The 67,227-nt window shown below is 37.7% G+C and overlaps 1 protein-coding gene across 1 annotated transcript; it reads right to left on the bottom strand.

The window, feature by feature from the left end:
* Positions 1–11,289: 11,289 nt before the first annotated feature.
* Positions 11,290–53,140, bottom strand: ngfa (nerve growth factor a (beta polypeptide)). Its single transcript, XM_065282458.2, has 3 exons — positions 52,869–53,140; positions 16,070–16,182; positions 11,290–12,739 (listed from the first exon to the last, which is right to left on the bottom strand). Exon 3 carries the CDS (start codon positions 12,726–12,728, stop codon positions 12,042–12,044), a length of 687 nt encoding a protein of 228 aa, XP_065138530.2. The 5' UTR covers positions 12,729–12,739; positions 16,070–16,182; positions 52,869–53,140; the 3' UTR covers positions 11,290–12,041.
* Positions 53,141–67,227: the final 14,087 nt, after the last annotated feature.

The following is a 67,227-nucleotide window of genomic DNA, read 5'->3' as shown; positions in this document are numbered from 1 at the left end:
ATTACACTCCCCCCACATTCTGGTTTCCATGTTTTGTGGGGACATTCCATAGACCTAATGGTTTTACAAACTTAATATTCTATTCCCTTCCCCTAACCCAAACCCCAACCATCACAGAAAACTTTCTGCTACTTTACATTTTTCAAGAAACACCGTTCTGTTTGATTTGTAAGCTTGTTTCCTCATGGGGACCTCAAAATGTCCCCACAAGGTCACAAAATACTGGTATTCCTATCTTTGTGGGGACAATTAGTCCCCACAACATGATAATTACCAGGTACACACACACACACACACACACACACACACACACACACACACACACACACACACACACACACGCGTGCAGGTTGTGTTTCCATGTCGGGGTCTTACGGGGTGGATAAGAAATGACAGAATTATTTAACTAAGACCTAAGCACTCAAGATCCAGGAGTAGAAATGAGATCCAACGCATACATTTTTAATTGGGGTATTCACAAAAATAGCAACCAGACATATCTGCTGTTGTGTAATCTTTTAATCTGAACCCTTTTATCAGAGTACATAAACATGAAGAAGGACCTTGTGACCTTCATTAATTCATGATGCCTGTGCTCCATTCCAGATGCAACACAAGTACACACATTACCACCAGCAGGACAGCTGTGTTGGTTTACACATTGTTTACTAGAGCTATGCTCACTGATGCCGATCTGTCTTTACCTTATATGTTCCTGATGTGACCCAATGGCCAATAGAGTCAGAAGAATATTATATTCCATATAATATTAAATATAACGTCTCAGGTTACATATGTAATCCTTGTTCCTTGAGAAGGGAACAAGACGCTGCGTCACCAGAGTGACCCTATGGGAGCGCCTCCAGGCATGAGTGTGTGTGAATGTGTATATGAAATTTAACCAATGTTGGGGCGTAACATCACCAACAGGGTGATGGGGCGGGATCCAGGAAATATAAAAGGTGACATGAAAAATGCCCTTGCTATCTGAAAAATGCTGAAGGCGGCGTAACAGGGACACAGGAAGTATGGCAAGGAAAATGCAGCCTCTCGTTTCCTTCTCATGCTCCTGTATAGCTCAGTGGTAGAGCATTGCGTTAGCAGTGCAAAAGGTCATGGTTTTGAACCCAAGGAACACACGTTTATAAAATGTATACTTTGTAATGCACTATAAGTTGCTTTGGATAAAGGTGTCTGCGAAATGCATAAATGTTAAATAAATGTAAATAACCTTCTCAGGGAACAAGGGTTACAAATGAACTCGCGCTGCGTCGCTGCAGTAACGCAATGGCAACACTATACCCAATCTGCCAGACCATGAGTGCCTGTCTGTGTGTAAAAAGCACAACTAAAACCTAAGCACCCAAGATCCAGGAGTAGTAATGAGATCCAACTCATAAAACTGTACAAAAGTGAGCGGTGAGGACCAGTCTGCCACATCACAGACATCCTGGACAGAGGAACCTGCCCAAACTGCTTTAGATGCTGCCATACCTCTAGTTAACCCTCTGGGGTCCGACCCTTTTGGGACACTGTCAGAGGTTCTGACATGCTCTCACGTTTGGTCTTTTTTCAGTTGCTCTAAAACACATTAATGGCTAATATCACATAAAACTGTATTCAGCACAAACTGTGCTATAATAATATGTAAGATTAATGTATGTACATGTTTGTATTTTTGAGTAAATGATGTTTATGCGTGGTTAGTAAAAAAAAGAAAACAAAAAGTTGCTGAAATAAGGCCAAGGAACACATCCTAAACATTTGTAAACAAGCAAAAAAGTTATCTACTCTTGTAGAGTAGAGAATTTGCTACAAAAAGATGTAAAAACCATTTAACCCACTCACTCACATGAAACAATACATTGATTTAACTTTTGTAAGACACCTTTTGCTGTGTAAAGGCAATATGCAAGGGCGGGTCAATGGTCATGAATATTGATGTGTTTCACACCAGAGACCCAACCCCCTAATGGCTCAGTGAGGAATGTTGGGACAAAAGAATGAATGCGGGGAGACTTAAAGGAGCATTTCACCCATATAAACATTAATCTTTATTGAAAGTGTGTCATATTTGTAGTCGAAATGTAACATACATTTAGAATTTGGTGCTTATTTGACAGAGAAAAGGGGTTTGTACACTGTAAAAAAAAATCCGTAGAAATTGCAGCTGGGTTGCCGGTAATTTACCGTAGATTTAAATTTATGTTATTTACTGGCAACATTTTGTTCAAAGTTGAATGAACATTTAACATTTACAAGTCTTTGTCTTTACAGAGTAAAACTAAAAAAACAGCATCAAGCAAAACGTTTTGGGACCAAAATCTGAAGCAAAAAACAGAAAAAGGTTGATGATGATTTCTGGTTCCCAGAATGCTTTGCATGAGGCTGTTATTGTATAGTTTTATTCTGTAAAGATAAAGACTTGTTAATATAAAAAATTTATTTAACTTTGAACAAACTCTTGCCAGTAAATAACATAAATTTAAATCTACGGTAAATTACCGGCAACCCAGCTGCAATAACATTGTAATTTTTACGGATTTTTTTTACAGTGTACGCTCACCCCCTCAACAAAGATATTGGACTTCCTTCTTTCAATGATGCAAAATGATGATTTTTACATCATTGAAAGAAGGAAGTGCAACACTGAAATCTGTATTTCTCCTGTCTCAGCAGCAACTGAGGAAATGATGCATGACCATTCAAAAACATGACTGGGGTTCTAACTATACAAAGTTTAATGCAAATGGGTGAAGTGTCCCTTTAAAGAGAGAATATTTTGCTTGTAGTTTAAAAAAATAGGTTATAGTAAAGTACAAAAGACTTAAGACTTTATTTTTATCTGAAATTAGTAAAATAAAAGTCTTATAGGGTTGCAAAAAATGCTAAAAACATGAACAGTACAATAGAGTTAAAAAGCTTTATTGTAATTATCAATAAAGAAGCATCATTGTAATTATAAATAATAAAGTAACAATATGTAACAATATTCTATATGACCAGTACAATATGGCTCTAATTAAAAGAAACTTATTCTAAATGTCAGCTATGAATGTACAGTTTGGTGTGCATCTAAATATACTTCACAATATAAAAAATAAGGTATACATTTGTAAACCATCACACACTGTAACTCTTTGAGAATGGAGTTAAATGTTGTCGTGCCATTGTTCAAAACAGTTCCTATTTAACTGAACACACAATAGAACATTACATGTTTTTGGTCTTCTGGGTGACTCATGTGCACATTCCATGAAATAGTGCAGTATCTCTCTCTTGACATTACTCTGGCAGGAAAAGGCACGGAGAAAACATCGTCCTGTCTCCAGTAGTGCCTGATGGAGATCATCTTTAGTGCAGGAAAGAAACGCAAAGTGTGTGGAACCACATCAATATCAGCCTCTGTTTTCCATGACAGAATGGACCTGCTGCTGCTTGCCTGGATGTTGGTCTTGACTCTTTTTGCAACAGGTGCCTTATCACTGTCAGTAAATCTGTAAATAAATAAATAAATAGTTTCGGTAAATAAATGGTTTCGGACCAATTTTAACATCACAGTTGATATGCGGCCAGGTCTCTGGATTTTTTAGGCTTCTCCACCTTTATATATAATAATTTAATTAAAAGAAACGTTGAGACATTGATAAATTATAAAAGAAAGACGTTTAACCTATCGCACGAGTCCACCACGCACATTTACAATGCACCTGTTGCAACGGTGTTTAGCGTCTCCGCCAGCAGCAGGACCAGCGCATCGGGGAATATGAAGAACTGAATAAAAACCTTAAATACTGTGCATAACTATAAAAGACTTCTTTCGGTAGTCATGTAAAAAATGCAGTGTAAAGCCTTGAATTTTGATTGATGCATAGCGAATGTGTAAGGTAAGGCAACCTGCATGTTTATTTCGTTTGTTTTGATTTATTATTTTTCTGCACCCCGCCGCGACTGCGAGCAACAGAGCAGCCCCCCTCCGCTTTTAAAAAAATAGTGTTGATAATAAACATTTAAACTAACATTGTTATATGCTGAAAATATATATATTATATAGACGTTATTGTAGGCAAGTGAATTGTTGATTTGAGAGGCTCATTTGATCAAACAAGTCGTCGACGTTAGCTGTCCGCCGCTATCCGCTTGGTCATTATCAAAAACCTTAATTTAACAAACAAAAAAGGCTCTAAAATAAATAAAAGATATTTTATAATTTTGACAGTTAAAACTGAACTGTTTAATTGCTGCAATAGTCATACAGCTGTTAGGAATCTGTTTTGTTATTTCTGCGGATTTCTTTTGCTAAATCTATGCGGAATTATTTTAAATGTTTTAAAAAGATCTAAGAGAATGGGAGCTGTGGATATTACAAAACAATAAAATATTTTATAATATAGGCCTATACAATGTATATAATATTATATAAATGGCTGTAAAGTGTAATAAAAAATACTGAAGTAAATAGAAGTTCTTCACTAAAAGAATGATCGTATTTTTAATCGTGATCAAAAGTTTGAGCAAACATCGTGATCATCATTTTTCCTGTAATCGTGCAGCCCTAATAGAACCTTTTAATTCCAAGGGGACGAAATGTAACTTACACTTTATGAATTTCGGGTTCGTTTCTGCATGCCCCCGTGCTTCTTGTATTTTCCAAATTACTAAGCAAAATATCAGTAATAGTCTACTAATAAAACAGAAAATCGCGCAAATGTGACTTACCCTGTATGAATGTCCGTCGCATTTCTGCAAATGCCCGCTGAAGAGGAGAGTGATGCTGCCACATTCCTACAAGTTTTTAATAATTAATATAATGTATTCTCCACAGTACCAAACTTATAAAGCAATACTAAGGCGGTAAAGCATAGTTGAGATAAGATAATTGGGTACATAGATGCGCTGTATATCTTTGTTAACGGGCCATTACCGGACATATTTATGGCTAAACATTAACACATTACATATCCCCGGACACATTTACAGCACATCGATACTGCATCGATACATTTACACCCGAACAGATAGTCGCGTAAACAAGACTTGTTGAGGCATAAACGCTAGTCAAAATATATTCTAAATAGTGATATTGTTTTATGACATATTGTATATTTACATTACACTATACAATCATACTGTTTAACGCATGACATATCTCCGGGCGCATTTACAGCACATCATTACACCCGAGCAAATAATCACGTAAAGAAGCCTTATTGATAAGTCGGCATGAACACTATAGTTATAGTAGTGATATTGCTTTATAACATATTCCCATTACACTAATCAGCATACGGTTTAATGTAAGAACTATCATTTTAATGTAAATACAAGTTACGAGACGTTTATATAAAGTCATTATGAATATCTGCTTGCAAATAGTCAGTATACAGTATATAAAAGTTTACATCACACAACATTTCAACAAATGTAGGTAAAACTTACTCTTCAGAAATTATATCCTCAGCTGGATCAAGTCGCTCTTCAAAATAAAAACGTTCATCGTCGGAGTCCTGCTCTTCGTCTGAAGAAACTGTGAACTCTTCCTCGCTGTCCAGGAGCATCTGTAGAGCTTCCTCACCTGTAAAGCGTGTCATTTCATTTTCCCAGCGCATCGATAAGTGAATGAAACTGTCAAAACTTGCTGCTTCTCAAAGCATTGTTTGGGGGCGTTGATCTTGTTTGCATAGCCCGCATCAGGTAATTTCCATATGAATGGCGCGCACGCGGGTAGGTGGGATCACATTAGTGCTAATGAGGTCGAGCAAGAAAAACTGTACCTCTCTTTACTTACATGTCGATTACACAAACAGACAATGAGTTCTTCAGATTTTAATTACATCATGTAAAAGTAGACATTTCAGGCTTTCTTTAGACACATGTATCATGTTCGTGTGACAAGTATTGGCGGAGTTATCAGTTCATGTTTGTAACGTGTTTGAGGAAGATGGTCAAGGAGACAGAGATGTCGAAATGCACTCCCTGTTTATTTTCTTTATTTGCCAAAAGCACACGGTTTTGTTGTTATTATGAAGGCACTCACATTAAAGTAGACACTTCACAGTTTCTAATGATGTATTACATGTATGTGTATGATTATGAATGACGGAGTATTTTAAGTGGATGTCACAGGAAACAGGAAAAAATGCGTCAAAACGCGTTTTTGGACCCCAGGGGGTTAAACTTCCTTTGGCTCATATCCTTAAAGGGTGGAGGGCAAAATGCTTGAAAAATTACAGGGCATTTATGTCGTACAGAACCTTAGGAACGTACCCGGGCCTGTGGTATAGAAAAGCCTTAACCATGCCTGAAGCGAACTTGAGACAAGTTGGCTAACTGAGTGAGCCTCTAAATCTCCTACCCTCTTAAGGGAGGTAGCTAGGAGAAATACAATTTATAGTGTGAGAAATTTCTCCGACACTGTATCCAAATGGTTCCCTCTGATAAGCCCTCCAGCACCACAGACAGATCCCAAGCAGGGATCCTGGAATGACACGCAGGCCTCAGCCTCAGAAACGCATGACTAGATGGTCTCTACCTAATTAACGACCAAACATTAAGGTGTGTAAAGCAGATATAGCTGCCACATAAACCTTGATGGTCAAAGGAGACAGCCCTGTTAAACAGTTTCTGTAAAACCTCCTGAACTAAACTTCTGAACTGAGTCATTTAAGTGCCTCTGGCACCACGCAGCAAAAAGCTTCCATTTAAATGGGAATCATTTTCTGATGGAGGGAGTTCTGGAATGCAAAATAGACTTCACAACCTCGGTTGAGAGACCTGTTTCTATGCAACATGATCTCACAAAGTTCCGTGGGATAGTCACGGAATTTTGTGCTCATTTTTCCGTGGCATTCTCACGGATCTCCGCATTTTTCCGTGGCCCTGCTACGGACTGTCTTTTTCCGTGGCATTCTCACGGATTGGTTACTCAACTGCTTTTTCCTATTTTCAAACCATTTTCGCTTCGGTTTAGGGTTAGATTTGGTGTTTGCATTAGTATGTCACTTTAACTATTGGTTTATATAATTTTTTCTGATTTATTCTTTTATATTTTCTAAACTTTAAACAATTGTCGCCTGGCGTTGGGGTTAGAGTTGGGTTTGGGTAGGGATGTCATTTCATGTAAATCTAACCCTAAACCGAAGCGAAAATGGTAAGAAAATAGGACAAAACAGTTGAGTAACCAATCCGTGAGAATGCCACGGAAAAAGACAGTCCGTAGCAGGGCCACGGAAAAATGCGGAGATCCGTGAGAATGCCACGGAAAAATGAGCACAAAATTCCGTGACTATGCCACGGAAATTCGTGAGATCAGGTTGTTCTATGAGTCTGTCCTTTTTAGAGGAGCAGAACTCATACACTCTAGGCAGGGGTGAAACACAATGCCCCTCGCCTGAGACTACAGATCCCTCCTAATCGGCCATACTTGGATTGGCCAACACAGGGCTACAAGCAACAGCTGCACCTTCTGCTGGCAGACCCTCTCCAGAACCCTTTCCTGGTAGCAGAGCAATTTGGGAAAAACATACATAAGGACCTCAGGCCATTCCTGTGTCATGGCATCCAGCCCAAACGGGGCTGGGTGAGTTCGAGAAAACCAAAGAGGACAATGTGATTTTTTGAGTCGCAAATATGTCTACTTTCATGTCAACTTGGCCAAACCTGAACCAGATTTTCTCCACAAAGTCTGACTGGAGTCTCCATTCCCCCAAGCTCAATGCCTGCCTCAGTAGAACATCTGCTCCTTGTGGACACATAGATTTTGACCCTTGGTCTTCCATAGCCAGTCCTCAGCCCTAAAGGAATGCATCTGTTGTAAGCCTAATGCGACGACCCTGAGCCCCCAATACTGGCCTTCTTGGGAAAGGAACCATGGTTTCTTTCCATGAGGCACAAAGCATTTGCGTGCGACCTTGATCGTGCGAAACAGGTTGCTCCTCAGGTAACACCATGGTTAAAGGATGGATTCTATATGAGCAGGAGACAACTAAGCCTGCATTGTCATTGAAATCTGACCACACCTAGAAAAGAGGTCCTATGTGCACACATTCCATGGTGTTTAGCTGATGGAACATATTGGTCCTTTGGCCTTCCATAACCGATCCCCAGCCTGAAATGGCGCTTTTCCATTGCATAGTACCCCACGGTTTGGTTTAGTTTGGGTCGGGTCAGCTTACTTTTGGGAGATTTTTCATTGGGTGCAGTACGTAGTACCCGATACTTTTTTTCGTACCACCTCGGTTGGGGTTCCAAGCAACCTGAGCTGATACCAAACATGATACGAAAACACTGTAGATCACTGATTGGTCGGAGAGAATCGTCACTACGCGTCATCGCTATAATGTAAAAGATTAGCTTTACCTTAGTGCTAGCTTGCCCTCGTGCAAACATGTTGTCATCTGTGCTCTGCTATAAGTTCCCAAAACTTAGCGATGAAAAACATCCACAGGTTGAGAATCAGGGAGACCATACCAGTTTTTTCAAAACTTGCAGTTTGTGGCGGAACATTAGCGACGAGCACGTCAGCATTATATGCTGGGTGTTTGAACAGAAACTGTCATGTCAGACAGAGGTAACGTTAGTGATAAACTCAATGTGAAAACATCTATTTGTGGTGGCCAATTTTAATTTTGTGGTGGACTGAAAAATAATAAATGTATGGGAATGTAGAACGAAGCTCTTACTTATATGTTGTCACAGCAGTAGGCTGCGCAAATGTAGGACATATAATCCCTCCAATTGAGAAGTGATACCAAACTCGATGTGGAAAAGCTAACCACGCCAATGTGAGGTGAGCTGACCCGACCCAAACTAAACTAAACCATGGGGTACTATGCAATGTAAAAGCGCCAAAAGAGATGTGTCTGTCATAAATGTTGCGCCTTTAAAACCAAGTTGTTTTAACTTCATGCTGTATTTTTTACAGTGTGTCACCATTATTGAGACTTGTGTCTTGAGGTCTCTGTGTGAAGTCAAAACCTTTGCTTTATTTGATGTTACCTTTGCTTTCAAGGTGCCTTTTGCAGGGTTCTCTTAACATTACAAGTTTTGTTCATCTAACAAGAATATCGTTGCTGTCCGATGAAAACCATGTATGTCCATTTTGCAGATTTTTAGATTTTTCAATGGATTGAATATCCAGGTTCATTTCCGTATACAGTATGCTTCACATATCTAAATGGCCAATGAAAAGTTGTGAAATCATGTCATCTGATTTTCACGTATATCCATTTGGTGTCAAAGCTGTCAATCATGCCGCGTATCTCCCGACCTGTGGAAGCATATCGCCAGTCTCGTGAAGTTTCATCGGAGCTAAGCACTGGATAGCCGAATAAACATAGCCTGGTGAGACAAATGCCGTTTCTCAATACCAAGTACGCCAAACTCGGACTTGTGTCCTTCGTAGTTCGAACTTGCAAGTTCAGACTCGCAAGAACGAACTCCTGACGCAAAATGCATTCTGGGAAACTTCACTGTCATAAGTCCACACAAGTCTCCTCTGATGCATCCTCGATAAAATGGGCGGACCAAGAACACATCTGGGGATTTTATGTGAACTTGGGCTTGATGCGAACTTTGAATTGGAACAGTACTTGGTCCGCGACTGATGACGTTTCACAAGTCCACAAGAACACAAGTACAGACAAGAACGCATATTGAGAAACGGCTAATGACTTTCCTTCATCGAGGTAAACGTTTCCCCCCTGACGCCAGACATACGTCTAGGAGTGACAAAATTACGGGAGGACTATGCAAACAAAGTATCTGTCTAGCATTACCATGTCAGTGTATTGATTCATTGTCCCTTCATAGTTTGCAAGACTAAGCGCATTTAATAAACTAAGACGTAGGATATTTAATAAACGGAGCGTATTCATCTGTCAATATGAAACGCGACTTGGCCATTCTAAGTAATGATCGGAAGAACGCGTATCGACCACCGTTACTGTAAAATATGCACGTATGTCCATTTAAACTCAATTTTGGTCAAATGTGGATTATATCATTACACTGGCAAGAATATGGTTACATGTAAAGATGCCGTACCAAGTATGACAACGCTACATTCAACTGCTTTTGAAATACAGTGTTTTCTTTTCACTTCCTTTCATCGGGAAGCGACGATATATTGCTGGAATGAGACATTTTACTTTCAGTGGGCTGTTATCTGTTTTAAAATCTTAAGATTTACTTGTTCAACAATCTTAAGTAAATTTAACTTGCATTTACTTGTTTGTTTAAAAAGGCAAAATTGACAATTTTAGGGTAGCGAGTTACGCCATGTTTAATGTTGAATAAACTTGTCTGGGCTTACAGAGTACAAATAGAAATTTCTGGAGATTGTGGAAAGGGGATGTTTTCATTTCTGGCACATAAACTAATTATAAGAAGAACATATTTTTTGGATGAAGGGCAAAGGTTACAGTTCGGATGGGCAGGCCTCAGTGGCGCCTGGTGACTTCTTTTTTTGAAGCGCATGATGCGAAGTTCGTTACAACATGTATGTAGCTGGCCGTGGTTTGTTATTTCAAAATATGTGTTCTGTGCATTGAGAGATCGTGTGTGCATCACGTGTCATGCAAAAATAAGTTCCTGCTGCAGACAAGTCTAAAGGGTTTATGATAAAAGAGGCGCTCGCATTTTCCAGATTCTTGCATACTGTAATCTCATGTCTAGCGTGTATTTTGGGAACGTGAGCGTCTCTTTTATCATAAATGGTTTTGACGCATGTGCAGCAGGCACTTACTTTGACAAAACACATGATGCACACAGGATCTCTCGACACGCAGGACACATATTTTTGAAAAGGGTGGCCACACAAGTGACAATCCGAACACTTATCCTCGGATGAGCAGTCACGAGCCGCCACTGGCAGGCCTACTGTCATCATTAGGACAGTGCTGAATTGTCTGAATAGACCAATTTTTTATGACTCCTTGTGTCTGTTTACTGTCCTGCTGTAGCTATTGATGGCTACTGAATTAATTAGGGCCCGAGAAGCCCTACTGTTTTTGCTCAGTTTAGTATTCCTGGCCTGAACACATCAACGTGGCATTATTCAGATACAGTCACAGCGCCACCTGCTGTCAGCAGGAAATGACATGTTTTACAATATGATTTACTGCTCATTGAATTTTAATCAGATCATCATCATATTTGGTCAGACTGATCTTAAGAACTTAAGAATGATAATGTGCGAGGATCTTGAATTTTCATTAAAAACGTGTCAGTGGATTCCTGGCAAAGTTTGATGTTTAATGACATAGAAAGCTGTAACTCAGGCATGTAATGTCTGACTGGTTTTAGATTTCATACGTTTTACAAGGGTCCTGGCCTAAACACATCAATATAACAATAATCACTTACAGTCATAGCGCCACCTGCTGCCAACAGGTGGTGTGGCACATCAAATTTCCTTTGAATATTCACATATATTTACAGACTAAAATTCATATCTCCACTGTTCACTGCTTATCCTAACACCATCGGGTGGCAGTGCCCTTCCATTGCTGCTTGCAGCTTTAATTAATAGTATAGTTACTTCTGTTTAGACGATCATAAATAATAGTATAGCAAATCCTATATTACAGTTAACATGTTATATTTTTTTTGCTCTTTTGTTTACAGTTAAAAAACAAACAAATTTAAATTAAAATATGGGTCAGTTTTTCATGTGAACATATTAACTTTTATACAATAAGAATTGTAGACAAAGTCATACTAATGTGAGGTGTTTAATAAATAAAGAATCAACAACACAATAAACGCTTCCTTGTATATATGTATATATACAAACATATATATTTATATATATATTTATATTTTATATTTATATTCTGACCATATAAACTATATAAATATGTGATGCAGTCCTCATAACTTATACAATAATTTACAGAGTGAGGTAGGGTAGGAGGGGACTGGGAAAGGGGTGAGTTCTCATACACCATTGTTGGCAGTAAGGCAGTTATGATCAACGGATGGGACAGGATGTAGGACAGGAGGCTGCAGTGGGCTTGCTGAGATACTAGTAAATTTATCAGTCAAAGCCTCCATGAGTTGCGACTTAGCACGCATACACATGCAGCGTTGATTCGGATGAACCTCCAGGCGATCTGATTTTTGTAGGACGTGAGCGCCCGCACGAAGGTGTGCGTGTTGGTGCAATAAGAGTTCCAGTGTCTATGGTCAATACCACGACAGCTCGAGGTTCCAGCTTTAACACCACTGGCTCCCTGACCTGCCTTGGGGGACCCACTGGGTTTAGACACGCGGCACGTGGTCTCAAAGAAGAGTTGGCTCTTGACGACGTTGTTGATACGAACGTGTGGCAGCACTGTGACTTCATTGCCCCCCATGTCTGTGGCATTGGTCAGATTGGTGACCCAGCGCCCCTCACTGTCACACACAGAGTACTCGCCACGATGCAAAAACTCGTTAGCCCTTCGCCGAAAACGTGGGTGCCTGGGACTCGTTTCACCTTCTGTAGGGACAACATCGCTGAAGAGCACGCGAGGTGATCGGTAGCGGCGCTTGTTGAAGAGTTTGGGGTCCACGGTGGGAATCTGGTCATCGTAATGTGTGTCCTGTTTGGGCTGGCTATGAGATCTGGGTAAACGTTCTGCTGCTGTGTGCTGACTGGCTGGCCCCTGCGCCTGGGTGTGGCCTCCCATGTTGATTGCAGCCTGGACGCTGATCAGGAAGAGCAGGACCAGCATCAACGACCTCATGGGCACACTTCCTGTTAAAAGAGAGACAATTTACAATTTAATCAACAACCTAACTCGTAACCTAAAAGAATGCAAGAACTCTTAACAAATTGTTCAATAATAGATATAACTAAACTATGCGTGACATCTGTGTAACAGTGCTTTCATATTTGGCATACTTAGATAAATATAAGCTGACTATTTTAAAGTCTGTTGTACAGTATGTGACACACTTCCTACTGAGAGTTGGTGGCGCTATGACCGTGACCACATTAGTATGATGTGACCCCATGACCAAAAATACAGCTTGTTTGATCTAAACCTCTGAAGAATGAAGAATGCAGAACATATGAGACACTTCCTGTTTCCTTGAGAACAATATACTGTATGAATGTGGGTAAAACGAACCCTACCACTTTATTCAAAAGGGGGTGCTGCAAAACATAGCTGGCTACTACAGTATGTGTGTGCCATATTTCATGCCATTTTAAGCATGTTTGCCATGACAACAATATTTAACATATTACAAATCCTTTCACAATTTACAGTAGCCATGTCTACATTATACTGACCAAGAGGCTGTTTACACAACAACGTTTCACCTGTAAACCAAAACAACAACACCAAAACAAAAATGACAGGCTACAGGTCTGTTTGTTAACGCTTTCCCAACAAAGTTTACAAAATTTCGGCACTTTATTGTCCAGGGTCAACCTGTAGTAATAAATTAACCTCATCATCCTTCTAAACAAAACTGCCCAATGCCATCTTGATTGTATGTATTTAGTGGCGACTTTTCTTATGAGGGGCGCAAATTCAAAATATGTTTTGTGTTGGGCCTGTCATGTCAAAATGTGTTTGGTGCGTCATGTCCAAATACCAGACATTGTCACGCAAAATTATTTGTGTCCATGGCATAAAATACAGCTTCATGCCACGCCTTGAGCACGAATGTCTTTATTTGTGTCACTTGTGGCACGAATTTCACAAATTTCTATAAATAGTTTTTCGTGTCTGTTGCACAACTTTCATTTTCATTTTGTTTCATTTTATGTATTGTTTCTTTTTGTTTCGTATTGTCTTACCATTGTCGCTTGGGGTTCGAATTACTTTCTGTTACATTTTTAGACATCCTAACCCCAACTCTCAACCCAACTCCAGCCAAGAATAGTTTTAAAAGCGGAAGAAAAACATGTTAAAAATCAAAATATAAAAGTACTTCTAGCCCAAACCAAAATCTAACCCCTAATCCCATGCGACAATGATTTAAAAATGGGGGGGGGGGGATTAGAAAACAATACATTAAATAACACAAAAAAGAAAGTCATGACATGAAAAAAGTATTTATAAAAAGTTTGTGCAAGTTTACAAATAATAGATGATATTTAGCACTAAAAATGGATCCCCTTACAAGCCAAACGCACCATTTTTTTAGAGTGTAGAAGAATGCGAATGTTTGCAGGTGTGTAGTGTTTCTTTACAAAGAAACATCACCATCTACTGATCTGGCACACATATTACAACATATTTAGACACCTTTTCGGATCCGTGTAAATGTGGATTTTGTTAACAGCCTTGTCATGTGAACTAGAGGTCTTCTCGGGTACAAAGAAATGTACCCGACCCGAAATGACCCAAATCCCTTTTTACCCAAACCCGACTTATACATTATTATTTTTTTTTTAAAGACCCGACCCGAGACAAACCCGAGAAAATTAGACCCTGAATGTAAACAGCACTAACGTATGTGCAGTCTGCAGCCCCACACTCACCAGTCAGACAGAAATAAACCCTAGTGGCCTCACAACCAATTTGGCCCGCTGCTCTATTTGTTTTAATTTGTTATCTGACAATGACGACACCAAGTTAAGCACTAAAATGCAGGGTTTCCTGGAGCACTTTGGAGTTCGGGTAGCCCGCCTACACTGGGAAACCCTACCGCCTTAACTAGGTCGTCAAAAAAATATTGATAAAACATCTCGGAGAATAACGCGGACACGCTTCACACCGCGAGGGTGCACGTGCGCCACACGGCCGAAATGAGATAAAGAAGTGGTCCGTCATGTCTTGAAGATAGCCAGTTGATAAAACACATGGCTGTGAGAACTGTAAGTTGACTTATGTTTTAGGTTTATTTAAGCCTGTTAATGTATTAGTCTATAGTTCTTGCAAATTTAAAGTAAGTTAGTTGGTGATTTTGTTGTTTGAGCAACCTGCTAGCTAGGTTTCACGTGCCTGTTGATTCGATATAATTGTTGAGCGCTCTTGCTCACTTTATTTATTTGCATTGTTTACATGCTACAGTTACACTCCTTTAAGATAATGTCATTAATAGTGGGAAATAATCAGTTTTTACAATCTTCACTCTATCTATCATCATTCGCCAGACATTCTACAACATCTGCTTTAGTTTGTGTTTATTAACCCTTTAGTTTCACTTCATCATGCAGCTATTCCCATTAATTCATTAATAATCTACTCTAAAAACAAACGGTGCTATATAGCACCAAAAGTGGTTCTTTGCTCGTAATCATAGAAGAACCATTTTTAGTGCCATATAGCACCGGTGAAGCACCAGTGAAGCACCTGTGTAGAACCATATGGTGCTTTGTAGAACCATATGTGGTGCTATAGTGGTGCTATATGGCCCCTATATGGTTCTACACAGGTGCTACACAGGTGCTTCACCGGTGCTATATGGCACTAAAAATGGTTCTTCTATGGTTACGATCCAAAGCAACAGTTTTGGTGCTATATAGCACCGTTTGTTTTTTTAGAGTGAATAAAAATATTTTAATTTTCATCATGACGCATACACCCCACCCTTTGTTTGCCCCCCCCACCTGCCAAACCCTATTACCTTAACTAACAAATTTTCTGTGTGAAACCCTAAAATGTGCATTCAAAATTGATGGACAGGTCTGGCTTAACAAAAAAAACCTACCGCCAGCCACACAATGTCGCAAGCGCCTTTGGCAAACAGATGAGGGGTTGGAAAAGTACTCGATGCACACACGTGCAATAGTTTGAGTCTTCTCGGGTCTTTTTGGCAAAAACACATTCATTTTAAATTACCCAAGGTCGCTTGGCACACTTTTAGACTCAAACCCGCTTGGAACAGACGCGCGGGTTTTCGGATCTAATTCTTTTAAAAAAGCAGTATCGGTAAAAAATTTCACAAACGCTAAAACAATATTTCTTTGTTTTTCTCTAAATCGTACATCTTCACTACATATTCAAAAGCAAACTACATTTGACCAAGATTAACACAAAACTGCTAATCAAACATCAGATATGTTCCAGACCAGCATATATTGTACATGCATGTGTTTCAGACAGTGTAAATATCTCTACTTACTGACCTGTGAAATGTTCTGAGCTGAAGTGAAGGCCCTATGGGCTGCTAGAGCCTGAGTCCAGTGCAGGCGGACCCCCAAACGCCTGCCATCCGGACTGGCTTGTGTTTCAGATTTTTCTGTAAAATACACATACGGAAACGCTCTTAAGTAAAACAACATCCAAGTTCCATGGACTGAAGATGATTTTTCAAAATATCATACATGTATGAAAAGATATTATTGCACGCGCTGTAGTCTAAAACATATCCATATTTTTTTTTATAATTGTAGTTAAAAGCCACATTCATGAAGAAGTAGAAATAATCCTGATGAGAGATTATTCTGAGAAGTTGCTGTTACCATGGAAACATAAACCACTCCATAAGTGACAGCCCACTCCAATGAAGCATTGCGAATGACGTTATCAAAGCAATCTCACAGCTACTAACTGTTAGAATTATATAATTTTTAAAAATTAAATTCATATTATTTTGTGTACTTATACTGAATTGGATAATTAAATTGTAGTGCACTGTTTTTGTTTAAATTTCATTGTAAAAGTAAAAAAAGAAACGTCACTGTTACCCTGTTTTTACACACATGCAAAAGCAGTCGTTTGACCTGGCTGTAATATTTAACCATCTACAGTGTCGGTACACATAACATTTCACACTTCATCATGAGTCCTCTGCCTCATCCAATCACAGATCACAGAGTGGTTCACTAATTATAATCCATCAGGTTTCTGCATTGATGTAAAAATATATGGAAGCTGTAAAATTTAATAAGGGTTTAAAATGAATAAACATGAAACTTAACATTTCTCAAAAAAGTTTTCCAAAAAGCCCCTGCATTAATAAAACAAATTCATAGTCTTTTGGGAGGCACAGGTCTTGGATCAGATCTGTGGCATTTTAAAGTGTATTATTAAGGATTTTTATTTACTCTGCAATAAATACCAGTTATGAAAAATGTTTAAAATGCAGTACAGTAACAATATCAAAATGGTAGAGCAACCTTTTTAGTCCAATGCAACTTGGATAAATACTGTAGGAGAAATAAGGCAGCAGATGGTTGGCAATCGTGCACACTGTGGATTTTGGCTGATCACACTTTGTGTAAGGCGCTGCATATATAAATGTCTCGCAATAACTAAGTATCCATGAACTATCCATTGATTTCTAGTGCTTTCACACCAATGCCATTATTTAGCTCAGGTAAACGTTGCATGTGGACTTATTTGCATATTTATGTCAACAACATTTACTGGGTGAATAAAGATTTATACATCTTTATACAGAGTGATTGACAGTATCATGATGCAATACACAATGGTTTAAATTTTTGTACTGAATATATTGTTGTGGACATTCACATGCATTGTAAATTTGTTTGCAACGCCATGAAAAAAAAAAAAATAGGGTTTTGTAGAATGGTTTTGAAATATACACATTATCATTGTCTTCAGAGAGTCTCAAACACAAAGCTTGCGTACCTGAAATAAAATCTAAAACAATTGGATCAAATATTTGTGTTGATTGACGTAGCTTAAAATATGCCATTAAGGGGAGTGCTGTAAGTCACGTGCGCATCATCATTCAAGTACATTCAGATGCTAAAGGTTCAGAGATTTAATAAATAAAGCAAGTAGGCTTTGTTGTTGCTGAACAGCATCCTTTTTGTGTTTTGTGAAATGTAGGATAACATGAATGGTGCTAGGTAGCCGAGTGTAAAGCAGGATTTATAAAGAAGATAAACTGGTATCAAAGTATGAGTGAAAATACTTTTTTATGTTTTTAAATATATTTTTTTCCCTTAGTACTTTCCTTTGAACATGATTTAGTATTTATTATAAGTGTTGTACTTTTTGCACAATATAGCCAACAGTATTTGATTCAGAGCTACCACTAGAGGGCAACCGTGTATTAACATATATGGCAGAAAAGTACAGACTAACCTCTCAAACTAACAAACAGTGAGTTAAAACAAGCCCTCAAAAACAATGCAGTGATACAGGTGGATATATTCAATCTCTTGTTCTGTATCTCCTGTGTGCAGCTGAGAGGTCTAATATACAAAAAGGAGGACACGCCCTTAGTTTGCATATAGAGCAGCTCTAACAATTTCTCAGTTGTCAACTAACCTTTGACCCACAAGGATAAAAAAATACCTCAAGTAATCTTTAACATGACGTAGTCTAGATTGTGTTATGTGTATGAACAATAATGTTGTGATCCTTTATAAATAATAGGATATTATAATTAAATGCAGTTTAATTAATATTAAGAAAAACTTATACTTAGTATGTTTATCTGTATGTTGCAAACATACTGTGCTAAGACAGCAGTCTTTAAAGGGGACATAATGAAAATTTTACTTTTTCCATGTTTAGTGCTATAATTGGGTCCACAATGGTTTTATTAATCTAGAAAATGTGAAGTAACTCAGTAACTTTATTTTGGTAAACCATTCTCTGCATGAATGTAAAAAAAATAGGTCATGGAATTTGCTCCTCTTGTGATGTCAGAAGGGGATAATACCACCCTTCAATCAGCACTATCCAACTACGGCATTAACATTTAGTGCACTTTTTAAAAATGAAATAAATTATCTATATGGTATTTTAAACTAGAACCTCAGATACATGCTCTGGAGACAACAAAGATTTATCTGACATCTTTAAAAAGTCTTGTGAAATGTTCCCTTTAATGTTTAGACAAAAATAACAAGGCAAATATCTTCACCTTGATGCACCAAAGAACATTTAAGGAATTCTTCAAGTCATAGGGAAAATTATTGTATCTGGTATTCAAACAAAATTTCCCCATGACTTGTCCCTTTCGTCTGTAAAAAGCATGTTTTATAGTGGGATACTATTCAGACAAGGCACTGTACTGTATATGGACTGTATATGGATCAGGATATGAAAGTTTTGAACTTAAAAATCACATGAGTTAACTAGTGTTAGCCTGTAACTTTCAAACAGTACACCAGAATTATGTTGATCTTTATCTGCTACCCCACCACTAAAACAACAATTGAGACAATTAACATTTCAAATCAGACAGGTGTTTTGTAGACATAAGTATCAACATAAGTGCTTCAACAAAATAAACTGCACATTTGTTCTTTTAGAACCTCTTACTATACTGAAATAGTATCCTATAAACGTTTGCTTTAAACCTTTGTTTTTTTCAGCAGCAATAACCTAATGGCCTCCCCTTTGATGTCTTATAATGGCCTGTTGCTCTCCAGTTTCTCATTCTCTGTCCTCCACTGTTTGTCTTTATCCGTGTCTCTACTATTGTATCTGTTGATCTCAGGCAGGATAACCCATACGGAAATGTAATATATGACATATATGTCCCTATATCAAAACCAATCTTGGCATATATGTTACATATATATGCAATATATTAATATCACATATATAGATCCTCTGGATATATGAATATATAGGTTTAAAACATATATGAAATACTCATATTAAAATGTATATAAATACATATATTAATATCACATATATAGATACTCTTGATATATGAAGATATATGTTTTAAACCTATATGAAATACTCATATTAAAATTAAACTCAAATTAAAATTTGCTACAAAAACTATACCAAAACATATTTCTTTCTAACTATTTTTTTTTAACTTTTCGGATTGCTTCATTTCCATTATAAACTTAAGGCAAATGAATGGTTTGTACTAATCAACAGCACGCCATAAAGCTTCAAGAGGGCCAATATTATGCCAATTTTTGCAATATGTAATATAAGTCTCAGGTGTGCCTAGAATGTGTCTGTTTTTACTTAAAATACGCCACAGGTAACAGACAACAAACAGTGAGCACTTTTGTTTAAAAATAGATCTGATTCCTGTGAAGACAGTCTTGGACAATAAGCCACCTTAGCTCTATCCGGTTGTTAAGTCTGAAGTCATTCGCCTCTTCTGGGTCCAACCGCTCACAGATGTCAAAGAGAAATAAAAAAGAAATCATGGATATAATACACACATATCATAATGAAAACTACTAAAGACCCCAATCCTACTTTTTATCTCCATAAAAAAGTCCAAGATGACCAGACATGGATTTATGGACTTGGATTTTTTATGAATCATTAATATATTGCCGTCTTTGATTCTGGGTTCCTGGGACTGCAGTTTACACGTGAGTTTATACAATTTTCACTTTAATGTGTGATATGAATAAATAGTGCTTATAATCGGCTGTTTAAATAATATCCTCTATTGAAATGAGTGGAGGTTTGGACCCGGAAACATTATTTCTTACATCATCACTTAAAGGAATAGTCTACCCTTTTGCCATATTAAACTATGTTATTACCTCAACCTAGATGAATTAATACATACCTATCTTTTTTCAATGCGTGCACTGTACAGCGTGTTATGAATGTGTTAGCATTTAGCCTAGCCCCATTCATTCCTATGGTACCAAAAAAAGTTTTATTTTGTGGCACCATACTTACTGGTATAACTCCTCATGTAACAGTCTTTAAATAGGGAAAACACGGAAGTGTTTGGTGGCTTCCCTGTTTGGTACCATAGGAATAAATGGGTCTAGGCTAAATGCTAACACATTCACGACGCGCTGTACAGTGCAGGCATTGAAAAAAGATAGATATGTATTAATTCGTCTAAGTTGAGGTAATAACATAGTTTAATATGGCAAAAGGGTCGAATACTCCTTTAACAACCGGATAACGTGCTAACAAACACATTTACAAAAGCTTTTGGGCAAAATTAAGCAGTCAGTCAGTGGCTGTGGTGGGCATGGCTTTGTTAGTATGACATCACATTAACAAGAAAATCAAAACAGCATCTCTGATGAGACTGCTCTGGCTTAATGGGGATTAAAGTGATAGTTCACTTAAAAATTAAAACTCTGTCATCATTTACTTTGTTATGTTGTTCTGATGACCAAAATGGAAGATATTTCGAGAAATGTTTGTAACCAAACCAATTGTGAGCTCCATTTACTTCCATAGTATTCTTTACTATTGAAGTCAATGAGGTTCATGATCAGTTTGCTTAGAAATTAAGATATCTTCCTTTGTGTTCATCAGAACAAAGACATTTATACAGGTTTGTAACAACATGAGGGTGAGTAAATGAACAATTTTTTTATTTTGGGGTGAACTATCCCTTTAAAAAAGGAGTGGGTGGATTGTTTTCATTGTAGGGTTGTTGCTTTCAGACACTGCCAACACACATTTATGTCCAAACACCTTGTAAAAGTGGATTTTGTATAATATGGGCCCTTTAACTTGTATCAAAATATAAACTATTCATTCTATTATAAACTACAAGAAATATAAACCCGCCTGCCCTAAACTGTAAAGTGTTGTTTGTCTATCAGTTTATTTACCAGGCAGAATTAAATCAAAACGGTTTCAATGATTCCCAGACACTTTTCAAAAATGAGCTACTGCTTTTTCGTTCTGGCCCATAAAATCTCTCTGGGGGCCAAAGCACACCCCACCAGCACCAGCATGTGTAGCACGTATAAACAGACACTCATCACACTGATACAGAGCGACTAGCCCTCTATTCCTGAAGACACTTTGTATTCAACAGCTTAAAAATCGCTTTTGAATACCTTTTGGTGACACCTCTTATAAACACTGTATGCAGCGCAGCCACTAAGAGTCAGAATGGTTTACTGAACAAATTCAACCAGTGGTGCTCACAACCCACTTTTATCACTTACAAACTCACATACAAAATGTCCTACATTCATCACAAGACCATAAGACAGCCATGTTTACAGGCTGGTACCTGACACAGTATATTCCAGTAATGACAGGGGATTTTTATGATAGTTTTGATGTTTCTGGTTCATCATTCTCTCTCTGTTTATTTAAAAGGACACTCCACTTTTTTTAAATATGCTAATTTTCCAGCTCCCCTAGAGTTAAATATTTGATTCTTACGGTTTTGAAATCCATTTAGCTGATTTATTCACTATTACGTGATATTATGCACTGCCTGAAACTAGTGCCCTTGGTTACTTTCAATGGCAGGGGACTATTTTCGGGCAGCGCGTATTATCACCACTCCTGCTGCAGCCATGTTACATCAGCAAAGTCCTTGATTATTACGCCAGAATGAGAGTATAGTCTTAGCCATATCTGCCTAGAAAATCACAACTTTTAATTTTCTGTCGGTCTTAGTACACAATGTAACTACAGAAGAGTCAAGTTTTAAATAGGAATATCGAACCTCTTAGTTATTTTTTAGCGTGATGCTAATGGTCTAATCAGATTCAATGGATTATGCTAAGCTATGCTAAAAGTGCTAGCGCCAAACCCGGAGATCAGCTGAATGGATTCCAAAAAGGTAAAAATCAAATGTTTAACTCTAGGGGAGCTGGAAAATTAGCATATTTTGAAAAAAAGTGGACTGTACCTTTAAATGAAAAAATAAATAAACACAATAAATAATGACTTAATTTCTTTTAGAGAAAAATAGTAGGTAACAAAAACTACTGTGCACCTCTACAGATTTTAAAACCGCTCTGCACTTTCAGCAGTAAAAATGCTATATTTACATTTAAAGGCACAATATGTAATTTTCACTGCTTGAGGTCGCACTCTAGGAAGACAATACACTAGGCAAATGTGATTTTTAAAAAGGACATTTTATTATTAAAATCCCATTCAACATTAATAGTGATCTGAGGGGGCGGGATAGTGCCGGTCGCTCCCCTGTGGCGCCAGCCCTGTTCATGGATGATGTAATGGAAAAAAGGTTTTATTGTGGCATTATAATGTTGTTTTTCATAATAATCATTTATTTTATATGGTATGCTTTGTATAAATTCATACAAAGTAGTCATCTCATAAAATATATACAAATTCGTGTGAGATCAGACTGGTTAAAACTGTAAATTCTCTATATTTAAACATTGTTAAAAACATTTGCAATAATTAAGTACACTGTGAATAATATATACATTTTATAAAGTGAAAAGTTAAATTTACAGTTGGTAACGCCTACCTGTAAGTTTGAAGTAACTTTTTTTAGGTGTTACCAATTTAAGTATTGGTTGATCCAACTTTCCACTTTTTACAGTGTATAACACTGTGCTAGTTGGTATTTTGGATATTTTAATGCAAAAAACTTTGACAATGAGAAGATTTTTACTTTCTAGATAAGTCTTTGTTACACTTTATGACCATTTAAAATAAACTACACTATTGGAGCAGTTTCTTGGACAGGGTTAAGATTAAGCCTAAGTTAAATTAGGACATACCTTACAAAAATGTTATTGGTGGCAAATACTTTAGACAAAACAATGACATTGATATATTTAAAAAAAAATTCAGAGCAAGCAGTTTTAAGTAAAGACGGATCAAAAATGTTTTTTTTTCTAATCCCTGGAAATCGCCCCATTCTGTTCTATAAACTAGTTTTAGGAATTCCCCATACTGTATGAATTTAGATTAAATTAAATTTGTTGCATAACCACAAATGTGCCTCATAAAACAAAGCTCCACTATAAACATTTCATCTCCATGATCTCAATACAGTATGTTGTAGACATATTTACTTGGTTTGCAAGTATAAAAAAGTTATATGCCAATTAACTTTAAAAAGCATTTTGACATTGTTCAACAATAATGCCTTTGCTTGTTTTAACAACAGCGTTATATCTCTGTTCATCCATGATCTGAGATCTAGTAAAGTCTGTATTATATGATATGTGTTTTAGGGTGTTAGTTCACACAAAAATGAAAAGTTTGTCATTATTACTCGCCATCATGTCGCATCACATGTGTAAGCCCTTCGTTCATCTTCAAAAGAAAAATGACGATATTTTTGATGAAATCGAGAAAAGGCCATAAAGACATCATCCATTTGCATAACAGTGCACGGTTTAATCTTTATTTCATGAAGCGTCCGGAATACTCCTCCTAAGCATTGGTAAAGACACAGACAGCTGGTAAACCTGCTGGAATTGTGTCCGTGTCTTACTTTTTTTATATGCACCAAAACGTTTTTAGTGATGAAAATGTGTGACAAGGAAAATGAATGATTATCAAAAATCCAGTTTGCTGGTTTAAACCAACACCAGGTAATTAAATATATTATAAAAACACACACACATGTAGCCTTGCATACAGAGAGCTTTCCAATTGGGATGCATGTCATGATTACTGTATGTTTGAAAATCATACTATACTATTTCTGAGGTCTGCAGTTTGTCCACATTATGCAAATTGCTGAGAAAACACAGATGGCCTACAACATTTGCCAGAACAATTTCTTTCTGATATAATAATTGGACACCATACAAATAAGCACCTATAAGGTCGTGTGACAATAGTTTAGCATATAATTGATTAAAATGTGTTTTTTACATCATGTTTCAGGCAATATTCAGTGTGTGTGACGTATGCAGTTACAGTACAAGTGTGACAATCCTCCATTTCAAACCTAACCACCAGTACAATTTATATAAATTACATACAGTTATTATAACAACTGATTTAATATCCATCATAGTTCAATTGGGCGTATACATTTTTTTTCTTTACTGAATGCTACACATGTCAGTAGGTTTAGGGGTCTGTTAAAAGATTTGGTTGTGAGTGTTAACAGAATCCTTTGTCCAAAGCACACAGCTCGACCGAGGTGATGACAGCACGGCACAGATAATGAAGCAGTGCTAAAGACAGATAGCTTCTTTTTATCAACAAATGACAACGAGGGCGAGCGAGACAACACGGGAGGGAGTAGGAGAGAGAAAGAGAAATGGCTAAGCATTTGTCTGATAGACACACACAGAGTTAGTCTCTCAGCAGAACAACACCTTATATTTTGAAGGTCCTTATTTTGGCACTGAACTATAAGCAAACTCTGTAATCACACACACTAAGAAACACAATATGCTGTAATCAGGTATCCATCCAAATGTCTTGCGTACATGACCTAACTCAGTCATGAAACTAGAGGTGCAGGTCCCAAGTTTTGCAATCCATCAGCCAATTGGCTTGCATGTATACTTCTTTTACATCTACATGCCTTGATGCAATATGATGCAGCATACGGTACTCTACTACCCACTTCTACCCCCAGCTCCAACTGTCTACATCTGTTTACAGGATATTATGCAGCAGCATCGCTTGCATTGCTCATTCGCTTTCGTTATATAAAAATCTGATCTTTTTTCATGTTTTAAAGAAAATATGCAGTCATATGGGTTTAATGCATAAAATGACAAAATACTTCAGAAAGTTGATAGCTTTGTGCAGGGACAGACTGAAATCTTAAACCATTCTATTCTCCATTTTGCATTTTTGACACGCCTGCTTTCGGGTTCAATGAACTATTGCCACTCAGTGTAAATGACAGACATACTGTACAATCAGGAAAATGCAAATTTGGGCTTGTAAAGACTTCATACATTTACGTTGTGTTTTTAGCTTTATAGACTTAACTACCATGAACTGCTGTTGTGTGGAAAAAGTCTTTTTATGTTTCCTGGCAAAAATAACAGCTTAACAGATTTGGTACGACACTGAGTGTGAGTAAATAATGTCAGAATTTTCATTTCATTTTTATACAGCATTGTATTGCATACATACAGTGGTGCATGAAGTAAATTTTTATAATAAATTCATGCAAATTGTATTGTTGGGGATTTACTTAAATTTTATCTTACTATTGTAACAGTTTGCAATATACAGAGCCCCTAATGCTGCGTTTACACCAACCGCGTTTCAGGCGTCAAAATCGCGTCTACCGCGCCTAGTATGCCACTTGAACACTTTGAATGCATTCGAGCGTGTAGAGCGAAGTAGACGCGCGGAAAAAGCAAGCATTTGACACGCGTCATAAGCCAAATCTGCTTCTTGTGGTTGTCTGTTTGCAAGATGACTGATGTTGATTTTGCATTTTTCAAGAGAGTTACCAGTTTGTATTTGGTAACCTTACTATAGGGGAAAAATAAACGACGTGGGCCGATAAACGTCATGTGACTCAAAAGTTAAATGTGTATTACAACTTACCAGGTTGCCCAATGTCCTCACTGACACTCTTCCAAGCGAGGTCCTTTTTATTCCTGTCTCCTCTATAGAAATAAGAACTTGTGTCGTATAGCTCCGGCTGACTGCTTAAGTACAATATCAAGCATTCCTACAGTTTGAATGAGTGACTCCGGGCGTGGCTGCCGCCACAGCAGCAAGCAGGCTCCTGATTGGTTAATGCGGTGCGAAAATCACATTTTTCAACTCCGCGTCAGCCGCAAATTCGTGTGAACCGCAAAATGCACAAAAAGCACCATTCGTACGTACTGTGCACAACACTCAATTCACGCCTTTCACGCAAACGAGGCGGAAACGCGTCTTCCACGCCGCGCCAAATGCCTCATCCACGCCGCGGGACCTCCAGACGCGTGCAAACGTGTCTTCACATTGACTTAACATGAAATCATTCGCGCTTCACGCCTCTCCGCGGTTGGTGTAAATGCAGCATAAGGGGACATGGAGCAAAAAACTATCGCGTGCGCACGTGAAACTATCGCGTTTAGTTTCGTGTGCACACGTGAAACTTTTGCATGCTCACGTGAAAGAGAAAGTTTACGTGCAAAAGTTTCATGTGAGCACGCAAAAGTTTCATGTGAGCATGTGAAACTAAACTTTAAAAAAATTCTGCACATGAAGGTTTCGGCGTTAGCACATGACAGTTTCACATGAGCACGAGAAAGTTTCACGTGAGCACATGAAACTAAACTTTAGATTTTTTTACTCCAATGTCACCTGTAGCAATAGCCTTGTGTAATGCATATTTAATTTATATAGAGTTGTAGGGGTATCACTCAAATATAAAACATGCCAACAGTTTTACAAATTATACACTGTAAAAACTTACTGTAGATTTAAATTTGTGTTATTTACTGGCAACGGTTTGTTCAAAGATAAATGAACATTAAACATTAACACGTCTTTATCTTTACAGAATAAAACTATAAATAAAAAACAGCCTCATGCAAAGTTTCTCAAAATCTGAAGGAAAAAACAATAAAAGGTTTATAAGGAATTCTGGTTCCATGCTTTGCATGAGGCTGTTAATTTAAAGATTTATTCTGTAAAGACAAAGACTTGTTAATGTTTAATGTTCATTTAACTTTGAACAAACTGTTGCTGGTAAATAACATACATTTAAATCTACAGTAAGTTACTGCCAACCATCAATTACAGCATTTCTTTTTACAGTCTAGGCTAGTAAACATCAAACTACATCAATAAAATAACATTCTTTACCTTCAACACAGTCTTAGTTGAAAAATCAAAATGAATTTTATTGTAATCATTGTTCAAGTCAAAGTTGCACATCTTAGAGAGAGACACAGTTCTCAGACATCAATGTGTTTTTCAAACAATATGCAAAGTAAATCTTTCATGGTCTATAGTGAATACACATTCAAATGTGACTTCTGCACATAGGACGCAGGATAAGTCTAAAAACGGCATACAACTTATGACTTATATTCCCTATGCAATACCAATGTTATAATAGTTGCACGACACACATTTTGACACGCACACATACAGTAAATAGACACATATGGTTGTCCATACATCATAAATTAAGTGGAGCACAAAGCTCAGCATTGGGAGAACTGTGAAATTTTATTTTAAACACAGCTGCAGGTTTGGAGAGAGTACAAGAGTGAACAGGGAAAAGCCTGAAATTCATGGTTGATGCCAAAGCATTGTTGATAAAAAAACCAACTGATTGAAAACCTGCAGACCTTTCACTGAGTCATTCCTACAAGATGTTCCATGAAATCAGTGGTCATGACTAAAATGAAATTGATTATAATTTTTTGTACTGTGGTCACATATAAAACTTTGACAAAATGATATTACAGGAACAGTAGTGCGAAGTGTGTAACTTGGTTTGATTTTCTTTGTAAATTCCTCATCTCATGTAAATGATACACTGCAAAAAATGACTTTCTTACTTAGGGCTCTATTTTAACGATCTAAGTGCATTGTCTAAAGCGCACAGCGCAACGTCTAAATGGGCGTGTCCGCATCCACTTTTGCTAATTTAACGACGGGAAAAATGGTTTTTGCACCGAGCGCATAGACGAAAAGGGTTGGTCCTATTGTAATGAGAGTATTTTGGGCGTAACGTGCAGTAAACCAATGAGAGTCACAGCTCTCATCCCCTTTTAAAGCCAGTTGCGCTGGCGCTATGTCTAATCCATATTTAGATGACGGACTTTATAAACTGAAAAACTAAGCGGAGGAAGAAGATCCCCAGTTTAAGATTAATGTTAAATAATTGTGTTGTTTTTCACTTGTATTGAAATTGTTATTTTTTTATTAAAACCTAAAAAAGTCATGGAAGTAAAAAAGCAGGCTTATAGTTGCTTTAAATGTATGGCTATCCAATATCATCAAAAAATAATTTACAAGTATGTAAGATAAGGTTTGTACTCTAAAAATACTTTATTTGTAACAAACAGGGGATAAAGAATTTACAAACGGCTCTCCTCACGTTTCAGCACTTTGGAGTTTTTTTAAGCATTACTTAAAATGTTTCTCATCTCACCATATCCACAGGTTCAGAGTAATCATATACAATAAATCTGTGAGGTAGCATTAAAAAATTTTTTACAAACAGATGCATTTGTTTAAAGCAAAGCATTTATTTACTTACCAGGCTACAGGTGAAGCAGCTCTTTGCGCCTTCTAACGTCTCATAATTACTCCTCATTTATGTCCAAGAGATTCAATAATAATCTTTTACATTCAATCCTTTAATCTTTCATATTTAAAAGCATTTTTGTGCTGCTGCGCATTCATGTGATAAGCAAACCCGCGTTGTCCTCCCGTTTATAGGCGCATATTACTAATGCGCTCTTTAAATAACATAAAACACATTGCGCCATTGACTTTAGACTTTAGAGCAGGTTTTTGTTGGTCAATGGCGTAGTCTATTTTAGTTTCCTCAAAATAGCAACGCGCCAACAATGCGCCTGAACACACCTCGTTTTCAGACCAGAACGCCCATGGGCGCAAAATGGGGCGCAAATGCCTTTGCTATTTAAACAACGCGGCGCTAAACGTGAAAATTAGGGTGGAAACTAGCGAAAGACACTTGCGTCGCACATTGCGCTGCATTGCGCCGGGTGTAAGATAGAGCCCTTAGTATTTTTGTCTTGTTTTCAGGAGAAATATCGAAAAATTCTTAAATCAAGATGCTTTTTCTTGATGAGCAAAATGACCCAAGTAAAAAAAGTCTAGTTTTAAGACAAATTATATACAATTTAAGTGAACTTTTGATTAAAACAAGCAAAAATATCTGCCAATGGGGCGAGAAAAAAAAATTGTGAAATAAGAATTCTTTTTTCTTAAACACTTAATTCAAGTAAAAATTTCTCACCCCATTGGCAGATATTTTTGCTTGTTTTAAGCACAAATTCACTCAAATTGAATATTTTTTGTCTAAAAACTAGTATTATTTTCTTAGGTCATTTTGCTCATCAAGAAAATACATATTGATTTAAGAATTTTTAGATATTTCTACTAAAAACAAGACAAAAATACTAAGTAAGACAGAATTTTTTTTGCAGTGTAGTTTAGCTTTAATAAATGTCATGTTATTTTCATGTTTAGTTATCTCTTGACTGGTGAAACTAGACAGCTTACTTTCATTTTTACCAAGTATTAACCAATACTTAAAAAAAATTATTTAATTGATTTAGCAGTCGACATTCGAATATGTAAGACATAAAAATAAAATATCCAGAAGAGCACCTATCCTCCGATTAACGATTTTACATTTCCTTTGGTGTGTTAGTGTGTATTAGTACATGTTAATGATATGCATAAGGTCCAAACCCCTAAGTAAACGATGACGCGAGTTATCATCTTGACTACAACAAACACACGGATTGTAACTTAATTGTAAGTTAAGTTAACTCCTGTTAGCATTGAATTGTGAGCAAATCTTTCAAACATGGTAAGGAGCGTCACATTTCCGGCTGATGTCAGAGGTATTCAAACCAATCACAACGTACAGATTAGCTGGCCAATCAGGGACAAAGCTGGCCAATCAAACCAATGAGTTTTGTACAAAATCATTGCGTTTCAGGAAGACAGTATATCTGGAGCTACAAAAATGTACCATATGTGGAAAAAAATTGGTTTTTTAACCATAAACCACACAAACACATTGTATTATACAAAATACACAACATACCTCTTTTAGGCAGTTGTGTACAGTACATTATCCCTAAAGTTCCCAAGGATTTGTACGTCCAGAAAAATTCTTGTTTTTTAAATAATGCCTCGTCCCTTATCTCCCTTGTAATTGTCACCCTTTTAGTGACTTAATATCTGCGCTATTTTCAGTTTCCTGTAGTAGAAACTTTAGGCAACAGAAGTGGACAAACGCGGAAGTAGTGGTTATAACATGCAGCTGTTGTGCCTTGCAGCTAATTCATTATATTCATAAAATAATGAGATCACACATAATAAAACTTAAAAACATTACTTCATCCATGAACATGATTGTCGAGTTCTTGGTTAACGAGTTCCCATGAACATGTAATCAATAGGGAATGAGATAAAGCATATTTGGCGTGTTGTCCGAGGGAAGGGCTCTGAGGAATTTTAGCCTGAATCAAGAGTACTTCCCTATCTTTTACTGGGATAGATGAAACCAGCTGAGAGTGAGGCGATGGGGTGGAGGAGGTATGTGGTGTGGGATGGCTATACTCTTTGCGCTGATTAGTTGGATTACATGACCATGCTCCTCCTGAACTTAGTTAAATAAACTTCATATGGTAAAGACAATCCATCTTTCCAATCTCCTTCTTATCATCATTAACTCTTTCCCAGCCATTGACAAGTTATCTCGTCAATTAAGAAAAAACATTTCCCTGCCAATGACGCTTTCCTGGTGAGTTTTTACGGTAATCTGTTTATCCACTAGATGGCGCTCTTACCCAATAAAAAAAAATGAAGCAAAAACTAATTTATCAAAACTTACACAGGGTTTAAATGTTGTTAATCGTTTATTTCTAATTTCTAACAAAAAATCTTTACAAAAATGCAATTATTTCAGCTTTTTGCTCAAAATTTTTTATTTTTGAAGAAACCTACCCATATTTAAAAGGTTATAAAAGAGAACAAATGAAGATATGATGAAATCTTTTTACTGTTTGTTTGTTTGTTTGAAAGCAGACAACCCAGTATCATAAAATTACGTCCCTATAGTCATGTAAATTTGTGAGTCTTAACCGTGACACCTTATTGCATGAACATGTCAAGCATTTCTGTTTATGTTTCACTGTCACATATTTTTTACTCAACTGTTTTGTCCTATTTTCTTACCATTGTCACTTCGGTTTAGGGTTAGAGTTATATCAAATGACATCCTTAAGCAAACCCAACTCTAACCCTAACGCCAGGCGACAATGGTTTAAAAATCAGAAAATATAAAAAAATTAATCATGAAAAAAAGGTATAAACCAATACTTAAAGGTACAATTTGTAAGATATTTGCAGTAAAATATCCAAAAACCACTAGTCCGGTGTTATATATTTTGTCCAGCTGATAACTAACAATATCTATAATGTTTTCAACTACTTGTAAATTATGAGACAATTGCTGCCGTAAACAGTGACACGGGGCAGTGCAGTCGCCTGTAAATGACGTTAATATCTACGTTACACTTTGTTACCCGCCTTTACTGACGTAAAAACCACATGGCAACAGTGTCGTGGACAAATGCGGAAGTAATAGCGTCTGTCAGGCCACTCGCTTTATTATGGTGAGTTTGTTCATCTGAACACTTAGATCTGTGCTGTGTTAACAAACCATCATATTGGACTAATACTGTAACGCACAATTGCGTTTTGAACATTACATGAAACCTAACATAATGAAAAAAAAAACGATGTCATCAAACACAACATTTATAAAACTTGATTACTTTACCTCATGTGTTACATGATTTCTCGTTCCCGTCTGATTGATGGCCATCAGCGTTTGAGGTAAAGACAACAAATCCCATCAGTCTACGCTACTTCAGAGCGTCATTAATCTACGTCATTGTTATTGATTTGATCTGGCGCCCTCTAGCGGCGCGGATTATAGAAATTGCATCTTTAAAGGGACATCCAAATGCAAACACCAAATTTAACCGTAAACCAAAGCATCAATGGTTTGAAAATAGGACAAAACAACTGAGTAACAAATACGTGACAGTGACACGTAAACAGAAATTTTCACGCAAAAAGACAGAAAACCGTGTCAGTGTCACGCTTAAGACTCACAAATTTACATGACTATAGGTACATAATTTAGTGATACAGGGTTGAAGCAGAGGGTCATTTTTTCATTTGATATATTTGTATGTTTATATATTTAATAAACAATTTTTTTTAAATATAAATTTATATTTATAGTTGAAAATATACATATTACGCCTTTAACCTGGTTACCATTACTGGTTTGTGCAAATAGGTTGTGAAATGTCCTAAATGTCTATAAAAAATCTAGCGAAGTGACAGTGTTTACATTAATCATGACTAAAACATATATTTTCTCCAACCTTTGAGTCATTCCAAAAAATTATGGGGACGGATATTGGTCGGTTTACACATATAGCAGCAACCACCAGGATTTTTACTGAAAGGCATGTTATCCAATAATTAATGTCGTTGAAAGCCTTGTAAATGCACCTCATGTGAGTGTAAACATTTTTTTATATACGGGAGCTTTAGTGAAATTTAAGATTTCCGTTTTTCAATTTGCAATTTCATTTCCGTAATTTGAAGAGTAATAAAAATGCAACTACTGTTTTTGTAATCTGATAATGGTTGTACAGGCTGTTGCCTTTGCCAAAGCGCTCGGGGATGAGAAATCACTTGAGGTGAGTTCTTCAATAGTTCACAGGGCAGCCAAATGTTTCCCAAACAAACCTGAAGGCTTCCTGGATGGGCTGACAGCTAAGATCATTTAGAGGCTTTTTCCTCCAAACAATTTCAACAGATGGAGAGAGAAAAATACGAGAGCCAATGAGCAATGCTTGCATCTTTGAAGTCCTGCTAACATTTCACAGTCTTGCTGTAAGAATTACATAACCGTTACTTGATTAAATCTAAAACATTGTTGCAGAGACCCACTCCTGCTCCGAACAGATATGAATTTGATGGCTGTGTTTGGTGCCAGCACTTAATTATGGGAACATTAGTTTATTTGTTTTCACATTAGTAGAGCAGCCAAATTGACTTTTAGTGAAACAAAAGGAAATGTTGATTTCAATGTACCAATACATCTGGTTGGTATAGAAAAATAACTTGACAGATGCGCAGGTTTATGTTAACATAGTGATGAATTAAGCACACAGTGACCTAATACCAAAAAAGCAAGCAAAAGGTCCCTTAAATCTTGAATAAACCATTTACCCATACTGGAGCAGTGTGCCAAAAATAAAAGTGCTGCCTAAGGCTGAGATTTTTGTTGTTTGCATTTAGTGCAAATATGACATTTCTTTCACTTTGTTTTTTTTAAGATCTCAAGAACTATTAGGTTTGATTCGTGGTGACTGGTGCTTTAAGCTAAACCATTCTTACTGTACATTTGCCAGACACTTTTATCCAAAGAGAATTACAATGCATTCCATGTGTACATTTTAGTAGTGTTTGTTTTGAACCTATGACCTTTGACCCGCTAGTGCTAGGATTCAGGAACACTGAAGTATCCGTAAATGAAGATAATCTGTAAGTCTGTTCATAAACATTTTAGCTTGTGCAGAATAAAGTTGTGTGATGGACATTTTATGGAACTGTAAATCTAAATGAATTTTATCTCCTAGATTTAAGATGGTTCCCACAGCTCGCACTAATGTGGCATTTGTACCACTTTTCAATACGTTTACCGTACATTCTGTTCTACTGCATCCTGTATGTGTCTCTACTGCTTGTGCTTGGTGGTTGGAGACGACTATCGCTTTTGTGGGGTTGCGGTGGTGACAGGGGTATGTGCTTGAATAAACAGATCACAGGAAAATATGTTATTACAGAATTGTGATCCTGTCTGTGAAATCCAGGCTTGAGTCTCACAGGGCTCTATCTTACACCCGGCGCAATGCAGCGCAATGCGCGACACAAGTGTCTTTTGCTAGTTTCCACCCTGCGCAATTATCATTTTCACGTTTAGCGCCACGTGGTTTAAATAGCAAATGCATTTGCACCCCCTTTTGCGCCCATGGGCGTTCTGGTCTGAAAACGAGGTGTGTTCAGGCGCATTGTTGGAGCGTTGCTATTTTGAGGCAAGTAAAATAGACTACGCCATTGACCAACAAAAACCTGCTCTAAAGTCTAAAGTCAATGACGCAATGTGTTTTATGTTATTTAAAGAGCGTATTAGTAATATGCGCCTAAACGGGGCGACAACGCGGGTTTGCTTATCACATACATGAATGCACAGCAGCACAAAACGCTTTTAAATATGAAAGATTAAAGGATTGAATGTAAAAGATTATTATTGAGTCTCTTGGACATAAATAAGGACCGATTATGAGACGTTAGAAGGCGTAAAGAGCTGCTTCACCTGTAGCCTGGTAAGTAAATAAATGCTTTGCTTTAAACAAATGCATCTGTTTTTAAATGTTTTTTCTCACGGATTTATTGTATATGATGACTCTGTACCTGTGGATATGGTGAGATGAGAAATATTTTTAAGTAATGCTTAAAAAAACTCAAGACGCTGTCCAAGTGCTGAAACGTGCGGAGAGCAGTTTGTAAATCCAATCTCCTGTTGGTTACAAATAAAGTATTTTTAGAGTACAAACCTTTTCTTACATACTTGTAAATTATTTTTTGATGATATTGGATACATTTAAAGCAATTAAAAGCCTGCTTTTTTACTCCCATGAAAAACAACACAATTATTTGACATTAATCTTAAACTGGGGATCTTTTTCCTCCACTTAGTTTTTAAGTTTACAAAGTCCGTCATCTTAATGGGTATTAGACATAGCACTTGATAAAGATATCAAAGTTATATTTTCATCATGTAGGATCACAAGGTAATGACTTTAACTGGGTTTGGTTTTTACAGACTCGGTCACAATCTATGTACAGCTCATTTTAACTTCCAAATCCTGATCGAAAAATGTCTTTAATTAAAAAAATAATAATAAAATAAATTGTGAATTTTGTCCAAACTAATGACATATAAAATATAAGTCACAAGTACATCTTGTACTAGACATGTTGGTAACACTTTATTTTGATAGTCCACTTTAGACATTCTACTAACTATAAACAACTATGCAACTTCATGTCATCTAACTTTCAACAATTTGCAACTATACGTCAACTAACTATCATTAGAGTACCAATAACTGTTCAGCAATCTAAACCCATGTGTATAGGGGTACATTCCTCATCATAAAATGTATTGTCAAATTGTATCTGTCTAAACTTTGCTCCTTTCACTTTTTGCAGTTAAAAAAATGTGTTTAACAGATCATTTCACATGAATTTTTTGGTTTAGTTTACTAACTTTTAGTTTGTACACCAGTGGCGGCCGGTGACTTCTTTTTCGAGAGGGCACGATGCAAGGCTTGTCACAACATATATGTAGTCCATCATGTGTGTGGTTCTTCATTTCAAAATATGTGTTTGGTGCGTCAAGTGAACATATGTCAATCACGTGTCTTGTCAAAATAAGTGGGTTTATGATAAAGAGACACTGGCGTTTGCCAGATACTCACGTATAATCAGAGTTTAGTGTTATAAGGGAGTGTCTTGCGAGTATTTTGTGAACGTGAGCGTCTCTTTTATTATAAAACCTCTTGAGCCATAACTGGAAAAGCTGCCACCAGAGCGGACAGTCACACATTCACACTACACACATTGTGTGTTTATTCATGTCACAGACATTTAAAACAAGGGCATAAGCACAATGATAAATGAGAGCAAATATATCAATCATTCGTGATCTCCGTTATTGTTTCAGCTGTACATGACAGCGTGTCATTTTAACCTTGTTAAACAATATGGGGTGGTTACAGGGATTAGCTTAAGCTAGGCCTTAGTTTAATTAGGAAATATAACTAGTTTTAACAAACATGCCTTACTAAAAACATTACTTATGTGCATTTTAAGGTAAAACAAAGAGCACTGATGTATTTTAAGATATGTCAGTGCAAGTAGTTTTTGGTCTGGACAGCTCTTACATTTATTTTAGTCTAGGACTAGTCTAATCCCTGTCTGGGAAACCGCCCCTAATTGTACCCTTATAGCTACTAAATAGTTCAGACTATACATTCTATATATTTAATGTTTCCATCACAGGCAATAAAAACTCACGCAAGGGAGTCACTTATAAGATTCAAAACAAACTATTGAAAGGGTTACCTGTCATCATGGGCTTTAAAACTGTGGGAGAAGTAAGTAGTTCAGCACAAAAGAGGCTTTTAAAGACACTCCATTGTTGTACCAAGTGTTGTATAAATGCACTATCGCTCTCATAGAAATTGCTTTATTCTAAAATCAGCTATGGCCTTCAGTAATAGTAATTACGTAAAACTAATCGAAGTTAAGGGCAATAAAAGATTATTAAATAATTCAGTGTACATTGCCAGTTTGTAAGAACATCTACATCTCAGCAAATGAAAACACAGGACATTCTTCGACACCTGTAATAAATGTGCTTTCACTTTTAGCAATTAAGCTAACGGCGCTTCCTGTTTAGGGCAAAGTTTGGCTAACAACAGCTTCCTAGACTTTTTGCTTCCTAGACGTCCTGCTTTCGTGCCAGTATTTTTAGAAAGCAAATTATACTGTTAGTCATCGGTATCTGACAGCAAACTGCACACAATAAATTGACTTATAAAAACACTTTTTTCATGTGTCTGGGTGGCACTGCTTCATTCTCTTTATCGTTGCCTTTTCACTGAGAGTGATGTGTTGTCTTAAATCACACTTGAAGTGCATGTTGCATGTTTTACTTCAAATTTACTCTACCTTTACAAAGGACAAAAAGTAGCCTAATAGTACATTTATATATGGGAACCTGGATCTCAAAACCAGGTATATTTATAGCAATAGCCAACAAAACATTGTATGGGTCAAAATTATCGATTTTCTAATGCCAAAAATCTTTAGGATATTAAAGGATTAGTCCATTTTCTTAAAAGAAAATCCAGATAATTTACTCACCACCATGTCATCCAAAATGTTGATGTCTTTCTTTGTTCAGTCGAGAAGAAATTATGTTTTTTGAGGAAAACATTCCAGGATTTTTCTCATTTTAATGGACTTTAATGGACCCCAACACTTAACACTTAACTCAACACTTAATAGTTTTTTTCAAGTGAGTTTCAAAGGACTATAAACGATCCCAAACGAGGCATAAGGGTCTTATCTAGCGAAACGATTGTCATTTTTGACAAGAAAAATAAAAAATATGCACTTTTAAACCACAACTTCTTTTCTTCCTCCGGCTGTGTGACAAGCCAGCGCGACCTCACGTTTTTGCATAGTGACGTAGAAAGTTCACGTCGATGTTACATATATGAAACGCACATTTGCGGACCAATTAAACAATAAACTGACACAAAGACATTAATTAGTATCATTCAACATACAACAACGTCGGAACAGTCCTCTTTCTCCACTCTTGTAAACACTGGGGTGTAGTTTCATATACATCATCCGTGACCTCTTTACGTGATGACGTTTTGCGTGAGGTCGCGCTGGTGCATCAAAGGACCAGATATAGACGAGAAGTTGTGGTTTAAAAGTGCATATTTTTTATTTTTCTTGTCAAAAATGACAATTGTTTCGCTAGATAAGACCCTTTATCCTCGTTTGGGATCGTTTAGAGTCCTTTTAAACTGCATTAAAACTGTTAAGTGTTAAGTGTTACGTGTTGTTGCCCATTAAAGTCCATTAAAATGAGAAAAATCCTGGAATGTTTTCCCTAAAAAAACACAATTTCTTGACTGAAGAAAGAAAGACATCAACATTTTGGATGGCATGGTGGTAAGTAAATTATCTGGATTTTTTTTAAGAAAATGGACTAATCCTTTAAGTAAAGATCATGATACATGAAGATATTTTGTAAATTTCCTGCTGTAAATACATACAAATTTTATTTATCATTAAACGTACAGTGTGTGTTGCTAAGGACTTCATTTTGACAACTTTAAAGGTGGTTTTCTCAATAATTAGATTTTTTTGCATCATCAGATTCCAGATTTTCAAATAGCTTTATCTCGGACAAATACTGACCTATCCCAACAAACCATATATCAATGGAAAGCCTTATTCCATTTTCAAATAATGTGTAAATCTCAATTTCAAAACAAATTGCCCTTTTGACTGGTTTTGTGGTCCAGGGTCACATATACTGTAGTACAATGTCACATATATATTTATAAATCACATATATACACACATATCACATATATTGACCCATACAATGTTTTGTTGGCTATTGCTACAAATATACCCATGCGACTTATGACTGGATTTGAGGTCTAGGTTTACATATATAAATGTATTAGGCTACTTTTTGTCCTTTGTGAAGGTATCTGCATTTTTGTGTCCACGGTTCTGTTTGCATAAAGCCCACAGGGGCTGACTGACAGAAAACATTGCAGTTCAGATATGTCTAGCAACGGACTTTAGTTGACCATATGCACTAATGCTTTGAGTTTAATTTACTAGGAGTCTAAACTTGGCTGGAAAACACTGACAACATGCTGTTCAATCCTATGTAATTGCTGTATTGTGAACCATCAGCCATTGCTAGAAAGTTCTGTCAGTCAGCTCCTGGCTCAATTTCTCATTTTGGGAATACATTTGTTTGTCTCTCATGTCGCACAAGGCCTATAATAGTTCAGGGGCCTGTGAATTTCAGAAGCGTGACAGTGTTTAATGTACTTTTAACAAACTCTCCCAAACTGTCATTGCATTGGCCAGCAAGTCTGGTCTCCGAAGCAGCGACGTTGGCCAGAAATCACTGAGAGCTTCCTGCTTACTTTTCAATCACATGCAGTTGTAATGTTTTTTCAATTTTTGAACGACCTTGAACATCAGACTAACGTCTTTTCCATAATGCTGATGTTTTACAACCTGGACATTTAACAATTTTTGCATGACACAGGGCTATTTTTTAGTTAATGCTACGCTATTATTCCCTAAGTTGGTGAGAATTTGATTGTTCACTCTGGATTTGCCAAACAGGGATGCTTGTAGTTATGGCTTTTGGGAAAGGAGCTGCGTTTATTCCTCGTCAGTCTCAATGGGTTAAACATATTTCGCCGTGGCTGTTTCTGTTCAAACAGTTGCTTTAAACTTGACCTTCGGCGGTCTGTATTCATCTAAACATAAATTACTGTAGCTGACAGCTAAGAAATACATACGACCTTATGCACGGCCCACTGTCAGACGTCTGACACAAAAATGTCTGGTTTGATAAACAAATGAGACTTTAAACAGTCTTATATGTTATTTGGACATGAATGGTATCCACACTGTAGAGTGTTCCTTCACATGCTTACAAATGAACCCACGGTAAAGGAACATCCTATTGAGCCATTTCAAAGCCATGTGGTATTAAACAAATGTTACTACAACAGCTAGCGAGGTAGAAAAACAGATACTTATTAACAAATCCCCAAACTGACTTTGTACCTGGGGACAGTTTCAATAAGGAGGTTCAACCAACTCTGAGTTTAAACTTGAACTCTGAGTTGACTTACTCTGAGATAGGAAACTCTGAGTTTTCGGTTACAGAACAGCTGATCTGAGTTAGTTCAATCGACTCTGAGTAGGTTGACTCTGAGTTAAGCGCATGCACAACCACTAGGAAAAGCCATCATCAATGGATCTCAGATATTACGATTTACCTACCATAGCAACAGCATTTGACAAAGAGGTCTTAATCCTTTTTACTACTTAAACTACTTAAACTAAAAGTGTTGCTGCAAGTGTACAGCACCTACGAGCATATATTTTAAAGAAAAAATTTTTTGGGAAATTGCTACTCTATTAAATGTGTACATTAAATTTTTCATCACAGTAAAAATATCAGAAGTACATAAACTAAGGACTGTGCATTATTATATCCATTTTCATGCAGATGCAATCCCATGGACAAAAATTATGACAGCAGCTCAGCTAAAAATGAAATTAAGCATAATACTTGGGCATAAAAAGGCTACAAACCTTACAAATGTTTGTCATGAATAAAACAGAATATTCGCCAAGCCGGCTCATGTCGTCGACGGTACGTCTGCCCAAACCACTGTGCACAGCACTACCCACTGGACCAGCGATAATGACGAGTGGATACATAAGAAATGTCAAGTCAACTGTTTAGATGTAAGAGCACAGCCACAAAGACTGATATTAGTCATGTAAGGATATTTATATATCTAAAATGACTGCAAAGGAAAATAATACCGCTCACATAAATGCAAATGGTTATGACAAAAATCCACTCGGGGTCTCAAAATCCTCTCACAAAATAAATTGAACTTCCTACAAATAAATTCAGCATTATCATCTACAGTCATTTTAATATACTGTTTAATTTTTTTGTTAAAATTTTAGTGTAATTTATAAAATATATAAAGCAATAAGGTAAAATTATTTGCACTGGCAAATTGATTCTACATTTAATACATCTAAAAAATATATTTTACAGTGTATGTAATAAAAATGTGCACAATGAATGAATGAACTAAAGCAACTAACAAGATAAAAAACACCGCTACTCCTTTAAAAATGGGGAGGAGACTTCCATAAACTCTTAGTTTACAGGATAAAACCTGCTCCCGACCAGGTTAGGTTCAGAGAGTAAGTTACTCCGGAAACATACTCTGAGTATAAGTTACCTCTCCTTCTGAAATAGGCTTGACTTACCCTGCTGTCTCAGGTTTAACCTACCTCTCATTTTAAAACGGAAAACTCAGAGTTTCCCTTATTTCAGGGTTAACATACTCAGAGTTTTCACTTAACCACCTTTCTGAAACGGGCCCCTGTATTTCTAAACATTTGCTCTAAAGTTGTTTATATTTGATAATCCTACACCTGAACCAGTGTTGCCAACTATTTTCAATGGAAAGTAGCTAAAACTTGCTTGGAAAGTCGCTTAATGTCACTAGATTGCGTCATTAGCATAACAGGGACGTCGTATTTACTACATTGGCTTTTTCACGTTTTTCTTTCTCTCTGAACTGTCACAAATTTAATTTTAATACACATGAATGCCTAAAAATGTTTTCTTGTTAGTTTATCTGCTTCTGTTCTCATAAAACGAAATATTTTTATGTTTATATGTCCAAACAGTCCAGTTTTAAAACATATGAGGATACGCTGATAAATCATGGGAAACGTTGTTTTGTAGATACATAGCTTAACGTATCAGCTCCGTACACTTTGTCTGTTCCGAATGTGCTGCTGCTCAGCTCACTCAAATACATTTTTGTACAGTGATTTGCTTTATTCAATGACCATTTTACACACAAATTTGCCGTTCTTTCATGTCCAAAAGTCTCCAACAACACAAGAAAAAGTATCTAGATTTGTCGCTAGTCACTTTTTTAAAAATAAGTCGCTAAATAAAGTCGTCAAGTTAGCAACACTGACCTGAACAGGCTTGACCTTATTGAGCGTTTTTGTTTTTACAACAACCCCGAGTTGAGCCTCAAGGGGGTCGCACACCGGACGCGCATCTCAACGCCGCGCTGAGTCACGTCTAGGACAACTCTGAGGTATCATACACCGGAAGTGCACATTAAATTGTTATTATATTAATATGATGTTATTTAATGTAAAACTATGTGAGTGGCGCTTTGTGGCGTGGCAGGGATTTTGGCAGTGTCCTGAGTCACAGCCAGGCGGCGCCTGTGTGCGTACACTCATTGAGCAAACAATGTGTTTTGTTTTTTTTAAAGCGGCGCGGCGCTGCACAGCATGTCCGGTGTGCGACCCCCTTCAGAAATCAGAATATTAAAAAATATGTGCTTTTTTAATTATTAAGTGTAATGCTCTAGAAAAACAGGACAACTCCAAAAAAGACCACGTTGAAGCTCTACCCTACTGAAAAATCCAGCTAAGACCAGCATAAGCTGGTAGCTGGTTTTAGTTGTTTTAAGGTGGCTGCGGTTGGTTTAAGCTGGTCCTCCTAGCCTGGCAAAGCTGGTGGGTCAGCTGGTCTTCCAGCCTCATCAGCTAAATCCAGCTAGACCAGCTTAAAAGGGACCAAAATACAGATAGACCAGCTTAAAAGTGACCAACACACACCAGCTTGCTACACCGGAAAAAACAACTAAAACCAAGCTGGGAGACCAGCTAAAACCAGCTCACCAGTTTATGCTGGTCGTAGCTTGATTTTTTAGTCTATAGGATCTTGTGTTTGCCTTAAAAATGAGGTAAAAATGGGACAAGCGGCTATCTGTCTGCATTGCTGTTATATATGTTATCAAAATCAAGTACCTGCATGTTTTCACTCTAAATGACTTCTGACAACAGATAACACTGTTGTAAAAATGATTACATCTAACCACTGCACTGAAAACACAAGAAAAATGTTCCTTGGAATAAGGGGTTCCAAGCTAGTCAAAGTTAGCATGTTAGCATGACTAACACCATTAGTTGGGTAGGCATACTTTACAATACAGATAGTAAACTGCTAGACTGTCATTATATAACAATGGCATTTAAGATCCAAATCTTCTAAAAATATATAGTGATGACTAGTTGTAAGAATGCAATACGTGTTGTTGTCAGTGTGTGTTTATGTCTGCAGGAAATGGGCTCTCTGTCTACACAACCATTCAAGCTAAGCAGATGTAAGTGCCATTAGCATGACTCAGGCTTGGAGGTTCAAGCAGACACAATTGGGCAGACACGCTCTTTAAAGGTGCGTGATAATTCTTCTGAGGCCACACACAGAGAAAATGTGAAGGGGTTGGAGAAGATCCCATTGATCACAATGCTGTAAATCCAACGTGAAATTCTTTCTGCGAGAAGTAACTCCATATTCTTTTCCCAGTTGGTGTCACCGAGATGTACATTAGCGTATTAACAGCACAGTGCTTGATTAAATGATTAGGAATTATCTGAAGGTTGGTTGGAATAGAAATTTCCAAAGGTTTTTTTTGCTGCAGGTGACCAAGAATACTCAAACACAAACATAGACTGTTTAAAACGATGGACGTCGCGATGTCGCTCCCTTCAATTGTAATGAATTGAAGCAAAAAATGCGCTGACATGTTACGTAAAAACGTCAGTTTGGAGCCAAGGCATGCGCAGAAGGAATTGTCTTTAGCAGTGTTGTTTTCGTCAACGGTGACGATAACGAAATGATTTCGTTGACGCACCTATTTTTTATGACGTTAACGCGACGATGACTAGCTAAAAATGTCTCTAAGGTGACGAATCATGACGAGACGCTTTCGAGTTTTCGTTGATGAGACGAGACGGAACGAAAATGATTATGCACGCGCACCAGATTTCAAACAACAACAACAACACACCTGCGGCTGTGCTAGTTCGAAGGACCATAGCGGTGATGCCAATAAACGAAAACGCAAAGATGATTTATGGACATACTTTCAGTATAATCCATCAGACAGAAAAACAGAATGCATATTGGGAGACGACGGTAAATGTGGCCACAAACTAGGTGGGAAGAATACCACCAACCTCAAGCGGCACCTGAAGGCTCATCATTGTACGTGTAAATAATTGTATTATTTAGAGCCGAGTCCCGTTCGTTTGCATAATGGGGCGAGGTTTATGACTTGTACTGCAGCAAGCCACCAGGGGGCGATCAAAGAGCCAGTTTCTTGCAAATGTTTATGAAGAAATTTAGTTTTTAAAGACAAAACCCTTAAAAATGTTTTCCATTCCTTTATTATTCTGTAATAAAAATGTTGCTTTCTAAAGGAAAATCAAAGGCCCTCTTTATATACTTTATATTAACAATAAACATTTTGCAGAAAGATGGAAGCATGCCTGAGAAATAAATAAATACTCTGACTTTATCATAACAGTGCTGTCTTTTGAATTTAGGGTTATAATTAGGAAGTCGCAGTGTTTCAGTGCCGTGTTTACATCATGTAATAATAATGAGTACAAATAATTAGAAACTTTATATACACCGCAAAATGATGTCCATGCTTATTAACTCAACATGTAAAGCATGTATATCAAAGGACAACAGTTCACATTTGTTTATCATGATGTAGCAGTTAAATGACTTATACTTCTGGTATCTGTTTGAGGCTTACTGTATGTCATAACATTTCTGGAGATTTTTTACATGTGTGTAAGTATGTTTGTGAATGTGAGAGAGAAAGATACAGACTTGGGCAAAACATTTGATTTTTTTCAAAACATAATGCGATCATTTTGACTCTGCACAAACTGTGTAAAAACAATTTGACCATTTTGACCAAAACATAATATTGACATATGATTGCAATTTGAACTCCATCCATATTTCACACGGCTTGTCCTGAAAGACACACCTTCATACTCTTACTCATACAATGTAGTGTCTTAAATCAATCTGAATGTGCCAGAACCACAGCTGTCAACCCTTCCGTTTTTCCAGGATTTCCTGTATTTTACCATGCTATCCCACCATTATCCTGTTTAAATAATTTCCTGTATTCCTTCCATATTTTTTATCTTTCTATAAAAAATCCTACTGGCCGTATTTTATGTTTGCTACATTCATCACCGGTAAAGCAGGCAGCAGTATATCTGTAACATATCACTCAAACGACATCCACCAATGAAACAAGAAGAAAAGCTTCCCGAGGGATTTAGAAGTCTCTTGCAAATGGGAGCCATACCCAAAAATGATACAAAGTAGATGCATCTATTCCCTTTTATAGGAGTAAAAATTGGGGGAGTATGATAGGGTTCTGGAAATTTCCCTTCTTTTCAAATCCCAGTGTGGACAGGTATGGCCAGAACTCGTGATTTAAACTCCAAGGTATATGATAAACATTTAATATTTGTTGATACTTACACCTTACACTAAAAACCCTAATAAGTTGACTAAACTCAGGAACTTGTTCAATTAGGTAATGGGTTTCCCAAAAATTATATATTTAAGCTCTGTTTTTTTTTTTGTGGACACATAGACTAAAATTGTTAAGTTCACCAAACTTGAAGTTTATACAGTGCACTTAAGTTCACTTGGTGTTCATAAAGACTTAAATTAAATGGTAGTTTAACTTTATACAACAAGGTGTAATGACAGTTGTTTAGGACTGACTCTATGTCAATCAATGAATGAACTTATTTCTCCACAAAATCACACAACAAACTGCACTGTTTAGGTGTATCTTCGATATAGTGGAGAGAAATACAATGAGTTAAAGTGGTTCATGCATACCAAAGGAAACACTGATCACCTGGGGCCTCATTTATAAAGCGTGCGTATGCACAAAACGGGGCTAAAAACGTGCGTACGCCACTTCCCACGCAAAAGTTGTGATCTATAAAGAAAAACTTGATGGCAGAATGTGCGCACCTGTAAGCAAACTTTGACCCATGCATACGCACATTCTGGAGACAATGAATGGGATTGGCGACACAGATGGCGAGAATGTGAACTGAAATCAGATTGAAGAAAGTAAATAGGACAAGAACTATTATAAATATTGATAACACACATATGTAATTTCACTCTATATCATACGTTAAATCCACGTTATCATAATGATGAAATCCAGCAGTGTTGCCAAAGTCAAAGTGTGGAAATACAGCCAAAAAAATTTACCATGATTTAATATGAAGTTCATTACTGTGCAGCCTTAACAAATATATTCATTTTACATAAACGTATTACAGTACCGAAAACGTAGAGCACAAACTGTTAGTTTATGTTTATAAGAGTTTTAATGCTTTTTTAGGCAATGATATTATGCTTTGAACACGAAAAGTTAATGAGACAAGCAAAGAATTTCCTAAAGTACCCGCATGTCTTCCTTAAGTGCATAAATGACAAAGTAATAAGTTAACAATTTTTTGCATATAAGGGTAAACAAAATAAATACTATATATTGGTTAGTTTATTAAAGTTTGTTCATGTCTGCAAATAATTTAGATTTCATTGAATACCGAGGCTTGACCCAGCCAGGTTCTTTAATTTTCGGGTCCCCTTTGAACATTTCTGTTGTCATCTGTGCTACTTACATTTTTTACATTTGGTTGTGTGTTGTACATGGACTGATCTCACGGCAAGTCATGTTATAGTCACGAAAAATGTCCATGGCACGAAATTCTGCTTTTTTTGTACCTTTAGCATGAATGACTTTTTCATGTCACTCGCACAAATTTCTATAAATAGTTTTAGTGTCCGTGGCACGACTTTCTTTTCATTTCATCTTATGTATTGTTTTCTTATAGTTTTTTCCTATTTTCTTACCATTGTCAATTGAAATTGGGTTAGAACAATTTCTGTTACATTTTCAGACATCCTAACCCAAACCCTAGACGACAAGTATTTAAAAATAGGAGATAAAAAGAGAAAACAATACATAAAATGACACGAAAAAGAAAGTCGTGCCACAAGAAACTATTTATAGACATTTTTGCGAGTGACACTAAATAGACATTCGTGCTCAAGGCACCAAAAAACGCTGAATTTCGTTCCATGGACACAAATAAATTAATACAATTTTTTTGTGACTATAACACAACTTTCCGTGAGATCTTGTTGGTTGTGCCCTTGTGCAGCACATTTTTGTATTTGGTTATGTTGTATCTGCAGCAAATTTTGCATTTGGTTTTGAGTAGTTGCAGCGTTTTTTATATATTTGGTTGTATACAGTAGTAAGTATTTGCAGAGCATGTGTTGTTAAACTGTTTTCTTAATTTGCTAATGTTTTGTCTTTGTGGTGTTTTTAATGTGGCGTAATGACCCATGTTGGCCACCGTTGTGTCTTTTGGAATCTCACAAAACATACAAAATTATGTTAAATTTGGCAAACTATGTTAGATAAATGTGTCATAAATGTGTCATAACATTTAATATATTTAATCATGTGTGTTATATATTCATTACTTATATTGTATGAAATATCAACTTATAAATTTCAGCAATAATATATTTATATTTATATATATATATATATAATAAACATTAGGAAAGCTTGTGCACAGGAAGCAATTATTACATTTTATCCTGTCCGGCAGCAGGTGTGTATTTTTCCATTTTGAACATCTGCTCTTATTCACAGAAAAGATTTGCATGTGGGTAGGTGGCATACAATATTTCGAAAAGTTGACATGCCCTGCAGTGTGACAACCAATGCTTCATCTAAAGTACTTCATTTAAAACAGCACTTTACTTATATTTTATAAATGCTGCTAATATGACATTGAGACTCCATGCAATCTAAAAATCGCATAAAAGTTATTTTTAACAAAAAGGTGATTCAAAATGGTGATCAGTTATAGGACCTCAGACATACACACCCCTTTTAACGTCCACATTTTTTAAACCCTAAATTTAAATGTTATATGTCAACACCCTAAGCACGCACTGTACTGTAGGGTTAAGCCATACATTAGACTATACAGTAACAGTTGCATATTCTCACAAACTGTCTGAATCATCTGTTAATCACAAACATGAAATGACATGTCCGCTCACCCACCTGCAGTAGCAAAAGACAAGGTGGTAACTTTAAGTTATGGCCCGAAAGGGGAAAGTGGTTGCGGCGCGTTCAAAGTCATGTGATTGTGTGTGTTCTTTCTGTTCTGTGTGTATGTTTTGGAGACAACATCATGTAGAGACAAGAACTGCAAAAACATGTCATCTGGTTATGTAGTGAAAACAGCGATGCAGTGGGTGTGGAAACAGGTGAAGGCATCACCCACTGCGGTCGATCTAGAATTAGTTTGGACGTATAACATCTGCTAAGCAATTGTCTTCCTGTTTTGGTTTCAGTGGCGATTACAGACGCGGAAAATGAATGATTACTGAGAGCTTCTCAGTTGTGTACACAGGAATTAGTGGGTCAATTGCCCTCATTATGTGGGATTGGATGCAACATGCTTTTGTGTTAGCTTATCAAAAAGGTGGATTCAGATTTTTTGAGAGTTCTGGATTTGGCATTTAGAATAAAATGGCAACCTTTAGAACCATATTTTCATAAGCCTCACTAAAACAGATTGTATTCAAAACAGGTGTCTTTAATGTTAACAATGGGATACAGAAACAAAACTAGCCCTGCATTTCAAATTCATTTCTGCAGAAAGTGCAAATGTCAACCTTTATATTTAAAAAAATATATGATTTTTGGGAAATACATTTTTTAAAGGGATAGTTCGGCCAAAAATGATATTAAACCCATGAATTACTCACCCCCAAGCTGTCCGAGTTGCATATGTCCATCGTTTTTCAGACAAACACATTTTCGGATATTTTATAAAATGTTTTAGATCTTTCAGTTGATTAAATGTAATGTTACGGGGTCCACGTCCTTCAAGTCCAAAAAAAGTGCGTCCATCCTTCACAAATTAAATCCAAACGGCTCCAGGATGATAAACAAAGGTCTTCTGAGGGTAATCCGCGCGGTGTTGTTGTAGAAATATCCATATTTAAAACTTTATTAAGGAAAATAACTACCTTCCGGTAGCGCCGCCATCTTAGACTCCTCTGTATTCAGGAGAGAGTATTAGCGTAGTGTACGCACTTTTCTTAGTGACGTATGACAAATTCGGAGGGGGGGGCACAGAGCAGCAGCAGAGTAGCCTCCGTAGGCTGCGTAAGCTCTCACCCTGAATGCGGACGCGACTAAGATGGTGGCGCTACCGGAAGGTATTTATTTTCGTTGATAAAGTTTTAAATATGGATATTTCTACAACAACACCGCACGGATTACCCTCAGAAGACCTTTGTTTATCATCCTGGAGCCGTTTGGATTTAATTTGTAAAGGATGGACACACTTTTTTTGGACTTGAAGGTCGTGGACTATGGCTGGACCCCGTAACATTACATTTAATAAACTGAAAGATCTAAAACATTTGATAAAATATCCGAAAATGTGTTTGTCTGAAAAACGATGGACATAAGCAACTCGGATAGCTTGGGGGTGAGTAAATCATGGGTTTAATATCATTTTTGGCCGAACTATCCCTTTAAGTTTAATTAATAAATGTATGCATCTTTTAGGAATGTAAACACTTTTTTTTTAAATAAACAGCAAGAAACATATATACTTTATAACTATATGCTTGCTTTGTAGTTCCAGCGAAAAAAGAAATAAATTTACCCAGCTATCAAAAATGTGTCTAAGATAAATTTAATAAATTGTATTTTGTATTTAGCTTTAGAACTATGCATTGGTCTTAATATCCTCACTTTTATTCATCTTATGTATACTGCATATATTTAAAGCGATAGTTCATGAAAGTTCATGAAAGTCAATGGTTACAATCAGCTGTGTGCTTACCATCATTTATCAAAATATCTTCTTTTGTGTTCATCAGAAAAAAATGTATTCATACAGGTTCTACCCAACAACATGAGGATGAGAAAATTATTACAGAATCATTTTTAAATTTTTGGGTGAACTATCCCTTTAACTAAACAGTTAAACTTGTTTAGAATATTATTTTTGCAGTTGATCTGTTTTTCTTAAATCTCACCTACACAGCACTTGTAAATACCTGTAAAACTGGCAGACAAGCTTCTGTGTAAACGCAAACACGTCCCGTTAATGTCCTGGGAATGCTCCCGGACCTAGTGACATTGCCGTAAGGTACCCGGAAAGCCTTCAGTGTGAATGAGACCCATAAACAATGCCGTAATGTGCGTGTCGTAGTGAGGACGCGCGTGTCATCACAACAATGAAGTTTTGGTTCAGCTCTTTAAAATTAGGGATTTACATGCAGATCAATATTCACGGCGAGAAATGACAGCACTGAAGCAGATCCGTCACTATCCGCGCTGAAGCAGAGATCATTCTGCAGCATAAAAGAATAGCGCGTCACATATTCATATAAGCTTATAATAAACAAAAATGCCTGTGCGTCATCCCAAGATATATCGTTCAGCTTCTCAAAACCCGGGTTTAAATGCACATTAACAATCAGAATGAGAAATGTCTGCAAACTGGATTAAAGCAGAGATCAGGGAGCTTTTCAAATATCTACTCTGAACCTGAGATCATTCACCACCATAGAATGGCGCGTCACACGCTCCTTTATAGTCTTATCATAAACAAAAATGTTTGTGAGTGGTTTCTGGAGAGAGAAATAATGGATTATGCATATGCCGGAATGAGATTTTGCTTGTATGATAACCTTAAGCAAAATTACTATGGTTTTATGTTGCGGTGCTGCGGTATTGCCATTGCAACACTAAAATGTGTTATTTTCAAATGTCTGCATATAGAACTTTTCAACTGGACACAATGCATTTTATTTTTAAGAAACACACAACATGTGTGCCAGGTTAAAATAGAGCCCTTACATTATAATATTCTTTGAAAAAAAAAAAAATTTCTCATATATATTTAATGTAAACATCAAATCAATTACATGACGATTGAATTGTTTTTGTGTAAACACAGCTCATACCTTGGAAATGGTATCACAGAAAATGTTAGTGGTTTTGAGTCTTTAAAACCTCAGTATACCTAGAAACCAGTTACCGGCCCATGCCTATATCAAGCAAACAGTGGAGAAGAAACTACCAAGTGCAGGACTTAAATACATCACGTTTTTTTCCGGGATCTTTCCGATATCTGTGTGAACGCACACACAGATTCCGGCAAATCATTGGCAGTGTGAATGAAAAAAAAAAATGATCAAAGAAAAATCCCAGGTGCATTTTCTGTGTATTTTCCGTAATGTCTGTGAATAGGGCTTTAAAATAACAAATTTAATCCTAACCCTTTCCTCCTTGTTCAGTAACCTAGGGCTTTTATCTGAGAAATTGGATAATAAAATTCTACGATAATCTGTTACTATAAACTCTTACTATTAACTGGAAATACTATTTACATTTCTAATGATAGGTGACAATCCGTTAGCAGCCCAGAGACTTGCCCATTTAAACAGTCATGTATTGCAAGCACATGTTTTTGTTTTCTTAGTCTAAACTGACGTTGATTGATTCCAGGACCAAACTTTACACTCATTCTATTATTTAGTTTTTCCTTTCATTCACCTTTCATTTCACATCTCAATGTTACGTGAATCACTGTTGGAACAATAATCAAGCTCCAGCCTGGCCATGGGGGCATTAAATTATTCTCCCTGTCAAAGGTCGGCCTTCTCTACACAAACAAACACAGCTTTCCCCAAATAAAAGCCATCCGAATCCAGCTCAAATACTAATAAAACTGCCTTGGCCGTGTACACGAAAGTCCCAGGGTGGTCCGAACTCTGATATCTATCAGAATTTACTATGTATTGCAGATCCTTTCAGCTGGGTGCCAGGGGAGTCAAGACGAACTTTGTAGTGCATGCCTGTGTCAGGTTTCCAGGTTGAGCGCTTGTGTTCCAAACAGCGAGTATAGCTATCGGTCTGCGAAAGTATTTTGTGTGTGAACAAGGAATGCAGAGAGAGTAAAATTAGACGCACCTCATCTTGCAGGATTGTTTTGTCTGGCCAGATGGCTGGTGTGGCCATTATCAGGGCATATATTCAAAGGGTCATGTAATATTCAACAGTAAAAAGGTATAGGATCGAGTCGTCGGACTAGGTAACCTAAACACCCAGGGGAGTTGTTGGCAGTGGCCCACCTGCCTCATTAGAAGCCCTCATTACCGCTCATTACCACAGCGGCACGTTACACTACATGAGCAGAGATCTACAGAGAGAAACCTTTAATTCAGACTCAATGGGAAACCTGACCCCGCTCATGAATAATAATAGCGGACATCATTGTATGGAAGGTAAATTGCACTGTCCATCTGCCTCAGAACAAGAAGCATCTGGGAATTTGAAAGGCTCACTCAGTGTAAAATACACTTTGGGTCCTCTCCAGCCCTGGAGGGGCCTGAACTTCCATTTGCGGAAAGCTAAGGCTGGACACACATACAAAGTTCCGTGGGAATTTTAGAGATGCTCGATGCAGTATATAATCATAGCTATTTTGTTATTATTGCTTTTTCCCTGTGCATACTTTATCTTTTACAGATGTTGACTGAAAATCGCCTGGCTTATTGTGTACAGTGTGGTTTTTATTCCCTTAGGAATTTAACAGACATGCCGTATTTGTATATTCCCAGGGAAAAGAAAAGTACAGATCTGTTACATCACTGCCAACTAATCATAAATTCCGCAGTATCTCTCTCTCTCTTTGAAGTTGGTGTTGATTTCTTCCTGCTGTTTGCATATTTTGGCTTGACCTGTACCTCTGAATCCCGCTAATACTCTAAGCGTTGCTTCTACCCAGATGAAAATGATAAAAATCTGTAACATGTTCCATGAGTGGAATCATGCAACGATACACAATCCTCTGGTTGTGTAACATAAGCAGCTTGTTGGATCGATGGCAAGAAAAGTAAACATTTTTGTAATTTTTCCATAAATTGGTTTGGAATTAACACACTATAATTTTTACCTTTCGGTTTCAGCCTATTAAAAAACAAAAACGAAACGCATGCAATTTTCTTCTTGTCATCAGCACCTTCAGTTTGCCTGTCACAGAACACAGGTTTATTACAGATTAAAGCTTTCCTTTCCTCGTTGACAGGTAGCAAGACCATTTACGAGCATTCCACCAAAACCACAATTCCACACATCAGCACCCCGCGCTCCTTACCTCAGAGATGGTCTCCACTCAACCTTGTAAAATGCCCCAAGCAAAATGTTGGTTGTATTCCAGTTTTCACACTCCAAAGATTTATCTCCAAAGCCCTGTCCCGTTCAACGTTAAAAAAGTTGCGTATCCACGTCCTGTGCCATTCACTCTAGCCCAGCTCCCACTGACTCTTAGTGGAAATTGATTGTTTTAAAAGTTGGAGTCCCACAGCTACTCGTCTGACCTCCACCGCAGGAGCCAACAGCGCAGTGCCTCCTCTTTCCCTCCCCCTTCTGCCCCTCCTTTTCCTCTGCACTTCTATAGGCTGAGGAATCTGTTGCGCAGTGCCGAGACCAACAGTGTAAGTAGAGCATTGTTAAGGGCCTGCTGAGGGAATGAATCACAGAAAAAATTCACTTAGCTCATATCTCCCATTCAGATCTTGACATTTCCCTAGTCCTCTTAGTCATCGTTGGAATGATTTACCTCAGTTTTTTCAGCTCCATTTTGTGCTTTGATTATTTGCATGGGAAAACATTGTTTCGCAAATGCCGAAAATAAGAATAAAGGAATGATAGAAATGATGTTCCTCTTTTTATAGCACAACTCCCACGAACAAAACCACACACACTATGAAGGAAAATTGAATCCATGCCTCGATAGAGGCCTGGTCACAACTGCAGTTCAGGGGCCTCAAGTGAAATTGAATTTCAAACAAAAAAGTAACAACGCTTACAAGAAGTGAGGTAGGCCGACTGAAATAAGTGAGTATGACATGAAGACCTCTCTCATAGTGAATGAAAACCTGGCTTTAATAACGCTGCACTGTAAGTTCCCACGGAAATGTACATCTCTTTAAATTAAAGCTCATCCCTTGCATACATTGCTTTATTCAAGTCTCTGTTGGTGTTGAACTTTAAAGCGTATAAAATGTAATTTAATACCCAGCACACACCCAGCTTTGAACTGGGCCAGTACGCTCATATATCATAACAGAGGGGTCTCATCTCATTTATTCGAGCCCTCTGAATAGGCTATAGCGAAATCAGGTTCTAACATACATAACAAATGGAGCTTTTTGATATTGAATTACATTTAATACATACAGTTTTAAAACATACTATTACAGTTAATTGTAAATGTGAATACCGTTAAAACGACACCATACAATAATTGTACACGGCTTAAACCTGCCTGTGGTGGTTTGCTGACTCTTAAAATGGTCAGCTAAATACCAGCTTGGCCGTGACGGGATAGTAATTAGGAGGTAATTGGCCTTGAGCTAGTCTGTTGTATAGTCAGCATGTGTGTTTTACACAGCGTTTTACACGGTTTGCTAAGTGGTTATCACGGTAATAAAGGAGATATGTTTGTGGTCTGGGGCGACAGACCAAAGCATTAAAATGTCTCAAGTGCTTTGTCAGTGGTCTGTCCTTACTACACCAGTTACTATGTTTGTGACCCCATAAAAATGTAGACCCTTTGACACACCTCATTGATTCACAACTAGAAAGGCGGGGCAGGGGAGGGATGGGGTGAGGTCACGATAGGTCAAGTGTCCCTCTCAGTTTTACCAAAGTCAATGCTATGTATCATGAACCCTTGGGGTTTGAAGACTTTTTGCCCTTTGGGAACATGAGTGTGTTTTCCTATTATGGGGAATGTGAACTAGTGTTGAAGTACTCGAGATCGGCCTTTTTAAAGATCTTGGTCTCGTCTCAGAATCGACTGTATTTTTACTCGGTCTCATCTCAGATGAAGAGGACTTACAATTTTATTTCAAGACCGGTCAAGACCACAACTGATGGAATATCACAAAATTATTTTTTATCATTAATTATTAAATAATCATTATCATTTACTGATTTTTTTATTCTTTTATCATCTTCTCTCATAGCATATACACACACACATGCACACACACGAGAGGTGCCTAATCTTATGCATATTCCAAATTTTATCAAGTGTTTTAATGCAGTGGTCTTGGTCTTGACTTGGTCTCGACCTTTCATAGTTCTGGTCTTGTCTTGGTCTCAGCCTCTCTTGGTCTTGGTCATGACTTGGTCTCGGTTTAGTTGGTCTTGACTACAACACTAATGTGAACTTTCAAGTGCACCTATTTCATTGCTAAAATACAATGATTGGCAAGCTAATCTGTACGTTGTGATTGGCCTGAATACCTCTAAAGTCAGCCGGAAATGTGACGCTCCTTACCGTGTTTAAAAGATTCGCTCACAATGCATTGCTGACAGGAGTTAACTTACAGGCTGTGAGTCCGAAGCGGGAGGAATTATGATAATGTCGTCTTTTCTACATCACCAATACCAGGAAGTAAACCGTTGCCTAAAATCCATGTATTTGTTGTAGTCCAAGAAAAGAGATTTATGTTGGAAACGATCACATTTCTGGTGTTGGGTCCGTCCTTACAGTAATGCACACACAATGGCAAAATATGCAATGTTTATCTTGTCAAACATTATTTCTCATTTTATGACTAAAAATTCTATATTGTATTACTTTAAATTTTTCATCATTATTATATCATAACATGGTACAGTAGATAGGAAATCAGCATGCAATCTTTTTAAAATGCCATGAAATGGCTTAACACGAACAGTTGTGTTCTCTTTGTTGGTGTTTTTCTTAATGAATCGAAAAGGGCAGGACCAATTAAGGTGTAACCTATTTAAAACAAATAGCCAATAGCATTCAGTTTATGTAAATCCTTGTACCACAATTAGCAGCTTGATACTGCTTGTCAGTTGCATGTGGTACAGTATTAGTCGCAGGGAAGTCCCCTTTCTAGGTAACTTCTGATTTGCATACACCCCTGGGTGCAAGATGATTTATTGATTTGTTTTGTTTTATACTTTTCTTCATTCTTTTTTGGAATCCATTTATAATGTTTATCAAAAAATTGCTAAAATGATATTTTCCAGCTTTTTGTACATAAAGTAGTATATAAATGCCATCCACGTTGACATGAAAGAAAAGCAAAAAAACTGTTTTGATTTCATTTCTATTTCTATTTCGTGCAAGTTTCACACGTAGTAAGTGAAAGTAGTTAGACGGGTTTCCCGAGATGATGTGGGCGATGCACATTAAACTCTTTAGGGTATGTAGACCTGAATGCGCCCTTTTATTGCTATGTAGTCAAGCATGCCAATTTGACAACCTGCTACTCATCTCTACTCTCAACCCCGGAGCTCTTTCTGGGGGTTTACCCTGTAAGTCACCGATTGTTGTCAAATACAGTAACTCCTGTGGGGCCTAAGGGTGGAGTCACAACTAAGGTTGCAGTGATTTGTAACGTCAATGGGGCGTGGAGGCACAAGTCCTCTGATTCAAGGAGCAGGGCAGTGGGAGAGGCCCAAGGTGTTTTCATGTTTATGGCTTCCATGTGCTGGCTCCATGCCCAGAGAGCCAGAGGCATCGTAGGGAAGGTTCTGAGAATTGATAAGTCCATGATACAGATCTTTCATGCTCTATTAGATCTACAAAAGTTTTTTTTTGGCTCTAATGTTAAGCTCTATAACCATGATTGTGTCTGAAAGACAAAAATGGAAAGACGTTAAATAGACGGTTTCAGCAGTAACAACATAAACAAACGGCGTATGTGGAACAAATGTAACTTCCGGTAAACTTCCACAAAGAATCAGTAAAAATAGTTATTTTAGAGCAGATTATTTCTGATAACAAGCTAAATAAATAAAAAGTAGATCAGCTTAGTTCAATTCATAGCTAAAGGATATCAAAAACTATACTGAGCTATTATTACTTTTAGGGTGGCCATGCGTGCCATTTTCACCGGACGAGTCCTGGCCAGGATTTCAGGTGTGTCCTCCGGAAGTCGCATTTGTCGACCAAATACGTCATCCAGGTTTAATATTTCAGGTTCTATTTCAAAAAGCAACCATTATATTTCAAGGTAAGAATGAAACTACAATGATTGTATGTCTTCAGAGAATTAAATCTTATTTTTATAATTTAACTGAAATGTGAGAACCTTGATGACGTATGCGATCGACAAATGGACTTCTGGAGGACGCAGCCAAAGTCCTGGCCAGGACGTGTCATGGTAAAATGGCATGTATGGCCACCCAGGTTACTGTGTAAAATGAATGTATACAATGTTAACTACAGGGGTGCGTTTCCCGAACAACGACGTAACTCGCTGCTGAACCAACATAGTACGATGCATAGTTGGAGAAACGAACTACCTTGTCACGACTGTTACCGGAAAGCATAGTAACTTTGTCGCACATTCCTCGTTTGAACCATGTTGGTTTAACAACATAGTTGATGATGTCACGTGGGAGGTGGAGTACTAATTAATCTGTGTAAATCGATTTAATGCCAGATAATTGCTGAAAATAACATATATTGCATCGGAAGACTGATTTTGTTGATATTCGTAATTTAGTTTATTTTCAAGATATTTAATTCATGCGCAAGTTCCCTCTTACGTCACTCCTCCCAGGGATTCCCCAGGTCAAGCTTGTAGGTCTGTGCACATGCGCAGTTTTCAAATGCAGCGCTTCAATTCTGTTTACAAACTTAAAGACATAAAATAAATGTTTTATATATTTAGAATGATGGATATACATTGTAATATGTTTTTTGCTTATTTTGTTCAAAAGTATGATCAACGTAAGTCTACATATTATAATAACAAAGAACTATGCTTCTACTGACAGGTGAAGAGCTGTCGTTCAAACCACACAAGTTTGCGATGCAGCTTGCGAATGTTGGTTTGAACTATGGTTTCAGGAAACACGAAATCATTTAACTTTGTCAGTAACAACGAATCTTACGACAGTAGTTGGCTAACAATGCTTTTTGGAAACGCACCTCAGATCGGCTGCCAAACCTCCCTTCACATGCCAGTAATCCATGATCGCCGTCTGCCCTCAACTTTAGGAAACAAAACATTTGTTATGTTCAACAAGGTATTTGTTCCACAATTTAGCCACTAGCCAGACCATTAAACAAACAAAGCCCTTAAGTTAAGTTTCGTCCAGACACGTGACCGCGACAACACATGTGTCCGATGAAACTGTCTATAGCTAGTTGTAGAATCAGTTCTAAATTGTTTTCTTGGTCTTTTTAGTCATCTGCGATGTTTCATTATCAATGTTTCTTTAGTTTTTGCAAATGCTTGACATTTTGACAGGAAAAATAAAACGTTTTCATTGCTAGCTTGCAAATAACAAATATATTATACCAGTGGTTCTCAAACTTTTTCAGTGTGCGGCCCCCCTTGTGTACGGTGCATTCCTTCGCTGCCCCCCCAAAGAAAATTTATGACAAATTTGTTCTAAAAGGTAACATTTTAATTAAACAAAACATATTAAACCATACAAAGTAGTGCTGTTGGTTAGTAGCCTTGTTTTTTAAGGTTTATTTACACAGAATTCATGATAAATTAATCTATTTTATAAAATGTCATAAAACTCTGCCCCCCCTGGCCCCAGGGGGCCCCGGACCCCAGTTTGAGAACCACTGTATTATACAACAATTAAAATATATTAGACATAATTTATTATGATAAATATTATAGCAAAATTATTAAAATTATGGCAAATAATTATAGCAATAGTTACAGATGTATTTTTACTGTGTACATTTTGTGCCTTTAAAATCACAGGACAGCAAAAAAAATATTTTCAAACACTTCCCTTATCTTCTATTGACTGGATACACATTTAATCCTTCACAAACTGTGCTATTGGTTGAATAAGCATTGGAATGTCAGGCTGGTCAAAATGCTTTTACAAACCCATACGGAAAAAAAATATTTCTTTGGACATTAATTAAATAATTTTTTGAATTTAAAAATATATTTTAATATTCATATATGTTAACTTTAAATATTAACATATATTTCAAAATTTATTTCAGGGGCAACAGATAAATTTATAATTTTACAATCCATAAAAAAAAAAATAATTTACTAGCCAACATATAAAATTGTGTATAAAATCTTAGTACAAAATGTATAATTATGTACAAAATGTAAAATTATAAGTATATTTGTGCAGTTGAAAATATATTTACTTTTAATCTTTTGTAACATACAAAGGTTTTCTTCCAATGCAAAATGAATATAAATGCTTTAAAATATAATCATATTAAAAATATATTTCAAAATATACAAAAATGGCAAAAATATATTGGTGAAAAATAAATTGCCACATATTTCAGAACATATATTTTTTGGCCATTTTTATATTTTAAATACATTTCAAAAATATAAAAACAATTGCCAAAAACAATATAAAAATATATATTTTTGCCGTACGGAAACAAAGCAACGTTTTAATTAGAATTATCATTGGAATCCCATACCTCTACACATACATTTCTGCATAACCTGAAATATGTTGCTTTTGGTACATATGGTTACATCTTATGGCTTTTCTTCACTTTCATTTAAGGTTACAAAGCAGACAAATCGAACATTATTGGAGTATATTTGTCAGATTATGCTTATGTGGCAGATAAACGTTTGATGTTACTGTCAGCATTGATCGTGTCTGTCTGAGGTAAGTCAGAAACTTGTTGTTTAGAGAAATATAGTGGTGATCTATAATGAATGATCAAAATACATCTGTGATTTTATTTAAAAAATAAATAAAACAGGTGTATTTAGTTTGGGTTTGAGCTAAACTCTGAAGGAACTCTGCTGATCTCTAGGAGCGGGAATGGGGACCTCTGGTTTACACTTTCTGGGGAAAATCATTTTACAAACCATGTAGTTGTCCCTGAACATTAAACTGCGACAGTAAAAATTATATTAACACTAAAAACATTACACTTACCTGTACAAAAAGCCAACTGTTTGAATAATACAGGATGACAGTATAAATAATACTCAATACAAAGCAGCTACCTCCAAATAATATTTACCAGGACATTTATCCCATGTTGCAGCTCTTGTGTTATTGGCCTCCTACGCTCATTGCTGGGTCAAAAGCTGACATATCACTTCCACCTCTTCACTCATTGACTCCTCATCTTCTTCATCCCACCACTCTGCGCTTCAGAAGCCCGCTATTGTCCTGCCAAGGCCGACTGCAGAGAACAACAACCCTCATCCGCAGCCCCCAACCGGCTCCTCACTCTCGCCTGCACTCCAGACGCCGCTGTATAGAGAGATGAAGTCAAAGAAACAAAGAGACATCTGCTGAACGGAAAGTTTTAAAGCAGCTGTAGATAAAATGGATAATTTTGTGTTACAAAACCTCAGAGTTATCAGATTTGATATCAGAAATGTACTGTACAGTTCTCAGTAGTATAAATTATGCAGTTGGCTATACCATGCATGCATTGACTGTAAGCAGAAAAGGTCTGCATTAGTTAAAAATTAGCTAATTAAATATTTCAAATCAATATTTAATGTACCTTACCTATTCATGAAGTAAGTAGCTGTGTAATAAGCTGAATAATGTACAGGCAGCCAGTTGTTATTGTGAAATAAACCCCTTCAGTGTTCCGGTTTATTTCTGCGATAACAATCTTAGTTCAAACCAATCTCACGAATGTCTGTGGCATAGTCACATAATTTTTTGCTCATTTTTCCGTGGCATTCTCACGGATCGGCGCATTTTTCAATGGCCCTGCCAGAGACTTTCTTTTTTGTGGCATTCTCATGGATTGGTTACTCAACTGTTTTGTCCTATTTTCCTACCATTGTCGCTTCGGTTTAGGGTTAGATTTACATAAAATTACATCCCTACCCAAACCCAACTTTAACCCCAACGCCTGGCGACAATTGTTTAAAGTTTAGAAAATATAAAAGCATACATCAGAAAAAAATTGTATAAACCAATATTTAAAGTGACATACTAACGTAAACACCAAATGTAACCCTAAACCAAAGTGACAATGGTTTGACAATAGGAGAAAGCAGAGTGTAATGAGGGCTCAGAAACACTGGGATCCATTTTGCTGTGTTTATTAAAACAAACCAGTCTGGCAGACAAATCCAAGACGTTAGACAGAAGAATAATCAAAGTACAGGCAGGCAGGTCAAACACAGATAGGCAGTCCAAACCAGGCAAACAATACAAAGGGATAAATCCAAAGGCAGAGAAACAGGTAAACAGGCAAATAGTCAAAATCAGGCAGTCAGATAAATCACTCAATATCCAGGAGTTAGCTGGCAATACTAGCCCTAGGCTAGCTTGAGTCTTAAGTAGGGCAAAACAGGAAACAAGCAGAGAAGCAGAGGGCAGTGCTGGCGCAGCGGTATGGACGTTACAGAATCCCCCCTCTAGGAGCGCCTCCTGGTGCTCTACGGGGTCTTCCTCTAGGGCGTGGTGCAGGACGGTCGGGTCTGGCTCAGTGGAACTCCTCGATGAGGTTGGGATCCAGAATGTCGTCCGAGGCTACCCAGGACCTTTCCTTAGGGCCATAGCCCTCCCAATCAACCAATTACTGGAGACGACCCCCGCGTCGCCTCAAGTCCAACAACTCTCTCACGGCGTAGGCCGGTTCCCCCGGCAACGTCGAGAGGAGGAGGTGGCTCTTGAGGTTCAGCATTGGGGTCGTACTCCGCATAATAAGGTTTCAGAGGGGAAACATGGAAATACGATAGTTTACTGGCAATTCCAATTGGTATGGAACATCATTAATTTGTCTAATAATGCGGAAAGGTCTTACGTACCTCGGACTCAGTTTCCTAGATGGGAGCTGGAGTTTCAAATCTCAGGTGACCCTTTGACCAGGTTGGTTCGGGGGATGAGGACGTCGGTGACGGTTGGCGTGGAGCTCTTGGTTGCGTATCGCCCTCTGGAGCCTAATATGACTTCTCCACTCCTCCTCATCCAATCGTCCATGGCAGGAACTTCAGAAGGCTCTCCAGACCAGGGGAACATGGGGGGTTGGTAGCCGAGTACGCACTGGAAGGGGGTGAGATTGGTGGATGAGTGTCTCAACGAGTTCAGACCATCGATGTTGTTCACGGGTACAATAGGACTTCAGGTAGCGTCCAATCTCTTGATTCAATCTTTCTACTTGGCCGTTGGACTGGGGATGATAACCAGACGTTAAACTCACATTAATATCCAGATTATTGCAAAAAGCCTTCCAAACCTGGGAGGTGAATTGGGTTCCACGATCAGAAACAATATCCTCAGGGATACCAAAGTTCCTAAACACATGGTGAAACATAGCCTCCGCGGTTTCCATGGCAGTCGGCAGACCCTTGAGTGGTACGAGGCGGCAGGACTTGGAAAATCGGTCGATAATGACCAGGATGGCTGTATAGTTAGGATGGCAGTATAGCGAGGCAGATCAGTAACGAAATTGATGCTGAGATGAGACCAGGGGGGGGGGGGGGGGTTTGTGGTATGGGTAATGGTTTCAGCAGACCGGAGGGTAATTCTTTAGGTGTCTTGAACTGGGCACAAACTCTGCAGGATTTGACAAACTGTGCAACATCGTGGTTCAGGGTGGGCCACCAGAAAGATGTCTTGACCAGAGCTGTAGTGCGAGTGATACCTGGGTGACCAGAACTGAGGGATGTGTGAACCCATTGCGTAATGCGGGGCCGTAAGGTCAGAGGGACATAAGTTTTCTCGGGGGCATTCAGGTGGGACCGGATCCTGTTGGTGCTCTTGTGTGATTTCCTGCATGATATCCCAAGCTATAGGAGCAATGATGTGAGTGGGTGCTATGATGGGAACAGGTGAGCGGTCAGTAGGAGTGGGATCATAATATCGAGACAAAGCATCCGCTTTTCCATTCTTGTGTCCAGGTCTATAGGTTAAAGAGAAGTTAAACCGTGTGAAAAACAGAGACCATCTTGCCTGGCGTGCATTCAATCTTTGGGCTCCTTTGACATACTCAAGGTTCTTGTGGTCAGTCAATATGATGAAATTATGTTTAGCACCATCCAGCCAATGCCTCCACTCTTCTAGGACTGCCTTGATGGAGAGAAATTCCTTGTTTCCTACATCGTAATTTCTCTCTGCCTGGGTGAGTTTCCTAGAAAAATAGGCACAAGGACATACCTTATCAGCTGGACCTTGGCGTTGGGACAGAACAGCTCCAATTCCTGTGTACGATGCATCAACTTCAACAATAAATTGTTTCTCAGGGTCAGGATGCTTCAGGATCGGGGCTGTGGTAAAACAAGTTTTGAGCTTCTGGAAAGCATGTTTAGCTTGCGGGTTCCAGGGGAGTTTCGTGGGTTTACCTTTCAAGAGGGACGTCAGGGGAGCTGCTACCATGCTGTAGTTGTGGATGAAATGGCGATAGAAGTTTGCGAACCCAAGGAATCGTTGCAGGTCTTTAACAGTGCGGTGGGTTTGGCCATTCAGTGACTGCCTTGACTTTGGTAGTGTCCATTTCGACACCCTGTGAACTGATGTTATAGCCCAGGAAATTAGTCTTAGAAACATGAAATTCACACTTTTCAGCTTTTACATACAGTTTGTTCTGGAGGAGGCAGGACAGGACTTCCTTAACGTGACAGACATGGTCCTCCATACTGTTGGAATAAATCAAAATATCATCAATGTAGGCAATGACATACTGGTTCAGGAGGTCTCGGAACACTTTGTTGATGAATGACTGAAAGACGGCGGGAGAGTTAGATAGCCCATATGGCATCACAAGGTATTCGTAGTGCCCTCTAGTGGTGTGGAATGCAGTCTTCCACTCATCACCTTCACGGATGCGAACCAGATTGTAAGCACTGCGTAAATCCAACTTGGTGAAAATTTTGGCTTCTCTGAGTTGCTCTAGAGCAGAGGGTACAAGGGGTAAAGGATATGGAAACTTTACTGTGATATTGTTCAAACCTCGATAATCAATGCAGGGTCTCAGGCTTTCTTCTCCACAAAGAAACCAGCTGCAGCAGGGGATGTGGATGACCGAATAAAGCCGTTTTGAAGGGCTTCGGAAATATACTCCTCCATAGCGTGGGTCTCAGGTTGTGACAGGGAATAAACTTTACACTTGGGAGGCATAGCATTAGGTAACAACTCGATAGCACAATCCCAGGGTCTATGTAGTGGTATCTCAGTTGCTTTGGTCTTACTAAATGCTTCAGAGAATTCAGAATAGACATCAGGAATTTAAACATTCTTACTGTACCAATCGGGCTTTCAATGTGAGTAGACAGACAGGGTTTCGGTTTCAAATGATCAATGCAGTTCTTCATACAACGTGATGACCACTGTAAAATCTCTCTAGTTCTCCAGTTTATCTTTGGGTCGTGCGCTACCAGACATGGATGACCCAATATGATGTCATAGCGGGGTGAAGAAATTACATACAGGGTGACAGTCTCTAGGTGAAGGGAGCCAACTTGGAGTGTGAGAAGAATAGTCTGGTGAGTAATGCCTTTGCCAATGGGTACATTATTCACAGTGTAAATGTTCAATGGGGGTTGACATGGGATGACAAGAATTAGAAATTTAGTAACAACATCTTCATGAATGAAGTTTAAAGCTGAGCCAGAGTCAATTAGTGCTGTGAATGACATGGATTCATCATTGTGGATGATGGTTACTGGTTGTGAACACATGTCATGACAAGAAGGGAGGTTAAGAAATTGGCTTACCGGGCTGTTTTAGCGAGGCTTCTTAGCAGGACAGTGATCAATGCGATGGCCAGGTTTACCACAGTAAAAACATAAATTTAATGTACGTCTGCGTTGTCGTTCCTTCATAGTGAGAGGTGCAAACCCCATCTGCATGGGCTCAATGACGTCAATGGTATCAACAGGAGTATGCAACATTTTACTGGAGGCATTTCCGAGCCTAGCTGAGGTTTTTGACTTCATTTCAGTCGGTACATTTCTCATCAGGTTATCAATATGGACTGCCAGAGTTACAAAATCAGAGAATGAAAGGTTCTCACCTTTACACGCCAGCTCCGCTTGGAGTTCAATGTCCAGACTATTCTGAAAACGTCCTTTAGCAACTTCTCGTTCCAACCGCTTTGTGCTGCAAGCGTGCAAAACTCAATGGCGTAATCAGCAACAGGAAGATGATTTTGTGACATGTGAATGATCTGTGACGAAGCACTTCTTCCCCCAGCTGGATATTCAAATACTTCTTTCAGTTGTTGAACGAAGTACGGGTAAGAAGTGCGAATACGCTGATCCATGTCCCAAACAGCAGTTGCCCACTCAACCACTTTGCCAGTCAGCAATGAAAACACTTTAGAGCACATGGTAACATCAGATTACAGAAACAGATAAACAGGCAAATGGTCAAAATCAGGCAGTCAGATAAATCACTCAATAAACGCTCGGTATGCAGGGGTTACCTGGCAATACTTCGCGCTAGCCCTAGGCTAGCTTGAGTCTTAAGTAGGGCAAAACAGGAAACAAGCAGAGAAGCAGAGGGCAGCGCCATGTCAGTACTCAGGCGAGTTGTTTCACCTCCCACCTTTATAATGGCTGCATAGGTGCACTGAAACAATCCTTCCTAAAATGCATTAAACTTTCGTTTCTAAAGACGTGAAACTCACAGAGTGGTCAGGGGTGTTCACTGATATGCTCACACAAAAATCGCTGCAAAAGATGCTTTCCAACAGGTGTTTTATCATTCATTGAAAACTTGTGGACCTATTTTTCCAAATGCCTCACACCCGTATATTCTTCCGTTGAGAGTTTAAATAATAGACACTCCAGCCCAGTTGGTAGCAATAATTCGCCTTTGCCAATTGCAAGAATAGAAACAAAGTTCCCGGTACGGAGTAATACCGTACCTCACAGCACATCTAATACAAGTCAATGGAGTTGGACAAAAACTACGATAAAACCTGTTAGAAAGCATCTTTTGCAGCGATTTTTGTGTGAGCATATCAGTGAACACCCCTGACCACTCGGTGAGTTTCACGTCTTTGTAAAAGACTTTTGCACAATACTGTATATTTGAAAATTTTAATTAATATGGTATTGTGTAAACGATTATCACCAACCACATAAAAACATAAGATATAAATCAAGAATAAAATATAAATAATGCAGAAATATATGTAGACTAAATTTACAAAATTGTGTTGACTCATTTACTCCTGGAATTATGTGTAGTGCCACTCTGTGCTTTAGCGCCACCGTCTTATCATTTTGGGTAACAGTTGCTTATCTACTGCTTAAATCTCACAGCACTGGGGCGTCATGGCAGTGCAAAAACCTCCTCAGGTCTGAGCGTCTGACCTCGCGCCAGTCTGTTGCGCACAAAAAACACCAATCACTGTTCGTGTCAATCTTAAATCAGTTTAAAGAAACAGTAATATATATTTTAAAAGGGACTTGTGTGGACTCGAAATAAGTCCGATTCCAAATGTATTCGAGTACGAGTCGAGACCGTGTCAAAATGCTCACAAGTCCATGACAAGACTAAGACCATTAAAATATGGTCTCTAGACTGAGTCCAAGACCGAGTCTTTACAACATTGATTCATGGGCTTTAACTTTTCTTGTTTAAATTATCCATATGGTAACAATCAGACAACTGTGATCTAAACAAAGTACACATACCCACCCACGCATGCACACGTGCACACACGCACGCACGCACGCACGCACACACACAGTATATATATACACACATACACACACACACACCCTAAAAATGCTGGGTTATCTTCAACCCAGCATTGGTTCAAAATGTTTAACGTTTAACCACAAATCTTAATCATACAGCATATAATGATATTCTAGTTTGATGTTTGATTCAGTCAAGTGTTGAAGATCTTGACTGGCCTGCATGAAGCCCAGAACTGAACCCAGCTGAACATCTTTGTTATGACTTGCAGGCTCACAAATAGCCAAAGACTTATCACCCAAACCCATCAATTTCTACAGGGGCACAGTTATTTAATCACATGGCCAGTCTCAGTCTCACGGCCGGTGGGTTACGACTTTGGTGCTCTTGAGCGATTGCTCCCTTTAGCTGCTCACTGCTCCGGGTGCGTGTGTGTTCACGACTTGCAGTCCGTGTGTTCACTACTTCAGTACTTGCATGTCACACACTATTTGTTTTGATAAGAATAATTGAAGTACGTTAACTTGTTTATTTATACTTTATTACATTTCAGCATTTACAGCTATATTCATGGCGAGAACTGGCTAATCACAAGGATAAAAAACAGGTTAGGTGAATAGGGTATGACATGTTTATTATGCTATATAATGTTACCGTAAACTGAACCGCTTAAAAACATACTAAATAGTACTTTTCATAGAGTAAAGACTGTTTACAAGTTTTTGTGATGGTTGGGGTTAGGGACTGGGGTAGGTTAGAGGAATTGAAAAGCAGTTTGTACAGAATAAAATTCATAAAAAAATTTACTTTAAAAAAGAATGGGAAAAGAACTACATCATCTAAAAAGTAGATTGTTCCTGTTGCGCTCTATG

This window comes from Paramisgurnus dabryanus, chromosome 21, assembly GCF_030506205.2.
Source record: "Paramisgurnus dabryanus chromosome 21, PD_genome_1.1, whole genome shotgun sequence".
Classification (NCBI taxonomy): Eukaryota; Metazoa; Chordata; class Actinopteri; order Cypriniformes; family Cobitidae; genus Paramisgurnus; species Paramisgurnus dabryanus.
This window is presented reverse-complemented; position numbering and strand designations above follow the sequence as displayed.

Coding starts and splice junctions, on each gene's coding strand:
- ngfa (XM_065282458.2), bottom strand. CDS start 12,728: ATGAGGTCGTTGATGCTGGTCCTGCTCTTCCTGATCAGCGTCCAGGCT.